Raw genomic sequence first — 72,089 nt, 5'->3', positions numbered from 1 at the left:
TTTTTTCGAAATATAATGCAAATATTTTTAAATTCTCTCATGACATATTGTTAAGTATTCAAAATAGTTCTGTTTTATATTAAAAGTACCCTGAATCATACAACCTTGAACCCAAATTACATCATTTGATCTTTGAGCTATAAGCCTTATTCTTTGTAAACCATCCTTTGCTGATTTTCAGATAGCAAACCACACAAATATGATACTACTTTCCAAATGTATAACTACCAAACACCAAACACTGGAACAAAATTGTTTGAAAACACAAAAACTTTTATACCCAATCATTCTTTATAACATCAAAGAACTAAATCTTGCTAAATCATTATCCATCTGATACTTGATCCTCTTACAGGCTAAAAATCATTTCTTATACATACCTTGATATACCCTTGTGATACTCATGAATCGTTTTAAGCTTTTATACCAATGCTTTATCACTGTTGATTATGATATTGCTTATTGAATTACATTGTTTATTACATTGTATTGTTTTAGAATTGGATAGTTTTCTTTATGTGGACCAAATTCGTGGTCAGACCAGATTCGTGGTTGAATTAGGCCAATGTGTGCCTTGGATCTAGTTCGTAGAGCAGAGATGTGTGCTTCGCTCGTGGTTAGTGCGTGACTGATCAACAGCCTAACCTTGATTTTTAAAACTTAAAATGAATATCCAATTCTAATGATTAGTTAAAAAAAGAAACTTGATTCCTCTGAATCATCTCATTTGATCATTATTTAACCTCAATTTTCGTTATTGTGATTTGCTGAGCTAGTTAGCTCACTCTTACGAATCTTTTTATATATTTTACAGTTAAAAAGGATATGGATGATAGTGAAGTTCCTCAGTCCTAAAGTGCGAGCTAGGATTCCAGTTTGAGTTGGATCGAGCTAGCAGGAGCTTCATTTGGTAGTGAGATAGTAAGATTGTAAGAATAATTTTAGTATCAGTTGTAAGTTAAATTAGTTGGGATTTGGTACGTTGTAATAAAAGTTAAGGTTGTGGCTTGTTTTCACACTTTAACCTATTGCAATCCGTGGTTATGTAAAGCAGGGTCATTTCAAATAATATTTCTTATACAGGTTTATATATTGTGTATGTGTTATGGACCCAAACTTCTGACCCGGGTTTGGAAGGCGCCACACCCAATCTCACTTCGAGATAGAAAATCTTGGATGAAGTGAAGTTCTGATGGAGCTTCATCCTTAGAAAGAATAGCCATGTAGTTATTAGGAACAAACTTGGCTCCATCATAAATCATATCTTTTGGTGCCATTTCTATAGAGAAATAAGTGAGAAAATGTGTGTTTGTAAAGTGTTTGATAAAATGCCTGTGAAAAATAGAGCTTCAGAGAATATTAGAAAGAGAGAGAGAGAGAGAGAGAATAATAGAGATAATAAAAGAATTAGAAAATAGGTAAAAGATTGTAAAATCTTTTAACTCCCATATATATACTCTCTCCACTCAACAGCTCTTTTTGGAAGTAAAACAGACACGTTACACCTGTCAGCCAGTAAATAGTTAAAGCAGTAGTTAGTGGGCACGAGAAATAAGCAATAATTATTGTGAACATGCAGTTGTCAAGGCAAACACGTTTCCCACTGACCAAATGATTATGACTGTCTTTATCTCACTTAATTATTTTTTGATAAATATGACCATTACAGTAAAACCACAAATAAGTCAAGTATATAAATAATGCCACGTAAGCTCCATCAGGAGTTGCATCAGAACTTGACTATTATCAGAATTTAACGGTCATCAGAACATGGCTTCTGTACACAAAAAGTAAATGTTTGTTTCTGTGATTCTTCATACAAATACTGACTGGTTTTTTCAGAGTTTAATCATCAGAACTTTCATCAGAACTCGTCCTAAGAATTTATGCAAATAATACTAAACTATTTGTCAAAAACAACTTAATCACCACAGTAATTTTCATCATTCATATGGAGTGAGAGTATGTGAATTTGCAAATGATCAGATAATGATTAAAGTCTAATAAACTTTAGTATATATTAGAAATAAGGCATAACTAAGAAAAGTGCTTAAAATCTGTCTTTAATTTTGAAGTCTACTATAGAATAAATTTATGCAAGAGCCCACCTCAACTGTTTGTGCTCATTTTATGCATCTTTTGACATTCTTTTTACAGTGGCTTCTCAGTGTAAGTGAGTCACAACTCCTATAAGAATTTATGCTATTATCAGAGTATTTCTCCAGTAATCAGAGAATATGAAAAGTCACCAAGAAAAATTTATTTTCTTTTCTAATGTATATAACTTAATACCAGCAATGCACTTGGGTCTTTCCTTTCACATATATTACTCTAGATCTCAAAGGAGTACCTGACTTCAATTTCTTTTCTTTTCTTTTTTCAGATAAGTGATGCTTATCAAGCACGTAGTTCATCCTTAAGATTCACTGACATCAGAATTTGACAGATAAGAAGCAAAAATCTAGTTTGTGACTTAGTAATAAGATACACAAAGTAAATTTGACTAAGCTCAAAATCAGAATTTGCTTGTGTAATTGATTTCCACATAAATAACTAATTCAAACATGGGATTTCTAGTATGTTAAAGACTAGTAGGTCAACATCTAGCACAGTAATCCTTAATGAATTGAATAGTCACTGAATATTCAAAACACTATCAGAGTATATAGAATCACATCTAGATAACAATCAGTATTTAATATATTACAGTTTAAGCACAGATTTTATTGAGATAAGACAATCTGTTAACACTGATCATAAAGTCTGATGCATGAGAACAAAAACTAAGTAGATTTTTAGAAAGAACCTGAAACCATTCCAAGTTCGTTTACCAGTCTTGTAAAAGTAGCTTCACATAGTGGTTTTGCGAAGATATCTTGTGGCGCCCTCCAAACCCGGGTCAAAAGTTTGGAGTCCACACACACACACATTATTTATAACCTGCTTATAACAATAATAGAGATAATAAGAATAATATGCAGTGACCCTACTTACCAACTACCACGGACCGCAACAGGTTAAAGTATGCACACAAGCCAAACACACTTACTTATATTACAAACATTCGAATCCCAAATATTCCTACTCAGAACTGAGTATTAAACATTATTACAAACTTTTACAAACTTAAATTATTCCAAAAGAAGCCTACTAGCTCAACTCGATCAACCTGAACACCTAGCTCTCGCGCTAGACTGGGATCCTCGGTACTAACCGGTTCCTTCTTAACTGGAAAAGAACATAAACAACATCGCATAAATGAGCTAACTAGCTCAGCAAGTCACAATGACAAAACTAAGAATAATGATCATCAGGTGAATATGGTTATGATATCAAGTGAATAATGGATTATGATTTAGAATTAGATATTATATTTTCATTTTAAAAACCAAGGTTAGGCTGCTGATCAGTCACGCACTAACCCCGAGCAAAGCACACAGCACTTCTCTAACTCCTGGATCCAAGGCACACATTGGCCTAACTCGACCATTATATAGTCTGACCGTGAATCTGGTCCATAATTTTATAAAAACAATCCAATTCTAACATAATAACAAAATAAACAATGTAAAGCAATAAACAGAATCGTTAACAACAGTGGATGCTCAGTAATGAAATGGCTTCAATCTTCGTAAGGATCAATAGGGCATTTTCAAAGCTTGGCTGTTAGGTAATGAAAGAATTGGATAATAAAGGAATCAATATTTCAGGGTTTCAAAAACTTGGTCTTTCAAAGCATAAGATACAATGGTTTGAATGTATAAGCAATCTGGTTCAGTGTTTGATATTTAGTTTGTATGTATGTGTGGAGTAGTATCATAAATTTGTGGTTTGTATCTCGATGTACAACAATCAATGGTTTAGAAAGAATAAGGTTTACGGTTCAAGATCAAAAACTGGAATCAGGGTTTGGGTTCAGTACATCAAAGAACTTGCAATATAAAACAGTACTATCAATCCACTATAATATATCTCGAGAAAGTTTAGAACACTTGCCTGGTACTAGCTTACTATACTGCACTCACTTTCAATCACCACTGTCTTACTCCTCGACTACCTGTTTTCCTTTTCTACGCCTTGCCTCTTCTGCTCACATATCATAGGCATCTATCAATATTCAACTCATACGATTCTATTCGAAACATACTTCTATCTACCCCTCGTTTCACCCAAATTCGATTAACGGATTGAAAATTACGCAATAAACAAGTAAACATCGAAATATAGACCAACAGTTAACCAACAAGTCACATATAGCACATAACACGTCACATAATCAATGATATAACATTTATAAAGAAGTCTCGGGTCATAAACAAGCTTTTAGGTATTTAAAATGATTTTTAAAATATTTTTCGGAATTAAAACGGGTCGTTGGATCAATTTCGGTGTAATAAACAGGGGTTGGCTGGCCAATTCTCGCTTCGAAACAATTTTATTATAATTATCGAGCCTTGAAAACAATTTAAAATAATATTTTAAAGCTCGAAACTATTTTTCAGAATTTTAAAATCATTTTTAAGTAATTAAATCTAATTAAATAATTAATTAAAATCAATTAATAATTAATTAAATCAATTAATCAATTAATTTTCGAATTAATTGACCAATTAATCAATTAAAAATTAACTAAAATTAATTAACTAATTAATTCAGATTTATTTTTGAATTAAAACTAATTTTTGGAATTAAAATAATAATTTTTTTTTGGAATTTTCAGAAATTAAAAACGAATTTTTATAATAAAAATAAGTAGGAAATATGATTTTTGAATATTTTTAAAACAGGATTCCTATTTTTGAAAACCTTGGAAAGTTCAGGGACTGAACTTCACCATCTTCAAAAGTACAGGGACTAAACTGTAATTTTGCAGTCCAGTCACCGGAAAACGTCGGGGGTGGCCGGAGAACTCGCCTCCGGCATTCTCACACCACCATCACCTCCAGATTTAATCTACACAACACCAGGAACTTATTCATGCAATCAAAATTGACAGATAACCCCAGACTTGGCCGGAAATTGGCCAAGAACATCGTCGGTTTCCGGCGAACTTCGAAAATTTTCAAACCACAACTCCCTTCGAGTCAGACATCCTTTGTTAACGAGCTATATACCAATCGATTGCAAATTTCATAAGGAACATAATCCACTATAAATCAACAGCTAATAACCCCTAAATCAAAAAGCCCCAAATTTCAATTGAAAACATTCATACGGGTTATAAACCCTAATTTCAAAATTCGAGAATTAAACCCACTTTTGAGCATGTTATTGGACTCCAAATCAGACGTATGACATATGAAAATCATCAGGATAACAAGCTCTACAACATGCAATCATCAAATCATACAAACAATCATCCGAACAGAAATTCATATTTTTAATAAAAATAATTCGAAAATAAATAAAAATATAGAAAAATAACCTTAGTTTCTGCAGTAAAATGAAGCTCAGAATCTGATAGTACTCCTCAAATCCTTCGTTTTGGTTACTCAAGCTTTGAAAACAAAGATCAATAACACCTTCGTTTTGCTGTTTGATTCTTGGAAAGGTTTATGAATTTAGGGTTTTCCTTTGGAAAATTATATATTTAGCTGACTGCAAATGATTTTGATACGAAATAAAATACGGTAAAAGGCTATTTATATTTACGGAAAATTAGTATCCTGTTGGATCATTCCGGATATAAAACGGTACGTTTATTTATAAAAAATGATCTAAACGGTATCGGTTTTCAGGATAATTATCCAAATCAATACAATTTATAATGCGGTATTGGTCTCAGCGCCTGGTTACACGTATTACGAGGTGATAATTGTGATAGTTTAATAAAAAGCTCCCGTTTATCGAAAATACGAGTTTTATTGATTTACCGAAATGAATATTGTATCGAAAATGTTGTGCCGGGACCCGCGCAGGACAAACCGTACGCCGGATCGAAAAAGTCGAAACATGGAAAATGCTCGTAATATTACAATTAGGTTAGGAAGGAGTTCTCGGAAGAGTTTCGGGTTATAAAAACGTAAAAACGGATGACGTCGGTTGGTTCCCATTTTTATAAAATAGATTTTAAATACCCGGAAAAAGATTTTATAAAATCCATATGATTCCTATAAATTCATAAATCAACATAAAATAATTAGGAAGATATGACAATTATCTATATTTTATTTTGGACATATAAAAATTAAAATACTCAATTAATAATATTTTTAAACATCCAAACACATTTAACACCTAACAAATAATTCACAGAATAGATACTGAACACATATAATAATTATTTATTAGCAAAAATAATTACACGACATATCCCGGATATTACATCCTTCCCCCCTTAAAAGGATTCTGTCCTCAGAATCTCCTAAGAAAACAAACGAGGGTACTTTTCTCTCATATCACTTTCTAACTCTCAGGTTGACTCTTCAACCTTTGGGTTTCTCCATAATACTCTTACTAGCTTTACCACTTTATTTCTTAATACCTTCTCTCTTTCCTCTAGAATCTCTATCGGACTCTCTACATATGACAAATCTTCCTGAAGCTCTATTGGCTCATATTCTATTACATGCCTGGAGTCTGGATTATACTTCTTAAGCATTGATACGTGAAAGACATTGTGAATGTGCTCCATGTGCGGAGGTAACGCCAATTCGTAAGCTACTTTGCCAACGCGCTTTAGAATCTCAAAAGGTCTGACATATCTTGGGCTCATCTTTCCTTTCTTTTCAAACCTCGTTAGTCTTTTCCACGGTGATACTTTCAGTAATACCAAGCTTCCTTCTTCGAATTCCATATCTTTCCTTGATTGATCTGCATATTTCCTTTGACGGTCTTGTGCTGCTATCAATCTCTTCTGGATGACTTCAACAACTTCCTTTGTCTGCTGTACTAATTCAGGTCTAAGTATTTTGCGTTCTACCACTTTGTCCCAATACACTGGAGATCTACATTTTGCGTCCATAAAGGGCTTCATAGGGTGGCATCCCAATACTGGCGTGATAACTGTTGTTATAAGAAAATTCTACCAGAGGTAAATGCTCGTCCCAACTTCCTTTGAAATCAATAGCATAAACTCGTAACATATCCTCGATTGTCTGGATCGTTCTTTCACTCTGGCCGTCCGTTTGTGGGCGGTAAGCTGTACTCATATTCAGTCTTGTTCCCAAACATTCTTGAAAACTCCTCCAAAATCTTGAATTAAATCTTGGATCTCGATCAGATACAATAGACATAGGAACTCCATGACGAACTACGATTTCCTTCAGGTACATATGGACTAACTTGTCGACCGAAAATCTTTCATTTATAGGCAGAAAATGAGCTGACTTGGTAAGTCTATCCACTATGACCCAGATGGCATCATGATTAGCCATTGTCATTGGTAATCTAGCTATGAAATTCATGGTAATATGTTCCCACTTCCACTCCGGAATCTCCAATGGCTGGTAGTAATCCACTTGGTCTTTGATGCTCTGCTTTAACTCTCTGACATGTATAACATCTGCTAACCCATTCCGCAATTTCCCTCTTCATATTTGGCCACCAATAATTTTCCTTTAAATCTCTGTACATTTTGGTACTCCCTGGATGGATTGAATACCTTGAATTATGTGCTTCCTGTAAAATTTCATTCTTCAGCTCCGTCACCGGTGGAATCCAAATTCTTGAAGAAAACCTAAGAATACCTTGATCGTCTTTTTGTGTGCACAATTCTTCACCTACCAAACAATTTATATCTTGATCCATTACATCTTCCTGACACTTCTTTATTTTCTCTAACAACTCCGGCTGGAAAGTCATACTGTACACTTTTGCTTCATCAGGCTTGCAAACTCTAATCTCCAATTCCAGTTTCTGAAATTCCTTATATATCTCTTCAGGTACTGATAACACAATTAACTTTTCCTTCCGACTCAACATGTCTGCTATAACGTTTGCTTTAGCGGGATGATAATTAATCGAGCAGTCGTAATCCTTGATCAATTCTAACCATCTCCTTTGCCTCATATTAAGCTCCTTCTGTGTGAATATATACTTCAAACTTTTGTGATCCGTGTAAATCTCACACTTTTCTCCATACAGATAATGTCTCCAAATTTTCAAAGCGAAAACTATGGCAGCTAGCTCCAAATCATGAGTAGGATATTTCTATTCGTGTGGTTTCAGTTGCCTTGACGCATACGCAATCACTTTATCATGCTGCATCAGAACACATCCCAGTCCTTTATGAGAAGCATCGCTATAAATTACGAAATTCCCTTGATCGTCTGGAAGTGACAAAACAGGTGCCGTGATTAATCTTTGCTTCAATTCCTGAAAACTTTCTTCGCACTTGTCATTCCATATAAACTTTTCATTTTTCCGTGTAAGCTTTGTCAATGGTGTGGCAATCCTTGAAAATTTTTGAACGAATCGACGATAATATCCCGCTAATCCCAAGAAACTTCTGACCTCGGTGGGTGTTCTCGGTCTTTCCCAATTTGTAATTGCCTCAATCTTTGCTGGGTCCACTTTGATCCCTTCATTACTGACTATGTGTCCTAAGAACTGAACTTCCTGTAGCCAAAACTCACACTTCGAGAATTTAGCATATAACTTCTTTTTCCTTAAAATCTCCAAAGCTATTCTCAAATGTTCCGCATGATCCTCTTCTGTCTTTGAATAAATCAAAATATCATCTATAAACACAATAACGAACTTGTTCAAGTATTCCTTGAAAATTTTGTTCATCAGGTCCATAAACGCTGTCGGGGCAGTGGTCAATCCAAAAGACATCACTAAAAATTTGTAATGTCCATACCTTGTTCTGAAAGCTGTCTTTGGTATATCTTCTGGCTTGATCTTCAGTTGATGATATCCCGATCTTAAGTCAATCTTGGAGAAGTACTTGGCTCCTTTCAATTGGTCAAACAGATCGTCAATTCTGGGTAACGGGTACTTGTTCTTAATTGTAAGCTTGTTGAGCTCCCTATAGTCGATGCACAGTCTCATGCTTCCATCCTTCTTTTTAACAAATAACACTGGTGCACCCCACGGGGATACACGGGGTCTGATTATTCCTTTTTCTAACAACTCTTGCAATTGCTTTGCTAGCTCTTTCATCTCAACAGGCACCATTATGTACGGTGCCTTGGATACTGGTTCTGTTCAAGGTGCTAAGTCGATTGCAAACTCAATTTCTCTGTCTGGAGGAAGTCCCAGTAACTCATCGGGAAACACGTCTGGAAATTCATTCACTACTGGAATATCTTCAAGTTTTGCTGGCTTCTGAATTCTGTCAATCATATATGCCACGAAATGCTCGCATCCTTGCCGTAGTAACTTCTTGGCTTGAATCATCGTTAAGAACTTCATTACTTGCTTCTGGCCCTTGAACGTTACTATCCTCCCATCTGGAGTCTTCACCATTACCTTCTTATTTCGACAATCTATCTTGGCATCGTGCTTAGATAACCAATCCATTCCTAAGATAATGTCAAATTCTCCTAACTTAAATGGTATCAAATCTACACAAAACTTATTACCAGAAATCTCAATCTCACAATTCCCACAAACTTGATTAACATATACACGTTCTTGATTTTCTAATTCCACAGTCATTGTTTCATTTAAATACTCAATTGAACCATTTAACTTACTAACAAAATCTTGTGAAACAAATGATCGAGTTGCTCCCGAATCTATTAACACTTTGGAACATAAAGAATTCACATTAAGCGTACCTGCCACAACATCAGTATCCTGGATAGCATCCTTCACAGATATGTCAAAAACTCTAGCCCTTGAACTCTCATTCACTGCTGGGGTAGATCCCATAATCCTCAATACATTACTGACTGGGACTGGTGTCTTGCAATCGCTTGCTATATGTCCTGGATTTCCACATTTAAAGCACGTAAATCTAATGGCTGGAACCTTCACTGCTGGATTCCGGATAGGCTGATCCTTACTTGCTGGTTCTTTTGTTGGCTGATTTCGGCACTCCCTTGAATAGTGCCCTTTCTGGTTGCACTTAAAGCACACCACATTCAACTTGTTACAAACTCCTCCATGTTTCTTTCCACATACCTGATAATCTGGAAAAGTTAACCTCAACTGATTCGGTTGATTCGCATTAACTGGATGGTTGCCCTGGCCTCCGTCGCCTGCATTTTGTCTCTTGAAATTAAAATTCCTGCCTGGCTGAAACTTGCCCTTCTTAAAATTTAGAAACTTCCCTGGTGGTGACTGACCTTCATTTCCTTCAAATTTCCTTTTCTTGCTTTCTTTCTCCTTCTGTGACATCTCACTCTCTGTCTCTGCGATCATAGCCTTATGTACAACTCCTGCATAGGTATCTAATTCAAAAATGGCTACCTTCCCTCTGATCCATGGCTTCAAACCTTGCTGGAATCTCTTAGCCTCTTGTCAGTATCCACATACGACGGCACATATCTTGACAATTCCCCAAACTTACTCTCATAATCTGCCACCGACATATTTCCTTGCTTTAATTCTAAAAACTTCAACTCCATCTGATCCTGGATAAACTGAGGAAAATACTTTTCTAAAAACAATTCCTTAAATAATAGGTGGCCCAAGTAATAACATCTGTACTTCCAACATCTTCACCATCTCCCACCAATAGGTGGCCTCATTCTTCAAATAGTAACTTGCAAACTCAACCTTCTGTTCTTCCTTTACTTTCACTAAGGCAAATGCCTTCTCTATCTCCTTTAACCAAACATTTGCTTCAATCAGCTCTAAGGAACCCTTGAATTCTCGTGGGTTTACTACCTGAAAAGTTTTGAAAGTTACCCGGGGATTGGTCTGTCTGTGTTGTTGTTGTGCCAGGTGAACCGTTTGTTGGGCCAAGATTTGGAGAATCTGAGCTATTGCTGGGTCTATGGGTCCTGGGTTTGCATTCTGGTTTGTATCATCTTGGTTATTATTGTTGTTGTAGTTGATTTCTTCATTCTGGGTGTTGGTGCGGGTATTTCTTCTGGGAGGCATTTTCAGTAAAGAATCAAACAACTTATTTAGCTTTTAAATCAAATTCTTTGCATAAAAGAAAAGTTTTGTAAAATAGAAATATCTCTTTTTAAAAATAGTTGTAACAGTTGAACTAAGTAAATTGCATGCTTCTTTACAGAATATAAACAGTTATGGAAAACAGGGTACATGGTATCACAGGGGTATAACTGGTGCAATAAATAAGGTAAAGTAAAACAGGTACAATAAAGTAAATGACAGTACTGGAAAGGAAAAGGTACTGATATATATATATATATATAGATCAAAAGTTTTGGGTAGTACAAGCGTAAAGACGCTTCGAAAGTAAAAATAAAAAAGGTACAACAACCTACTCACTAGTCAGCATAACTAGTCTATAAGTATAACTCCAAAAGTCTACTGATACACACTACACATTACTGTACATACTACACAACCATAACAACACTGCTCAGCATCTCCATCTCTGGATCTCTGACTCATGGCAAGTCTGGACCTCCAATCTCCTCAAACACCTCTAGAAACCCACTTAGCCCACTCCACTAGGAAATCAGGGGTGATGTCCTCATATGTAGCCTCGGCAATCCTCACAGCAGCTGCTCTACGAAACACCTGGAGCCTCTCTCTAAGTCGTCTCTCACCACTCCCAACCTCTCTGGTACGCATAATATGTAGTAACTCCTGAATTTGACCCTATAGGAATCACTGCTCCATAAGGCAAGCCTCAAACTGATGATATGGGCAGGATAAGAAGAGAACTGGAAAGGTACTCCTGTAACTGAATAACCAGTAAAGCCCGAATTGGCAGGTGGGGGTCCTCTGATAGGTGGCCTCATGCCTGGAGGTGGAATAGCCTGCAGTGGTACGGGCTGCAACACAGGTGGAGGTAGAATAGCCAGCACTGGTGGAACAGCAGGACGTGGATCTGAAGACGGTCTTCCAACTGAAGGCTCTGAATGATCTGCTGATACGGGGATGAAAGAGGCGGCCATCGCTGTTATCTGAAATCATGTCGCAATATAAGAATTTCGAACCATGACGCGAATTATACTAATACATGTTATACCGTAGCACTCAACCTCTCGACGTTCTATCTTTCTATTCCTTACTTCTAATCCTAACCCTCTACCCATTCCCGTCAACCTAGGCTTGTGTCAGTGACTTATAACCTATAGCTCTGATACCAAACCTGTGGCGCCCTCCAAACCCGGGTCATAAGTTTGGGGTCCATACGCACACACCTTATTTATAACCTGCTTATAACAATAATAGAGATAATAAGAATAATATGCAGTGACCCTACTTACCAACTACCACGGACCGCAACAGGTTAAAGTATGCACACAAGCTAAACACACTTACTTATATTACAAACATTCAAATCCCAATTATTTCAACTCAGAACTGAGTATTAAACATTATTACAAACTTTTACAAACTTAAATTATTCCAAAAGAAGCCTACTAGCTCAACTCGATCAACCTGAACCTCTAGCTCTCGCGCTGGACTGGGGATCCTCGGTACCAACCGGTTCCTCCTTAACTGGAAAAGAACATAAACAACATCGCACAAATGAGCTAACTAGCTCAGCAAGTCACAATGACAAAACTGAGAATAATGATCATCAGGTGGATATGGTTATGATATCAAGTGAACAATGGATTATGATTTAGAATTGGATATTATATTTTCATTTTAAAAACCAAGATTAGGCTGTTGATCAGTCACGCACTAACACCGAGCAAAGCACACAACACTGCTCTAACTACCAGATCCAAGGCACACATTGGCCAAACTTGACCATTATATGGTCTGACCACGGATCTGGTCCACAATTTTATAAAAACAATCCAATTCTAACATAATAACAGAATAAACAATGTAAAGCAATAAACAGAATTATTAACAACAGTGGATGCTCAGTAATGAAATGGCTTCAATCTTCATAAGGATCAATAAGGCATTTTCAAAGCTTGGTTGTTAGGTAATGAAAGAATTGGATAACAAAGGAATCAATGTTTCAGGGTTTCAAAAAATTGGTCTTTCAAAGCATAAGATACAATGGTTTGAATGTGTAAGCAATCTGGTTCAGTGTTTGATATTTAGTTTGTATGTATTTGTGGAGTAGTATCGTAAATTTGTGGTTCGTATCTGGATGTACAACAATCAATGGTTTAGAAAGAATAAGGTTTACGGTTCAAGATCAATAACTGGAATCAGGGTTTGGGAGTACTATCAATCTACTATAATATATCTCGAGAAAGTTCAGAACACTTGCCTGGTACTAGCTCACTATACTGCACTCACTTTCAATCACCATTATCTTACTCCTCGACTACCTGTTTTCCTTTTCTACGCCTCGCCTCTTCTGCTCACATATCATATGCATCTATCAATATTCAACTCATACGATTCTATTCGAAACATACTTCTATCTACTCCTCGTTTCACCCAAATCCGATTAACGGATTGAAAATTACGCAATAAACAAATAATCAAGTAAACGTCGAATATATAGACCGACAGTTAACCAACAAGTCACATATAGCACATAACACGTCACATAATCAATGATATAACATTTATAAAGAAGTCTCGGGTCATAAACAAGCTTTCGGGTATTTAAAATGATTTTTAAAACATTTTTCGGAATTAAAACGGGTCGTTGGATCAATTTCGGTGTAATAAACAGGGTTTGGCTGGCCATTTCTGGCTTCGAAACAATTTTATAATAATTATCGAGCCTTGAAAATAATTTAAAATAATATTTTAAAGCTCAAAACTATTTTTTAGAATTCTTAAATCATTTTTAAGTAATTAAATCTAATTAAATAATTAATTAAAATCAATTAATAATTAATTAAATCAATTAATCAATTAATTTTCGAATTAATTAACCAATTAATCAATTAAAAATTAACTGAAATTAATTAACTAATTAATTCAGATTTATTTTTGAATTAAAAATAATTTTTGGAATTAAAATAATAGTTTTTTTTTGGAATTTTCAGAAATTAAAAACAAATTTTTATAATAAAAATAAATAGGAAATATGATTTTTGAATATTTTTAAAACAGGAATCCTATTTTTGAAAACTCTGGAAAGTTCAGGGACTGAACTTCACCATCTTCAAAAGTACAAGGACTAAACTGCAATTTTGCAATCCAGTCGCCGGAAAACGTCGGGGGTGGCCGGAGAACTCGCCTCCGGCATCCTCCCACTACCATCACCTCCAGATTTAATCTACACAACACCAGGAACTTATTCATGCAATCAAAATTGACAGATAACCCCAGACTTGGCCGGAAATTGGCCAAGAACATCGCCGATTTCCGGCGAACTTCGAAAATTTTCAAAACACAACTCCCTTCGATTCAGACATCCTCTGTTAACGAGCTATATACCAATCGATTGAAAATTTCATAAGGAACATAATCCACTATAAATCAACAGCTAATAACCCCTAAATCAAAAAGGCCCAAATTTCAATTGAAAACATTCATACGGGTTATAAACCCTAATTTCAAAATTCGAGAATTAAACCCACTTTTGAGCATGTTATTGGACTCTAAATCAGTCGTATGACATACGAAAACAGGAAAACAAGCTCTACAACATGCAATCATCAAATCATACAAACAATCATCCGAACATAAATTCATATTTTTAATAAAAATAATTCGAAAATAAAAAAAAATAGAAAAATAACCTTAGTTTCTGCAGTAAAACGAAGCTCAGAATCTGATAGTACTCCTCAAATCCTTCGTTTTGGTTACTCAAGCTTTGAAAACAGAGATCAATAACACCTTCGTTTTGTTGTTTGATTCTTAGAAAGGTTTATGAATTTAGGGTTTTCCTCTGGAAAATTATATATTTAGGTGACTGCAAATGATTTTGATACAAAATAAAATACGGTAAAAGGCTATTTATATTTACGGAAAATTAGTATCCCGTTGGATCATTCCGGATATAAAACGGTACGTTTATTTATAAAAAATGATCCAAACGGTATCGGTTTTCGGGATAATTATCCAAATCAATACAATTTATACTGCGGTCTTGGTCTCAGCGCCTGGTTACACGTATTACGAGGTGATAATTGTGATAGTTTAATAAAAAGCTCCCGTTTATCGAAAATACGAGTTTTATTGATTTACCGAAACGAATATTGTATCGAAAATGTTGCGCCGGGACCTGCGCAGGACAAACCGTACGCGGGATCAAAAAAGTCGAAACATGGAAAATGCTCGGAATATTACAATTAGGTTAGGAGGGAGTTCTCGGAAGAGTTTCGGGTTATAAAAACATAAAAACGGATGACGTCGATTGGTTTCCGTTTTTATAAAATAGATTTTAAATACTCGGAAAAATATTTTATAAAATCCATATGATTCCTATAAATTCATAAATCAACATAAAAATAATTAGAAAGATATGACAATTATCTATATTTTATTTTGGACATATAAAAATTAAAATACTCAATTAATAATATTTTTAAACATCCAAACACATTTAACACCTAACAAATAATTCACTGAATAGATACTGAACAGATATAATAATTATTTATTAGCAAAAATTATTACACGATATATCCCGGATATTGCATATCTGCTAGTTGTTGATTTGTTGGAATTAAAATGCAATTCCACTCTACCTTCCATCACATGTTCCCTTATGAAATGGTACCTAATATTGATGTGCTTTGTCATTGAGTGTTGAACTGGATTACTTGTCATAGCAATATCACTTTGATTATCACAATAAATGGGTATTTTAGAAAATTCTAACCCATAGTCCAGTAACTGATTCTTCATCTAAGGAATCTGTGCACAACAGCTTCCTGCAGCAATATATTCAGCTTCTGTAGTTGATGTGGAAATTGATTTATGGTTCTTGCTAAACCAAGAAACCAATCTGCCTTCAGAAAATTGGCAGCTTCCGTTAGTGATTTTCCTGTCTATTTTGCATCATGCAAAATCTCTGTAGTTAGTAATATCTACTGGTGCTCCATTATCTTTATCTAACTTGGTTGCAGTGGCCATGGGAGTGGACGCAGTTGAACAGTCTTGCATTCTAAATTTCTTGAGTAAATTTCTGGTGTACTTGGATTGATTTATGAAAGTACCTTCTTCATTTTGCTTGACTAGAAGTCCCAGAAAATAGCTAAGTTCTCCCATCATACTCATTTGATATCTTGACTGCATTAGTTTTGCAAACCTTTCACAGAATTTGGCATTTGTAAAACCAAAGATGATATCATCAACATATATCTGTACCAAAAGTAAGTCCTTTCCATGGTTGAGGTAGACCAGTGTTTTATCAATTGTGCCTCTGTTAAATCTACTTTCCAGAAGGAATTGATCTAAAGTCTCATATCATGCTCTTGGAGCTTGCTTAAGGCCATAAAGTGCTTTATCAAGTCTGTAGACATGATTAGGAAATTTTGGATCTACAAATCTTGGAAGTTGTTCAACATATACCTCTTCTTCCAATTCTCCATTGAGAAAAGCACTTTTCACATCCATTTGAAAGACTTTAAACTTTTTGTGAGCAGCATAAGCCAAAAAGATTCTTATGTCTTCCAATCTAGCAACTGGAGCAAATGTTTCATCATAATCAATACCCTCCTGTTGAGAGTAACCTTTAGCAACCAACCTTGCTTTGTTTCTTGTAATTATGCCATCACTGTAAGTTTTGTTTCTGAACACCCATTTTGTGCCAATAATTGATCTGTTCTTTGGTCTTGGCACTAGGGTCCAGACTTTATTTCTTTCAAATTCATTTAACTCTTCCTGCATTGCTTGCACCCAATCACTGTAAGCATGTTCAGTCTGAGATAGAAAGGAATGATAGATACATTCATTTGATGTTGCAGTTCTAGTTCTGACACCTGCTTCAGGATCTCCAATTATTAAGTCAGGTGTATGTGCTTTAGTCCACTTCCTTGCAGATGGAAGTTGTGCTCTAGAACTGGATCCTCCCCCATGATCCATGCTGTCTCCATCAGTATTTTCTGATGTTCCCCTGTAGTTATGCTCTCTGAGACTTCAGAATTTGAGTTGGATCCTTCAGGAATTGAAGAATCAGAGTTTCCAGAATTATCAGAATTTGGCTCATCAGAACTTGAAGAGCCAGTGACAGGTTCCGATGTTTCTTGAGAGTCTTAAGTTGTGGTAGGATATTCAGCTTGCTCCCCCTGAACATGTGCATTTTCCCTTGGAGTAGTTACCACAGTTTCAATGACATCAGAATTTAATCCGTCAGAATTTACAGGATCAGGATTTAAGCCATCAGAATTTACAGAATCAGAATTTAAATCTTTATTTTCAAATCTCAGCTGATCATGATCATTGAAATCTTCAAGTCCAGTAATCTTTTTATCATCAAAAGATACATTGATAGATTCCATGACAACCCTTATTCATAAATTGTAGACTCTGAATGCTTTTGTGGAAAGTGGATATCCAACAAAAATTTCTTCATCAGCTTTTAGATCAAATTTTGGCAGCTGTTCAGGATGAGTCTTAAGAACAAAACACTTAAATCCAAATACATGAAAGTATTTCAGATTTGGCTTCTTTTTCTTCACCATCTCATATGGTATTTTTCCATGCTTGTTTATGAGTGTAGCATTCTGTGTAAAACAAGTAGTCTACACAGCTTCAACCCAAAAGTAGGTTGGCTGCTTTGCTTCATCAAGCATAGTTCATGTAGCTTCAATGAGAGTCATGTTCTTTCTTTCTACAACTCCATTTCGCTGTGGAGTTCCAGGTGCAGAGAATTCCTGCTTTATTCCACGCTCTTTGCAGAACTCTTCCATGATTGAATTCTTGAATTTAGTGTCATTATCACTTCTTATTATTTTAACAGAATCTTTGACCAACTTATCCAGCTGTCTGACATGACCAACTTATCCAGCTGTCTGACATGATCAGTTTCATTCTTCTTGTGCAAGAAGTACATCCAAGTGTATCTTGTGAACTCGTCCACTATAACCATAGCATATTTCTTCTTTGCAATTGACATGACATTGACTGGACCAAATAGATCAACATGCAGTAAGTGATAAGGCTCAAAAATTGAGGATTCAGTTTTGCTCTTGAATGAAGATTTTCTTTGTTTTGCCTTGTGACATAAATCACAAAGGTCATCAGGAGAAAATACTGATTTTGGAAGTCCTCTCACAAGATCTTTCTTTACTAGCTCATTTATGTTGTTGAAATTTAAATGAGAGAGTCTCTTGTGCCAATTCCAGCTTTCTTCAATTGATGTTCTACTTAACAGACAGATTGCAGAGCCATCAGAGTTTGTTGAAAGTCTTACTTCATATATGTTACCATGCCTATAACCTTTCAGAACTACTTTGCCTGTAGAATTACTTACAACTTCACAGTGTTCTTCAAAGAAATCCACATGATAACCTCTGTCACAGATTTGACTCACACTTAGCAGATTATGTTTAAGTCCTGAGACAAGAGCTACTGATTCAATGATGACATTCCCAAGATAGATATTGCCATATCCCAGAGTTTTTCACATGTTACCATCTCCATAAGAAACTCTTGGGCCAGATTTCTCCACAAAGTCTGATAGCAGGGCTTTATTTCCAATCATATGTCCTGAACATCCACTATCAAGAACTAGGATGTTTTTCCTATTGCCCTGCAATCACAAATACCATTATTAGTTAGTTTTAAGGACCCGGACTTGCTTGGATCCTTTTGCCTTTTTAATTTTGTTAGCATTTGCAGCGGATTTAATTTCAGAGTTTATGCTAACATGCTGTTTATCAGACTTTATTTCAGACTTTGCATCAGAATTTACACTAGAAGGAATTACACTAACTTTCTTCAAAGAAGGTTTTATTTAATAATAATCATAGTACAAACTATGATATTCCTTACAAGTATAAATGGAATGCCATGAACTACCACAATAAAAACAAGGATTTTGTGGTTTAAACCTAACAGACTGACTCTTAACTCCTGATTTAGGAGGTAAAGAGTTTATATCTTTATTTTTACTGCAAAAAGAAGCAAGATGGTTAGAGTTTCCACCGTTGTAACATTTCTTTATAGGAGCATTAGGAACATGCATATAATTATTACTTTTATTCACACCTTCCTTTCCATTCCTATTTTTCTAGCTTCATTTATCTTGTTCACATTTCTAATCTCTTTCAGCTTATGCTTAAGCTGCTTCTTAGTCATTAAGCCTAAGTTTATTTCAGCTAGTTTATCCTGTTTTAATTTGTCAGAAGTTGTCTTTTCTTTTACTTCTGTCTTAGAATCTTTCATCTTTTCAGAATCAGACATAACAGTTTTTGCTACAAATTTAACAGGATTTAGCTTTGGCTTACCAGTCTGTTTAACAACAACTGGCTCAATTTGTACAGTTCTTTTCTCACTTTTATCGTCTCCATAACCTAAGCCCTCTTTCCAGTTTCCACTACCTAGTAAATTCTGAGTTGTTCTACCAGAGTTAGTCCAAGTTTTGATGATCTCTCTTTCCTTTTCTAAATCAGTTTTTAGAGATTCATTTAATTTTAGCACTTCATCTCTAACATACAAAGCCTCATCTCTTTCGTTCTTAGTTTGATGAAGAAAAACTAACTCCTTTTCTAAATAGTCATTTTTATTTTTAAGAGCAAGATTTTCAGATGTTAATCTTTCACATGTTAAAGTCTGATCTCTAAAACTAATGAACATGGTTTTAAGGTATAATCTCAACTCAGTAATACCATCAGTATGAAAAGCAAAGGTTGTTTGAGGTACCTTCAATTCAGCAGTGTCAGTACTGCTATCAGTATTTGCCATCAAGGCATAGTTCACCTCATCTTCAGAATCTGAAGTGTTTGTCCAGCTTTTCTTCTTTGTGACAAGTGCCTTGCCTTTATCACTTTTTCCTTTCTTGCAGTCAGGAGATATGTGGCATCTTTCACCACAATAGTAGCATTTGACATTTGAGTTGTCTCCTCTGTCAGACTTTCCTCCTTTGCCTTCAGATTTTCTGAACCCTTTCTTATCAGAACTTCCACCTTTCCTGGAAAACTTCTTGCCCTTTCTGAATTTCTTGTAGGCTATCTTTGTGATACCCTTCACTATAAGAGCACACAGTTGTATCATCTCTGCATCAACATCAACTTCAGATAAACTTTTAGTTTATGAATCATCATCATCAGAATATGATGATTCTGAATCAGACTTTATGATGAGAGCCTTTCCTTTGCCCTTCTTTGAGACAACAACTTTAGGAGACTCCTCATCAGCTTTAAGAGCAACTGTCCTTGACTTTCTTCCATGCCTCTTGCTCCTTTGATCCATCTCAAGTTCATAAGTCATAAGCATACCATAAATTTCATCAAGAGTAGTTTCAGTAAGGTCATAGTTGTCTCTTATGGTAGTAGACTTCAAATCCCAATTTTCAGGAAGAGCTAACAGGAATTTTAGATTTGAATCTTCAAGATCATATTCCTTGTCCACCAGTAACAGATCATTTAAGAGGTTGACAAACTTGTCATATAAATAAGTTAATGACTCATCAGCTTTTGAGTCAAAGTGCTCATACTCTTGAGTGAGTATAATCCTCCTGTTCTTTTTGATTGCATCAGATTTCGGGCATCTTGTCTCCAAAGCATCCCATATCTCCTTTGTAGTCTTGCATCCAATTACCCTGTTTGACATGACATTATCAATTGCACTATACAGCAAATGCCTTACCCTTGCATCCTTGGCAATAGATGAGATATCTTCAGGTGTGTATTCGCCTCTCTCCTTTGGTATGGTCTTTGTTGGTTAATCAACAACTGCAACAGAGAGCTTGGTAGGCTTATATGGTCCTTCATTAATTCTGTCAAGGTATTCTGGATCTGTAGCTTCCAGAAACATATCCATCTTCACTTTCCATATGGGATACTCAGATGGTCTCAGTATGGGAACCCTAATAGTCTCATATCGACTGTGGGTTTGAGTGTTCTGAGTTTCTTGAGTTTTGGTGGGTTTAGTTGGGGTTTGTGTTTCTTCAGACATGATTGTTATTTGGATCTTTACTGTATGTGTGTTAACAGAAAAGCTCTGATACCACTTGTTAGGTCACATAACATTATAGAAGGGGGTTGAATATAGTGTTTATACAATCAAATCGATTTCAACACAAGTACGTAACAAAGATCAAGTATATTCAAATAAACTCTATTACAATAGAACTGTTGTTCTCTCTCAGTGATGAACAATATCACTAAGAGCTGCTAGGTTACAATTAATAATATTCTCGATAATGATAACACATCTAGTGTAAACCCTAAGCTGTGTTTATATAGTACACAATTACAAGATATCTTCTAATTGATATAGAATATAATTCTATCTCCTAAAATATATCAATCAGATATCTTCTACAAGTCTTCTAGTCCTCTAACTCTTCATGCATATCTTCTTTTGTTTTAGTCCAGATCTTCTCCTGTAAATCAGCCGCATTCCTTATCTGAAGTCTTCCCGCACTTAAGTCCTAATATATATCTTCTAACACCTTAAGTTCTGATAGTAAGTTCTGACTTCAGTAAGTTCTGATTTCCAGTAAGTCCTGATAAGTCATGTTGTTAAGTTCAGAAAACTGAACACAAATCAGATTAGACATGACATCTCAAATATATCTAACATCTCACATGTTCTCTCTTTTCTTGCATCAAGGTCTCACCTTGGCTCCCCACCCTCACCTTCACCATCTAAGGTGGGCTCCTCACACTCACTTTTGCCAGTCCTGAAGAAATCTCCTTTTTCCTGGGAGCAACCTAGACTCTCACTCAAGTCACTACCTTACCTCAATCCTAATAGTGATTGCACAATTACTAAGTCATCTGCAGTTGTAACTATAGTTGAACTTTGGAGTTGTGCAGAGACACCCGACGGATGAGAAATATTCATCGGGTTAGTAATTTGACTATCCGACGGATGACTGCAGTTAGGAACATCCGTCGGGATACAATCACTACTAGACGAATGAACAATATCCATCGAGTGAGTAGAAATGAATGAATGTGGAGTGGAGACTATTGTAGACTCTGTGCATATTGATGAAGGTTTTGGCACAGATGTCTCAACAGTCTCAGAAAGAAATGGCAAGTGAGCCAACAAATTATCTTGAAGATGATGCTCACTTGCATGGATTTTTGGCTTCTCCAACAGAGTTAAAGATGGAGAATGTGGTTGAGATGTTTGAATCATGTCAACATCCAAAGAGTGTGTGGGAGAATTTGATGTTTGAGGTGTGTCAATTTGTACAGATTTTGGCTGTGACTCCACATTTTTTGGAGCCACGTCAATTTGACTTTGAGATGGTGCAGTGACTGGGTCTTTAGCTCCAGTTTGCATTGTGTGTGTACCCTGTGCATCCCCAAGGGTTTTAGGTTTCTTCTTTCTTGTGTAAGTTTGTGGTGAACTTGTGTCCCTACCCCTTTTATTATGTGCTCCTGGTTGAGAGCTTGTTTCAATAGTTACATCCTTTTGGGAGGATGAAACTAGAATTGAGCTTTTGTCCTTATTAACAACCACAGTTTGTTGGGAAACTGTGGTGTGGCTTGGTTTGGGTACACTATGCTCACCATCCTTATTCTTAGGGCTTCTTTGATTTTCACCCTGTCCCTCACCTATCTTTTCCACCTTCACACTCCCCTCTTTGTGTTTAGTGGATTTTACAACTGGCATCTTTTGAGAGACACCAGAGGGGGCTTTCTTTGTCTTTATTTTTGAAACTTTGGTTTTGGTAGCTTGGGTAGGCATCTGTCTGGTCATTGACACAGATGCCACTACTACACTAGAAGGCAAAGAAATGTTTGAGGTTGGAAGAGTAGAGATAGTTGAAATTACCTCACTTACCTGAGGTGCCTCCATTACTGGAAAGTAGAAGAGTGGAACCCCTTTATGGTGATATGCTCTATTAAGATCTGCAATAATTCTTCTTTCTTGAACCCAACAATTTAACTTGTTGGATGGGTTCTCAATCACAATGTCCTCAGAGAGGTGGTTAGTAAGCATCATGAAAAATCTAGCATAATACACACGCTTACCCCTCTTATTGAGCTCCCCTAACTTAAACCCCAACTCAAACAAGAGTAGATCACTAAAATTGAAGTATTTATCAGTTACAAGCATGTAAAGCATGTTGAGCATGGAGATATTAACAGAATCAAAATTGCTAATTTTACCAGAAAATACTTTAGTAACTACATCACACAGGTAACTCCATTCTTTCCTAAGACCCAATCTCCTAATTTTACTTAATTTAGAGATGGTGAGTGCATAACCTATGGAGTTTAACATGTTAACAATATCAGTGTCTATGTGTGGAGTGGTGACAGTATTATCAGGAATCTTAAAGCATGCTTTAACAATGTCACTATTAACACAGAATTCCTTACCTTTAATAGTGAAAGTGATGGTCTTGTAAGTTGTATTGTATACTGCAGTTGTCCATATCTCCTCCACAACCTCACACTAGATAGTGAGAGACTCTAGCATGGCATAGTTGAGTTTACAGCCTTGCACAAAATCCATCATTTTGTGGCAGTCGTCAGAGAGTTGAATCCTCTTGTTCACTAGAGCTGTGAAATTATTCTTCTCATAGATAAAGCCAGTTTGAGACATGATTTTGATGACTGGTGCCATTGTTAGAGAGTAAAAATTGCACAGAGAGAGAGGGTAATTACTTTTGAGAAAGAAAGAAGTTAGAGCAGATGAATTGAGAAAGATAAATGAAAAGTAATGAAAGTGAATTTTGCTTTTATACTCTCTCAAAAATAAACTGACAAAAGTAATAAAGAACCAATCAAATTTGCCCAAAATAGCCATTTAAATTAAAATAAACTGTCAAAATTCTATCAACCATTCGTAGAAATATACTTACAGACTGTAAGTAAACTCGATGGATGATGTTCAGAGAATTAACGGCCATGTTTTGGACAACTCGACGGATGAGGATAAAACATTTGATCCGTCGGGTTATTATAATAATCCAGAAAAATAATTGAATTTTAGATATTCTATTCCAACGGATGATCAAACTCGATGGATAATGATCATCCGTCGGGATATAAATTTTGACTTGGCCAAAATTTCATCCAAGGCAGAAAAATCAATTAAATTTCTGGCTGCATTACAACTTGCAAAAATATATGACGTAATTCAAGAATAATTAAGCATACCTAACTCACTTACCAACCTTGAAAAGGTGGATTCATCCAGTGGCTTAGTAAATATATCTGCAAGCTATTTTTCACTTGGAACAAAATGTAGTTCCACAGTACCATTCATCACATGTTCCCTTATGAAGTGGTACTTGATATCTATGTGCTTTGTTCTTGAATGTTGTAGTAGATTTTCAGTGATGGCAATTGCACTTGTGTTGTCACAGAATATGGGAATCCTATCCACTTGTAGACCATAGTCCGACAATTGGGTTTTCATCCATAGAATCTATGCACAGCAACTACCAGCAGCAATGTATTCACCTTCAGTTGTAGAAGTGGAAACTGAACTTTTTACTGAACCAGGACACAAGCTTGTTCCTAGAAACTGACAGGTTCTTGTTGTACTTTTTCTGTCTATTTTATAACCTTCATAATCTGCATCTGAATAACCAGTGAGATCAAAACCAGAATCTCTAGGGTACCAAATGCCAAGTTTTGGTATTCCCTTGAGATATCTGAAAATTCTATTAATACCTACTAAATGAGATTCTCTAGGATCAGCCTGAAATCTAGCACAAAGAAAAGTAGCAAACATTATATCTGGCCTACTAGCTGTTAAGTACAGAAGTGAACCAACCATGTCCCTATAACTTGAAATATCCACAGACTTTTTAGTAGTGTTTAATTCAAGCTTAGTTGCAGTGGCCATAGGAGTTTTGCAGATATGCAATCCATTAGATCAAACTTCTTTAAAAGATCATGAATGTATTTAGTTTGACTAATGAATATTCCATCACTAACTTGCTTAACTTGTAAACCAAGAAAGTAAGTTAGTTCTCCCATCATGCTCATTTCATACTTACTTTGCATCAATTTGGCAAACTTTTTGCAAAGTTTTTCATCTATAGAGCCAAATATAATATCATCTACATAAATTTGAACAAGTATACTAGAGCCATTAACATTTCTAAAGAATAAAGTTTTATCCACAGTACCTCTTCTGAAGTGATTTTCCAAAAGGAACTTTGATAAAGTGTCATACCAAGCTCTAGGTGCTTACTTTAGTCCATAGAGTGCTTTCAAAAGATAGTAGACATGATTTGGGAAATTTAGGTCTTCAAAACCAGGAGGTTGACTGACATAGGCTTCCTCCTCCAAATCTCCATTTAGAAAAGCACTCTTGGCATTCATTTGATAGACCTTGAAATTGGCATAGGCTGCATAGGCTAAGAAGATTCTGATGGCTTCAAGTCTTGCAACAGGAGCAAAGATTTCATCAAAATCTATTCCTTCTTGTTGACAATAGCCCTTAGCAACCAATCTAGCTTTGTTCCTGACTACTATGCCATTTTCATCTATCTTGTTTCTGAATACCCATTTGGTGTCTATTGGATTCTTTCCTTTAGGCTTGGGTACCAGCTTCCATATTTTATTCCTTTAAAATTGGTTTAGCTCATCCTGCATAGCTAAAATCCAATCTGGATCCAACAAAGCTTCTTCTACCTTATTTGGTTCTTCCTTAGAAAGGAAGCTGTTATATAGACATTCTTCTTGAGTTGCTCTCCTTGTTTGAACTCTAGAAGATACATCACCAATGATGAGCTCAAAGGGGTGATCCTTTTGTCCATTTTCTTTGTTGAGGTAGATTAGCTCTAGATGAAGAGGCCTCGTTGTTGTCTTGATGTGTGACTGAGTTTTGATTATGAGAAACTCCCCCTGAGTTAGTGAGTCTTTGATTTGAGATAGGGGAACTTTCTGTAAGTGATCTACCTTGACTTTCAGCTTCTCTTAATGACCCGACGAATGAAGCACTTTGAGTTCCGACGGATGAGGCTGATTGTCTCCCGATGGATGATGCAGATTGTCTCCCGACGGATGCAGCATTTTGTAACTCGATGGATGTTGAGTTATTAGCTTCATTAGTTGTAGATTTTTCTGCACTATCCTTAGTTGTAGTTTCTTGATCACTTTCATCATCACTGTCATCACTAACCATCTCCACATTGTCAAATTTGAGGCTCTCATGGAAATCTCCATCTTACAGTCCTTCAATCTTTTTATCATCAAACACAACATGTATTGATTCTACAACAATGTTGGTTCTTAGATTGTAGACTCTATATGCTTTTCCCATAACATATCCAACAAAAATTCCTTCATCCGCTTTAGCATCAAACTTCACGTGTTGATCAGTTTGATTCTTCAAGATATAATATTTGCGGCCAAAGACATGAAGAAAATTTAGAGTTGGTTTCCTGTTCTTGAACAATTGGTAGGGAGTCATGCATTTTTGCTTGATTTACCAAAGAGATATTTTGAGTGTAGCAGGCAGTGTTCACAGCTTCAGCCCAAAAGTATGTTGGTAACTTTGATTTCTTCAAGCATTGTCCTTGCAGCTTCAATAAGGGATCCGTTCTTTCTTTCTACCACTCCATTTTGTTGTGGAGTCCTTGCTGCAAAAAATTCATGCATAATCCCAGTTTCTTCACAAAATGATCTCATCACAGAATTCTTGAACTCGGTTCCATTGTCACTCCTAATTCTTCTTACTTTAAAATTAGGATGATTATGGATTGCCTTATGTGATTGATGATGATTTCACTAGCTTCATCTTTAGACTTTAGGAAATATGTCCAAGAGAACTTTGAGAAATCATCCACAATTAATAGGCAAAATCTTTTCCTTGAGATGGACAACACATTGATTGGTCCAAACAAATCCATATGTAGCAATTGCAAAGGTTCTTCAATTGTTGAATCAAGCTTCTTTCTGAATGATGCTTTGATCTGCTTTCCTTTCTGACAAGCATCACACAATCCATCCTTAGAAAACTCCACTTGAGGAATACCTCTAACCAGTTCTTTCTTTACAAGCTCATTCATGGTCTTGAAGTTTAGATGGGATAGCTTCTTGTGCCATAGCCAACTTTCATCTTGACTTGCTTTACTGAGGAGACAAGTAACAAATTCTGCATTTGATGAGTTAAAGTCAGCTAGATACACATTTCCTTTTCTCACTCAAGTGAGAACCACTTTGTTGCTCCTTTTGCTTGTCACAACACAGGCTTCTGAATTGAAGGTTACTGAATTGCCCTTGTCACAAAGCTGGCTGATACTCAGCAAATTATGCTTAAGACCATCCAATAGGGCAACCTCCTCAATGATGACATTGTCTTTAGAAATCAAGCTATATCCCACAATAAAACCCTTGTTGTCATCTCCAAAAGTAATACTTGGGCCAGCTCTCTCCTTGAACTCTGTGGGCAAGGTAGAATCTCCAGTCATGTGTCTTGAACAACCACTATCCAAGTACCACAGATTCTTTCTGTTTCCCTGCACACATCAAAACCAAATCAAGTTAATTTCGGTACCCAAGTTTCCTTGGGTCTTGCCTTGTTAGCTTTCTTCTTTTGTTTCTTAGGTTTTATCTCATTTGACTTGGGGATATCAGATTCATCCTTAGTCATCTGAGTTGGACCTTTGAAACCAGTCATTAAAACAGAATTATCATGCACATTTTGATTAACAGGAAATGGTATGCTATTTGCAAACATGTTATTCCAGTAGGGCATGCTAAATGGCATTTGAGGCATACTAAATACAGCATAATAAGGATTAGGTACAAATGGCATATTAGCAAATTATGCATTCATATTATGTGCAGACATAGCATTCATAGGCATAGAAGGCATATCACTCATATTGGGGAAAGAAGGTGGTATAGATATGGGAGTAAGCATGGCAAGTTTGTAATTAACAGACAGATGATTAGTACTACCACACTTAACACAGATTTTTCTTGGAGCATACTTATCAGGTGTGTAATTGTTATATTTGTTAATTCCTACTTTCCCATTTCTATTGTTTTTCTTTTTAGCTTCTGTTTTAACCTCAATCTTTTCTAATCTGTCATTCAATTGCTTGATGGACAGATGACAAACATTCACTTTCTTCTCCTTTTTCACTTGACTAGATTCTCATGAAATAAAGTTTTTGAAAACTGATCCATATTTTTCATTTAACTTGGCAAGTTTGGCTTTACTCACTGGTTTGCTCACAGCCAACGGATGAGGATTTATGTCACTCGACGGATAACCTTTTTGATTATCCGACGGATGACTCTCATCATCCGTCGAGTCTACATCTATTAGCAATCCTTCAACCAGATTGGATTCCAGCTTCTCTTTACTCTTTTGCCAGGCTGCATCACAGAAGGACTCAATACCTTGAACTTTGGTGATTTGAGCATGGACATCTCTAGATGATTTCCATGCCTTAATCACCTCATGTTCTCGTTCAAGCCGCTTCTTCAAAATCTCTTCTTTCTTCAAGGACTCAGTTAATTCATACTTAGCAATCTTACATTCTATTCTCAATTTTTCAAATTCAATAAACTGAGACTCTAGCAAATTATTCCTCTCACTTAAAAACAAATTATTTTCTTTGATTTTAGTATTTTCCTTAGTGAGGGACTTAAGTGTAACACACAAATGATATAATTCTGTAGACATGTCATTTATTGCATCATTACACTCAGCTTTAGATAAATGTGCAAGGTTAGTGGTGATTACCTGATTACTTGAAGAACATGTCTATGTTTCATCAGACTTGGCCATTAGGGCTAGATTGACATAGCTGATATCTTCATCCTCATCCAGACCATCTGCTGCCCAGTCATTTTCTTGTGTAATAAAAGCCCTTTCCTTTTGTTTGAGCAACTCAAAATACTTCTATTTATAATCCACAGGCTCAAACTTCTTCTTGATGGAATCTGACTTTCTACACTCACTGGCAAAGTGCCCTGCCAAGCCATATTTGAAACATTTAAATTTTGATTTATCCACCATGTTTCTATTTGGCTTAGCTGCTCCAAAGTTCTTCTTGAACTTGAACTTGGCAAATCTTCTGCAAAGAAATACAAGATGTTCATCAATATCATCCATATTATCTTGGCTCAAAGAATTTTTATTTTCTGCTACCAGCCCCTTGCCCTTGTTTTCACAGACCTTTGAAGTAGACTCAACAGCTTCTATCTTCATCTCCTTCTCTTTCTCTAACTCAGCAACCAGTGCAATGGACCTTCCTTTCTTCCTTCCTTTCTCCATTCTTTCATCCTGCTCTATTTCAAGCTCATAAGTCTTTAGAATGCCATATAGTCTCTCTAGTGTAAACTCCTTGTATTCTTATGAATTTCTCAAGGAGACTGTCATTAGTTTCCATTCTTTTGGAAGGGATCTCAGGAATTTGAGGTTAGAATCTTTGGTTTGGTAGACTCTTCCATACAGCTTCAGAGCATTTAGTATCTTTTGAAATCTACTAAAGATATCAGTGAGAGTTTCACCTTCTTCAAAGTGGAAATTCTCATATTGCTGAATTAGTAACTGCATCTTGTTTTCTCTAACTTGTTCAGTGCCATCACAGATTATTTGAATGGTATCCCAAACTTTCTTAGCTATCTTGCAGTTAATGATGTTATCAAACATGTCACCATCAACTCCATTGAACAGAATATTCATGGCCTTCTTGTCTTTCCTGACTTGTTCAATATCAGGATCTGGCCATTCATGCCTTGGCTTGGGAACGGATGGCTCATTTCCAGTTGCGGCTCTCATTGGTACATGAGGACCTCTCTCTATGCGATCCACATAGGTCTCATCTTGAGAAAGTAAATAAAGATGCATATTTACCTTCCAGTGATGATAATTATCTTTGTCCAAAAAAGGAATCTTGACTCCAACATCCTTCTTGTTCATCTTACTATTTGTTGTGATCTTTAAACTCTTTGTGCTTCAAGAGCTTGCTCTGATACCAATTGTTAGTCCCTAACAATGCAGCAAGAATTACAGAAGGGGGGTTGAATGTAATTCTTGTAAACTTTTTCTTGAACTATAAAATGTTCTAACTCAAACTATATATATAAGTGTTTTGATTTGCAAGGTGCGGAATCACAAGTTAAATAAATCAAAAACACAAAGTAATAAAAACACAAGTCTTTAAAACTTTTTGGTGGATTTGAAAGTATCCACCAGAGATATATATGTATATAGAATTAAGAACTCTGTGAAGAACAAATTGTCTCACAGCTGCTTTACAAGTGAACAAACAAACTACAGAGAAATTCTTAATAGTTACAGCTTTTTCTATTTCTCTTCTAAAAGTGTTTGCTTAGTTGTTTGTTCTACTAGTTACACGTGGTTTATATATCACCAAGTTTACATAGTAAAAAGACAAGATAATAAAATAAAATTATCAAGTCTAACTCTATGTTGCTTCACTACTCTATTCCAGAATCTTTGAAAACCTTCTTAACTTGCATGGAAATGGTAATGCTCCTTTGTTTTTTATTTCCTGTTAAACAGGCTACCACATTCCTTTTGCAAACACCCAACGCATGTGACTGTGTTGTCACTATCAACAGATGTTTGAATTGATCATCCGTCGGGTACATGCTTGCCATCCGTCGGGTTGTCTTGTTGATCATCCGTCAGGTAGCTTTGTTAATCATCCGTCGGGTAGCCATTTATCACTTGACTCCATTTCATTTATGCAGAATTACAAGACATCTTATATTTATATTTAATCAACCTATTCTGCACATCTACTAGCAGTATACATGACTCATAAGCTACTACAGAATCTAAACAAAGATGTTTGCAGAAATGTGCTACATGACTTATTGTTACATAAGTTACTCACCCGATGGATATCAATTAGTCATCCGTCGGGACTATAATTGATTATCCGTCAGGTGCTACATTTTTCACTACGTTAAATCTACTAAGGTGTTTTGTTAATGTTATCATCAAGTTCACAACATATTCCCAACAATATTACCCACACGTTGACATCGATCACATTTCAAAACAAACTGGTGAGCATCTTTAAATAATGTTGGCCAAAAGAAACCTACTTGAAGAACACGAGTTGCTGTCTTTTCTCCACCATAATGTCCTCCATAAGCCGTTGAGTGGCAATCTCGCAAGATGCCCCCCTCCCCCCGTTTTGTTGTAAGGAGTACATCTCCTGATAATTTGGTCATCTCCTTGTCGAAAAAGAAACGGCTCATCCCACATATACCACTTCACTTCATGTAGAAATCTCTTCCTTTGAGCATAAGATAAATCGGGGGGCATGATATTACTCATCAGGTAGTTCATAATGTATGCAAACCACGGTTCTTCTTCTTGCACTCCAAATAGCTGCTCGTCGGGAAAAGACTCATTTATCAATGTCTTATCCAATGAAGTAGCATTAGGATTCTCTAAACGCGAAAGATGATCAACAACTTGATTTTCAGTTCCTTTTCTGTCCTTGATCTCTAGTTCAAATTCTTGAAGCAAAAGAACCCATCTAATCAATATAGGCTTCGAGTCCTTCTTTGAGACGAGATATCGAATTGCAGCATGATTAGTGAAAACTGTCACCTTGGTCCAAAGGAGATAAGATCGAAATTTCTCAAAACCATAGACAATAGCCAAAAGTTATTTCTCTGTAGTAGTATAATTCAGTTGAGCACCATTAAGAGTCTTACTAGCATAGTAGACCCCATGGAATATGTTGTTCTTCCTCTGTCCAAGAACTGCTTCAACTGCATAGTCACTTGCATCGCACATCATTTCAAAAGGTTCATTCCAATCAGGTGCAGTTATGACCGGTGCCGTTATTCAACTCTTTTTTAATGTCTCAAAAGCTGCAAGGCACTCATCATCAAACTTGAAAGGAACATCTTTCTCTAACAAACTGCACAATGGCTTTGAAATTTTTGAGAAGTGTTTGATGAAACGCCTGTAGAAACCCGCATGTCCAAGAAAACTACGAATTCCCTTAACAGAAATGGGTGGAGGAAGATTCTCAATGACCCCACCTTGGCCTTGTCCACTGCTAGACCCTTACTAGAAACCTTGTGCCCGAGAATAATGCCCTGACGCACCATAAAGTGACATTTCTCCCAATTGAGAACCAGATTGGTCTCAACACACCTCTTGAGAACATGTCCAAGATTTTTCAAGCATTCATCAAAAGAATCGCCAAAGACTGAGAAGTCTTCCATGAACACATCCACATTCTGGCCAATCATATCAGAAAAGATGGCCATCATACATCTCTGAAATGTGGTTGGTGCACCACACAGACCAAAAAAAACTCGTCTGAAGGCGAAAATACCAAATGGATAAGTGAAGGTTGTTTTCTCCTGATCTTCTGGAGCGATACAAATTTGATTATAACCCGAATAACCATCCAGAAGACAATAGTACTCATGGCCGGCCAACCTGTCAAGCATCTGATTAATGAAGGGCTATGGGAAGTGATCCTTTCTAGTGGCTTTGTTCAGCTTCCTGTATTCCATGGAAACTCTCCACCCCGTGACTGTCCTTGTAGGAATAAGCTCATTCTTCTCATTTGCTACCACAGTAATTTCACCTTTCTTTGGCACACATTGAACCGGGCTTACCCATGAACTGTCAGATATAGGATAGATGATTCATGCATCTAGCCACTTAAGAATTTCCTTATTCACTACTTCCTTCATGATTGGATTAAGTCTTCTTTGCTACTCGACCGTAGGCTTGCTACCTTCCTCTAGCAGAATTTTATGCTTGCAGTAAGAAGGGTTGATTCCCTTTATATCTGCTATAGTCCAACCAATTGCCGATTTGAACTCTCTCAGAATCCTCAGAAGCTTTTCCTCATCACTACCTGAAAGGTCAGATGTAATAATAACAGGCAGAGTATATGCATATCCAAAAAACGCATACCTCAAATGCTCAGGTAAAGACTTAAGCTCAAGAGTGGGAGCTTCCTCAATAGATGGCTTGAGGCGTTTAGGAGCTTTGTTCAATTCCTCCATTCCAAGAGATTCAAAAGGCATATCTATCTTCCTCTTCCAGAGAGAAGCATTCAAATACTGCAATTGTTCTTCACCTTCATCATCTTCATTATCTGAATTTCCCAATAAGGTTTTCTCTAAGGCATCGGACCTTAGCAATTGATCAAGTTCTGAAGTAACTACAGAATCAACCAACTCCACATTTAAGCACTTTTCATTTTCCATAGGAAATTTCATAGTATTGAACACATTAAAAGTTACATCCTGATCCAGCACTCGCATCGTAAGCTCACCATTCTGCACATCTATCAAGGTTCGGCCAGTCGGCAAGAAAGGTCTTCCCAAGATTATGGGAATCTTCTTATCCTCCTCGAAATCAAGAATTACGAAATCAGCAGGGAAGATGAGTTTATCAACCTTGACCAAGACATCCTCCACAATACCTCACGGATATGTAATAGAACGGTCGGCCAACTGCAAGGTCATATAAGTCAGTTTTGGATCAGGAAAGTCCAACTGCTTGAAAAGCTCTCAAGTCACATAAGCATCTGTCAAAAGACATTTTTCCAATAGTACACGGAATAGTGAAGCTGCCTGGATCTTTAAGCTTCAGAGGCAACTTCTGTTGCAGCACAGCACTGCATTCCTCCGTAAGAGCGACTGTCTCTAAATCATCTAGCTTCACTTTCTGAGAGAGAATACCTTTCATAAACTTTACATAACTAGGCATCTGCTCAAGAGCCTCAATGAAAGGTATGTTGATATGAAGTTTCTTGAATACCTCCAGAAACTTCTCAAATTATTTGTCCAGCCTTTTCTTCTGTAGCCGCTTAGGAAAAGGCGGTGGAGGATATATATGTTTCTCCCCTGTATTACCCTCGAGAGGAGTGTGCTCAATAGTAGTCTTCCTTGGTTCCACCTCTACTTCCTGTTGCTCTACTTCTTTCTCAGCCTCAGCTTCTTCAGTCAACTCTTGAGTTTGTTCGGGATTCGCAGCCTTTCCAGACCTTAAAGTGATTACTTTTACCTACTCCTTTGCTTCCCTCTTTCCTGGCACTTCATTGTCACTAGGTAGTGTACCAGGCTGACGATTTAGCAAGGCATTGGCAATTTTCCCAATTTGATTTTCCAAGGTCTTGATAGAAACGGCTTGACTTTTGCACATAAGCTTCAACTCCTCTAATTCAGATTTTTCATTGGCTTGTTGCAATTGGAGTTGTTGTCTTGGTGCATATTGTGGTTGCTGAAAACCAGGGGGTTGTACTGCTTAGCTGGATATTGCTGATAAGGCTGTTGAACCACATTCTGAGTGTTGCTCCAACTGAAATTAGGATGATTGCGGTTGTTGGGATGATAAGTGGCTGGCACAGGTTGCTGTGAACGTTGAAAGTTGCTCACAAACTGAGTTGATTCACTACAAATTGCACACTGATCAGTCTCGTGGGCACCAGCACAAAGCTCACAGACACTAGCGATTTGATTAACTCCATAATTAACCAAAGTGTCCACCTTCATCGTCAAAGCCTTAAGTTGGGCAGCTATAGCAGTTGCTGCATCCAACTCCAAAATTCCTGTTACCTTTCCCTGAGTCAGTCTCTGGGAAGGATTCTGGTACTCATTAGCAGCCATCAGTTCAATAAGTTCATAAGCTTCATCATAGCTTTTAGCCCACAAGGCTCCTCCTGATGCTGCATCAAGCATGGGTCTAGAAGTAGCACCCAATCCATTGTAGAAACAGTTAATAATCATCCAATCAGGCATGCCATAGTGTGGGCACTTCCTTAGCATCTCCTTATATCGATCCCAAGCCTCACACAGAGATTCCCCAATTTACTGAGCAAACTGAGTAAGAGCATTCCTGATTCCGGCAGTCTTCGCCATAGGGAAGAATTTAGTGAGAAACTTTTGAGCAAGATCTTTCCAAGTGGTGATAGACCCTACTGGTAGAGAATGTAATAAACACTTAGCTTTGTCCCTCAGAGAGAATGGGAAAAGTCGCAGCTTGATAGCATCTTCAGTCACATCATTGAATTTGAAAGTGTCGCAGATCTCGATGAAATCCCTGATGTGCATATTGGGGTCTTCAGTAGGAGAACCCCCAAATTGCACTGAATTCTGTATCATCTGGATCGTGTTTGACTTGATCTAAAAAGTATTAGCCCTGATGGTTGGCCGGATAATGCGTGACTGAATGTCATTGATCTTAGGCTGAGAATAGTCCATCAAAGCCTTAGGATTTTCTGTTTGACCAACCATCTCTACTAAAGTTGGTTCTTCAACTTTCTCTTCTTCTTCTACTTTCTTTTCTTCCTCGAAATCTTCCTTACGAACTACTACAACTTCTTCCTCGGCTTTATCCAGTATTCTCTTACGAGTACGCGAACGTGTATGCATACATCCTCACTAGAGTACCTGAAATAAGACAAGGAATAAATAAGTAACAATGTCCGAGTCAATGAACTTTAACGACCACTGATGGAAAGCATATAAACTATAAATTAACACTGCAGTCCCCGGCAGCGGCACCAAAAACTAGTTAGTCGCTAAGCACACGCTAATAATACACGCAAGTATACGAGTTCGCAAGTAGTATAGAATCTTTTCTAGTTCGTTCCCACAGAGACTGTATTGGTTAACTAATTATTTCATGCACTTAAGCAACAATGTATGATTATTATTCAATGCTAAGACGATAACAATTGGGTTGTTTATAACTAAGAATTAAGCTAACAATTATACTAAGAGAATAAGTTTGGCTGAAATAATATATATGACAAATATGGGATTCTAACTTCATTAAATGCTTCATTCAATAGCCTTATTGTTCTTAACCTTAGCATGCAATGGTGATGACACTAATCAGACAACACGAAACTGATAAACGCCAACTTACGTTGCACGAGTACCATACTACCAGACATCCACAAAAGAGATAGAAGCTGAATAAACACCAATTATATTGAGACCCTATATGTATATAGAATTTGACAACATAATGGTTTAAGCACAAGTTATCTATCTTGATTACATAGGGCAAGTAGGATGGTTAAAATTACCTACGAATCATGCATAACAAATACATGAACCTATGCTAGTATGGCAAATTCTAAATCCTTAAATTCATTGTCGCTTCATTAAGAATTAACACACTATCTTATAAGTTCGCGACGCTCATAAGACGAATACGCACAACCAATACTAGGTTATCATACAATCACCACACACTAAGGCATCGAAACAATTTAACTAAAGAAATCCATAAATAAATCCGCTAAAACCCCACGATAACGATTAGCCCATAACCGGACTCATCATCAACGTGGGTTCTGATGAAAGCGTGGTATAATAAACGTAGTCTTTATAATGAATAAATAAAACCAAGTACAAAACAAGATTAAGGTTCACAAGTAAGAAAACTAGCATCCAAATATAACTTAAAATAAAGATTCACAAGTAAAAACAAGATCTTCTTCGTCCTCGTTGAATTGTGCTAATACGGTCTTCTTATGACTCTCCTTGATATGTCTCTGGCTTGATATAGCTTGATTATTTTAATTAAAAATGACCAATAGATGTTTATATAGCAGCCTCATGCAGTGTAGAATTCTTTCTCTCAGAAACCAAGTAGAAACAGGAATCTGTCATCCCGACACGGCGCGACCGCGCGCTTGATCAACGCAGGCACGCTGGCTTTCTATACTTTGGGCGCGGCCGCGCGCTTGATCAGCGTGCGCGCGGCTGCGCTGGGCTTCTGCCAGAACTTGACTTCTTCATTTTTCTTGCAGCTTCGAGCCGGCTTTCAACGAGTTTTTATTCCAACACCACCTTGACACCAAATTAGCACCAAAACAATGCTAATTCACCTGATTATCTAGATAATGCCTGAAATGCAAGAATACTCAAAAACATGTTAAAACACTTAACTACTTGAGTACAAACGCATCAATATAAAACTTATTAGAGCATTATAAAGTGTTATAAATGCCACTCAAAAATTACATAAGGAGAATATATGTAAATAAAATACACTTGTTCAATAGATAAATTTGTAAATATAGTATAGTTAAACTCATTGCATAAATGGTTGACCCCACTAAAACTTATAACTTTTAAAATACATGTTACACCAAGTAAAGATATAGTTTATATGTGCAAATTATCTCTAGTAAAAAGTCGATCCAGTCAACTCAGGAAAGCAATTCAATATTATACTGAGACAGACTGTCAAGTTAGTTAAAATTCGGTTAGATTAGAAGTGCAATATATATACTCTTTTATGTGTTCATAGTTGTTCTTTCAATAGTTTTATCTCTCAGTACTTCATCTTTTTTGTCTTTGTTATCATCTCTTTCAATATGTAAATATACAATATCTTTATATATCAATGGTGTTCAATACATGTTCATGAGTGTACATTTAAATTTTTGACATGTTATTAGAGCATCTCTCGATCTTCTTCACGCTCTCAATTTCATCATTTTCTCGTCGTCGTCTTCACTAAGCTTTTTCTTGTGTATTTTGTGCCTTTAATAGCGATTTGTTGTTGAAATGGATATACTTGATAACCGTGATTTATTTTATCAAATTGATTAAGTTTTTCGTGAATCGTAAATCATACTCTGTTGTGGTTGCTTCAAATACTAATCAATTCATGACGAATCAAGCTCCTACACATAATACTGTAACTAAATTTGCTATAGTTTCTTCTTCTACAACAACAACAATAACTATTGATGCACATCATCCATATATCTTTCAGAATTATGATAATCCATGTACCGTACTAGTTACTAAATCTCCATCTGCTCAAAATTACTTACAATGGTGTTGTTCTATTAAATTGGCTTTATCTACAGAGAATAAATTAGGCATGATTAATTGATCATTAGTAAAACCTGCTGAATTTGCTCATCTTTATACATTTTGTCATAGTTACAATGATATGGTATTTTCTTGGTTGTTGAACTCAATATCAATGGCAAAAAAAATAGTGTAGTCTACTTTGATACGGCACAAGAAATTCGGGATGATTTATCAGTTCCTTTTTCTCAAGGAAATGTATCACGAATATTTCAACTCAAGAAACAATTAACAACTCTTACTCAAAGATCTACATCCATAACTGCTTATTTTACCAAGATGAGAACTTCTACAGATGAGTTGAATGCTTTATCTCGTATTTTTAAGTGCATTTGTCCCTAAAATTCTTGTACATGTAGTGTTAAAAGTAAACTAGAGGCTTACAAAATTCTTGTCCATGTGGTGTTCGTAGTAAAATAGAGACTTACAAACATATTAATGATTTGAGCCAGTTCTTAATGTGGCTTAATGATGTATTTACTGGCATATGGGGTTAAATGTTTATGATGAAACTTTTACCTACCCTAAGTCAAGCATATTCACTTTTATTGCAAGAGGAGAATTTAAGTGTTAATATTGGTGTTGGTGTTGCCAATATTGAAATAAATGTAAAGTTCTCCAATAATAAAAATAAACAAGCAAGTTAGAATTACTCTAAGAAAACTTGTAATGACTATCCCGAGACTTATGACTATTATTATATATTGGATATTTTCAGGACAAATGTTTCTTTCTCTTACATGATAAACGCAGTTCAAGTTACCATGCCATTAGATGTTCAAGTGACTGATAAAGCTGGTGCAAGTAGTGATAATTATGCTAGGAACGTCTTTTTGATGCTCAACGTGAACAAAATGATAAGATCATTCAAATTAGTATGAAGAACCCGGGAACTCTTTTTATCTGTCGAATAAAATTTGTAGTGTTTCATCTTATCATGATGCTTACGCATACTAAGTCTTTTATCACCAGGATAATAGATTCAGAGCTACTGTTCACATAGTGTCTAATGTTTCTTTGTTACACAATCCTAAAACTCTTAATTATGGTTTGCATTTACCTAATGGTGTTACAACTCCTCTTATCATCTCACATTAATCTTTATGAAGTTCTTTATGTGCCTTCATTTTAATATAATCTCATTTTCATTTCAAAATTAAATACAGACTCTTCTTTATCTATTTTATTTTTCAAACAAACATGTTTGTTCCAGGACCATTCCTAGACACAACTGGTTGAGGTTCGTAAGGCATATTTCATTTAGAACCATGTCTTGAGGCACAGATCTAGCATGTCATACTTGGTAATCCATCATCTTTTACATGTGATGTATGTCTAAGAGCTAAATGACGAAGATTACCCTTTCATTCTTCTAATTATCCTAAATACGCTTTGTTTGATCTAGTTCCTTGTGACTTGTGGGGCCTTTATAGTCAAGGCACTTATGAAAAGTGTAATCAATTTTATACTATAGTTGAAGAATACTCTTAAGTCTACTTGGGTGTATTTGAATTCTGATAAATCTCAAGTATTATTTATACTGCAAAATTTTATTGAACTAGTCAAAGCTCAATTCAATGTCAATAACAGACTTTTAGGTCTGATTATGGCACTGAGTTTCTTAATCATAATTTACATACATTCCATACTCCCCATGACATTGTGCATCATAATTCTTATCTTTACACATGCTAACAAAATGGGGTGGTTGAAAGAAAACATCAGAATATCCATTATATAGCTAAGTATCAAACATATATTCCTAAATGATTAGGGCGGGGAGATTGGATTCTGACTATTGTGCACCTTATTAATCTTTTAATAGTTCAACGGTTGCAATTTAAATCACATTATGAATTTCTCTACAATGAGTTGACTGATAATCAACATCTTAAAGTTTTTGAGTGCTTGTGTTACATTGCTTACCTAAATATCATTTTCTAGGTTATCCTTTTGACAAGAAAGGGTACAGACTAATGCATCTTAATACTAGAAAGTGTTACAATTTTATAGATGTACTATTTATTGAAAATAATTTTTTTTAATTTATAATATGTTAGCCATTACTAGTAATAAACTTTTTTCATCTAATCCTAATTTACTTTTCTCTGACTATCCTCTGTTCATTCCATCTGTTATTATTGATGATGTGAATGAAATATCTGATACTCTGTATCAACTAATGAGATACATGATCCTAATGTTCCTGGTCATAATAACAATTATCCTCTCGATGATCTATAACCAAGCCTGTTCCATCCAAGTTTAAGGACTATACTAGACTAGTATACCTCCTCCTCTCTTTGCTGATACCAACAGTACTAATAGTACTTTCACCAATGCCCATTTTGCAAAAAATGACAACAGTCCTGGTTGTGTTGGATCTTATGTCATATCCATCAGATGCAAAATTCAATTGTCATGAATTAAGGAGGTATTTCATGGATACTGTGTTCTTCTAGGAAACTCCTTGAAATTGATTGTCACCTTATTCGTGACAATATTAAGGCTAGTCTCATTATTCTTGCTCATGTTCGAACTGCTCTTTAACCCGAAAGATATGTTTACGAATGCATTGCCCTCTTTTCAACTCACTTTGTTGCGCTCCAAGTTACGTTTTGCACGTCAATATCAAAGGAAAGCAAGTCAATATCGCAGTACGAAGATTGACTATCAAGTTAGTTACCATTCTTTTAGATAAGGACTGCAATTTATATACTCTTCTAGGTGTTCATTGTTGTTCTCACTGTAGTTTTCTCTCTTTGTAATTTCATCTCTTTCTCTCTTTAATCATTTATTTTAATATGTAAATATACAATCTCTTTGTATATCAATGGTGTTCATTACATGTTCGTAACTTTGTGACAGTTGAGATTGTCATCTCCAGTGCTAAAATCAGCGCATCTCAATAACTTTTTCAATAAATGTACTTTCTTTGTTATTGAATATGTTCTTCTCAAGCTGACATGCAGGGACTATCCTTGGACGGGGCCTTGGTCACCCTAAACTTATCCCGAATAGAATTAATTTCTTATACATTATTATCAGCGGTGAGAATAAAGGTCATAATATACAATTGAAAAGCTATTTTAGCCATCCTAATTAACTAAAATTAAAGAGTGAAGGATAGTCGTAAGGAGAATTCAGCTAGGGTTTTAAGATAAAGATCGGTGCATAGACTAGGAGGTAGAAATAAATAATATATAACCTATGTATATAGTACACACAAGATAAAAATGTATAAAAATGTGGTGAATCATGAATGGAAAGATATGTAGTATTTTACTATTATATTTTCTTTATTTATTAAATTATACACGAAAATTAGTTACAAAAATTTGGGCCCCCTCCGGATATACAATCATGCGTCCCGAGATTTAATCAACCGTAAATTAGAGAATCAACTAGTTTAAAACCCGTGTGAGGAACAATTTTTTTTTAAAATTATATAAATTTTTAAAAACTTTTATTTGAATTGAAATCTTAAATTTGCTCATTTTAATTTCAATAAATGATATGATTTCATGATAAATGTTTTAATACCCGCATATGTTCATGAATTTTTTTAATAACAGATATTTGAAAAATATAATCATACTTATCGAACAAAATTATTTTATTGATATTTTTACGTGTTTTTACAGAAAATGATAATAATTTAACTAAAAATTAAGTTTTAGTTTGGCACAATAATATTTGAATTATGTTTAGTCTGGTATTAATTTCACTTTATCTTGAATCAAGAGTTTAGATTATTGTGTTTTAACCTGAGACTAGTTATACCCACAAAATTCAACTAATTATTTTTAGTTTTATTTTAATTTTTTAAACCTGATTTAATATGATAATTTTGTTTTAACCGGGATAAATAGTACTCCCTTTGTTTTTTAATATTTGATACTTTGACTTTTGGCACACAAATTTAGTTGATTTGACCTTATAGTTTAAATTAACATTTTTTAAATTTTATTTTTGTAAATAAAAATATAAAATTAAAATTTTAATTCACAAAAAAATTTAAAATATATATATATTAATTTTAACTAAAGCACCTAAAAAATATGCTAAAAGTCAATGCGTCAAAAACTAAAAAAGGAGGGAGTATAATCATGAACATATAAAAAGAAGAATATATTTATCATGAAATCATATCATTTAAAAAAATTAAATGAGCAAATATAATATTTCAATTTAAATTAATTTTTTTAAAAAGTATATAATCTTAAAAAAGATCGGTTCATCAACTATAAAGGGCAATAAAACACTTGTTTTACAGGGATTGCTGTTGCAGACAGTTATAGCATTTTTTTAGTAAATTCTAAAAGTTGTTGTCCGGAAGCGCTTTTGATTAAAGCTGTTGTTAGCAAAAATATGTCTCCGTACTTTTGGAGAAAGTTGTTTTCAGCTTTTGCAAGAAGTGTATTAGTTTCACCATCAAATCTTCTCAAAAACATTATTTTTATATTTTATATCTCAAAATGCAGTGTTACAGATTTCGGAAATCGGAACTATTCGGTTGAGGTACCGATTTACGATTTATCGGACGATTTTTAAAAAATCGAATGATTAATCGGCGATTTATCGGAAATCGGTCAAATCTGACAAATATTTTTGACCGATTTTTGAGCGATTTATCGGCGATTTTTAAAAAATCGGCCGATTTTTATAACAAAGCAAAATAGGCATAAATTAAAAAAAAATACCAAACGGTAATCTAATTTTACTCCGCTTTGCGACTAGATCAATAAATTTCAAATGAATTAATAATGTATGCTTAAAAGCACCATCATGCACTAATTAGCATATAGCTGATCAAATTCCAAACTACCATTCTGCTACATCAGATGTGGTGCTCCATTGTTCCTCCCCGAAAAAGTTATGTCAAGCAACTAAGTATTTTACTTCCGAAAGTTAGCTTCCTAAGAAATTGAAGGCTTCAAGGGTCACTGCATCAGCTACAGAATACATTTTTAAAGACTGATACTGAAGTAGCAGCGCATAAGGCAATACTATAGGAATAGGCTTAAAATAGCAACATATTATATAACAAAATTAACAAGTGATGAATGTGGATGGCTGGTTAGCCTATATTATGAAAAGGAGATGCTTCATTGTCAATCAAAACTAAACAAATGGAATTAACAATTAAACTTGAACCCATATCCAATCAAACATGAGAACATTAAAGTGGAATTGATGTATGAAAAGACAACTGTCTTGTATAAAACTATAACTCAAGTCTAATCACTTGCTCCAAGATGAGAAGAACTTGGCATCTGATGGAGGAAGTATGAAGTTATCATTCTGGTAAAGGGCCTACTTGTACAAATTTTACATGTTCAATAGTGTGACGCTATGACAACTCGGACGTTCAAGCCTATCTTGGACCTGAGACTTGCTGTGATGAGATATATGAAAAATAAGTGTTAGAGGCACTGTTTGCTCTAGAACGCGAATTATCTTCTTTTGGAAATAACGTCACACTGTCTTTCCCACTGCTTTGTTCTACAGCGGAAGACTCTGCAAACCTTCGGCCATAAAAGCGCAAAAAGTTCAAGGATGCCAGACTTGGTTGACAAAGAGGGATCTCGCCTTCCAACATACTCACTACACTACCCATATTTGGCCTTAGTGTTGGCTCCTCATGAACACAGCATAATGCCACACGAACCAACTTCTCCACTTGTTCACTAGTCACACGACCCTCTAGCCTCAAGTCAGCAAGTTCCAAATAACGTCCCTCCTCATGCATATCCAGCGCAAACAGTGGGAAGTACATAATTCCTTGGGTGGATGAAGATGACGAGGGAGCACCATTACTATTATCATCGCTAGTGTTATGGCTTCGTGTTCGAGACAAGCAATTCTTCCTTCCGCTCACAAGTTCAAGTAGTACCATACCATAACTATAAACATCAGTTTTATCGGAGATTGCAGAGCTAGTAAGCCATTCAGGAGCAAGATATCCACGAGTACCCCGCATGGTTGTGAATTGACTGGACTGTTCAGGACTTAAAAGTTTTGAAAGTCCAAAATCTGATATCTTTGCCTGGAACTGTTCTTGGAGTAGAATATTTTCTGGCTTGACATCACAGTGGATAATTTTATGTTCACATCCACTATGCAAATACGCAAGTCCACGTGCTATACCAAGGGCTATGTCAAGCCTTTCTTGCCACTCCAAGACTGGTCCAGTGCCAAAGAGAGTGCAGTCCAGGGAACCACGATTCATATATTCATAAACTAACATGCGTTCTCTTCCTTGAGCACAAAAACCTTTTAACTTCACCAAGTTGACATGGTGAATATTTCCGATTATTGCTATCTCTGTGCAGAAATCCTTCTTGCCTTGCAAGCCCAAGTTGGTAATCTTTTTGACTGCCACCACAGTTCCGTCAGGTAAAGTTCCCTTGTATACTGTGCCAAATCCACCTGCTCCAATCTTAATCTTGAAATTATTAGTGGCTTTCTCGAGCTCTTCATAATCAAATCTCATAGGCAATCCCATAATAGAGAAGGCATCAATATCCTCGGAAGGGGAGCTTGGCCGGTTGATTTTAGCCTTTCCTGTGGTGGAGACTCTAGATCGTCTACACCAAAGGAAGGCTAATAAAACTAACAAAAAGAATCCAGTAGATGGCAAGAGCACTAAAGCTACGATAGGAAAATTTGACGACTGACCACTAAAACCATTATCGTCGCCATCTCTTGTGGGAGGACCAACGACAGTTTTGATAAATCCCAAGCGATCATTTTCACTTGAGCTGGTCACCCTGAAAGATCCCAACACATTTTCAACTTGGTAACAAGATCCAGATGAGTTTCCAAAGAAAATACCCAAGCAAGAACATCGTGCTGAGCACAGATCTTGACAAGAGGTCAAGTCCACACCATATTTGGTAGGGTTAGTGAAATCATTAGCAAAGTAATCGGTACCATAGCCAAGCCTTAAATATGATATCAATGAAGACGGATTTAGCTTAGTGCTGTTACTGGTTCCATTGCAAGAAACTAGCAAAGAATAAGAAGCATCGCCTGGCTTACAATTAGTACTTTTCGAAGATCCAGCTTTAAAGTTAGACGGACATGAACATAGAGGAGCCCCTGATTGAGAATCATCTGTACATAAGCCAACACTCCCACAGATAAAAGGAATTCTGCATCGATCAATTGGCCCAACAAAATCTGTGTTTCCGTCGGCACTAGAAAAGCTACTGATAATGAACTGGCCTGATGCATCCAACTTGGCCATTCTGAATTTAGACTGCACCAAGTTTAGCTGAATTACAACCACCGATCCATTATGACCAAGCAGATAAAGACCTGTCTGGTTTACAGCCATATATTCCACTGCGTAATTTGAATTTGTATAAGCCTTTGTTGCCATAGACAATTTCCAATATGTTTGATTCTGCCACTGCAGAATGGCATCGGAGACTGTAATTAAAAGCTTGTAGTCACCGGTTGACAAGTCATCGTCTGTTTTAGCACTGGACAGCCATGTCCCAATCGGCAAGTTCTGTCCAATCAGAATCGTGTCTGTTGGATATTGAAAACTTTCCCACAGAGTCCCATTAAACTTATCCATCAAGATGAGATTACCTGTATCAGTTAGCTCTAGTGCTGATACGGATGACTTCAACGACGGAGTTGACCATTTTAGACTTCCATCTTCATCAATGATCTTGATACCATCAAAATCTAGAATCATATTCCCGGAGTTTGAAACAGGTGCCTCACGATTTGCAGACCAAATAATGTTGTGAGATACCACATGGATAACACAAAAGTAGTATCTTGTGTGTTGAGTACCAGGACTAGACATTGCAGCCTTAAACGATCCATTGCGAGAAAATAAAAAACTGCCTCCACCATCAATAAATTTGTAGTGTGAAGCAGTAAAATTTGGGTATAGAAATTCCGACCACGAAATCCCCGAGACAATAGCGCAAGAAAAGGAAAAAGAAAGAAAGAATATGAAGAAAGCCATCAAGAAAAATACCAAGAAAGAACAGAAGGGCTAAAATAGAACAGTTTTATTAATGTGGTCTAACTAGCTGTTTGGCTTCATTTCTGCCTCTGAATTCAACTCTGGCCTTTGAAATTAGTTCTATTGTATCGCTTAAAGACACGGACTGGTTGCCTAACTAAAGAAGGAATAATTCAGAATGCTAACATCATCCAAGGGGCCTAAAAGCATGAATCTGAGTTCTGATCTGTCCCAGTTGTGTATTTTAACTAGTCATTATAAAAACAAGATCATGCGTGCTTGTCCTTGAATATATTACAATTTATTCTACATCTTACCTAAGCGTTTACTTCTAAATATTTTATTAAGCCGTCACCATTATTACATCATACCAGCATGATAGTTGAGGAATAATAAAACAAAGCCACAGCCACAGAGCCCAGTACATCTTAACAAACAACAAAACATAAACTTAATGGTCACATAACATCAAACATTGGTGTTCATAGAAGTTCAAAGGCACACATACCTGGTGGGTTAGGGTTAAAAATCGCATTCTGAAAGTCTGCAACATCTTAGGCAGGTTGTTGCACAATGAACATCAAGTGGTCCATAGGCAGCTTGCGGGATAATTTGACTTACAAATGAATACTATTAAGAGAAAAAAGTATTCGACTGACCCCTATACCACAAAATTGGTAAGCGATTTCATATATCATACTTTTGGATGAAGCAAACGCATCAGCTTTAATATTTGTATTAAATGGAAGACTCGAAATATTGTATCTTGTTTAACTGCAGTTCATAAGCCTACTCCACGCCTCACGGCTTGCAATTTGGTCTGCTCCATCTGGGTTCGATAATTCGATATAGATGATGCTCTCTGTTTTTCTTTTTGAAAATGTAGTTACAGTACACCCAATATTTTATTGAAAAAAATTGTATAGCAAACACAACACTAATATCAATTTAAAAGTTACACAATAAATTAAAATCTAATATCACGAAAACTAAACTACTAAATTTTGAATGTAAAACAGCACGAGAATAAAACTTCTGGACTTCTAGACTGCAGTCTTCATTCTTCAGCAGTGTCCAAATTCAAATTCCACATTGGCAAAAAATCTCCTGAACAATGGAAAGATACCTTGTATTACTAAATAGAGCCAATTTACACATGTACATTTATGCTTTACAGAAAGAGATCAATACTCATGTTGTATAGTACACCATTGTTACAAAACCAGCTTCTTATATCAAATTAGCAAGTGGTACTGGTATCATTGTAGCCATACTATAGTCGTCTTCGTCGCTGATAAAGTGATAAGACAACTTCCCTATATTTATTTCAAAAAGCAAATGAAGCCCTGTACATTTCATTGCAATTATATTTTCATAATCAGACAACGCATAATGTTCACGTTAGCTCTGAACCAAATCTACATGTATGTTGCATTGGTTTTAATACCATCACCAGGTCATTACTTTTCTTTCAGGCTATAAAGAAGAGTGAATCGGGATGTGTATTAAACCTGGTAGTTTTGAGCCATTAGGGCGGCAATTTCTGTAGTTGGTTGAACACCATGTGACACAGACTGTGACTGCCTACTTTTGCTTATAATAATTTTAAGAGTGAATCCTGTATATGTGGATTAGAGTCGGTAGTTTTGAACTACTTGGCAAGCAGGTTCTGTTGCACACCAGGTGAAAAAGAATGTAACCACTAACCACATATGTTTTAACCACTTTGGCCCTTGGTCTCAGTAAGTGAACTTAATATTGTCATCGGCCACTTTCACCTAGAAGTCACGAGATTTTTGCTATAGGAATTAGAGCCGGTCATAATTTTATTAAGAACTGAAGGTCAGAGTTGTTACAATTCTGTTCAGATAGGGGGTTAACCAAATGTGGGAATACTTAAAGCTGAAGTTGAACATGTCTCAACACCAGCATCTCAATATTTTGAAAATCACAGGAATCAGATTGTTTACTAAAACGCTTCATATAAGCCCTCTAGGAAAACAATACAAATATACAAAACCTACAACAATATACAAACTACCAGGAGAATATTCAAAAGTAAAAAATCACAGGAATCAGATGTATAAAATAATTTAGGACATGCATAAATCACCAAAGTAAGATGCAACTACCAGAGGCTCTATATAAATGTTTTGAAAATGGGAATTTAAAACTAGTATACAATGCCTAGCAAATGTCAAACTAAAATTCATACCTAAGCATACACTGATGAAAGATGACAGGTCCAGAATCCAGTCAAGCTCTTTAATTTTGCGGTGCTTCTGTCAAATCTGAAATTCCCTGGGTTTCAACTAATACACATTATTAGAAAAAGCTAAAACAATTCATTTTTCGATTAATGCAACGATTTCATAGATCATAAACTTGTGGACGAAGCAAGCACATCAGCTTTAATATTTGGTATTAAATGAGGACTCGAAATATATCTAGTTGAACTGCACTTCATAAGTCTACACTTTCAAGCCTCACGGCTTGAAATTTGGTCTGCTCCATCAGGGTTTGTTATTGTAAAACTAACAAGACACTAACTTTAACACAAAAAAAACTAAAGATCTGCAATATTAAATGGAAAACACATACGCACACATGAGACATGACAGAGAGTATGCAATGTATCTATATATATAGAAGAAAGACATGTGAAAAGGTCGTTGATATCATCAACGGGACAGCAAAGCAAATGCAGATGTTAGATGTATGTGATTGTAGGGTAAAAATATATTAGCACAACAATAAAGTGCTAGTCAGAGGATAATACCTTGTACAGTATACATGACTGAATTAACTCTGAATGTTTAATTTTGCTTCTTGCTCTTGGATTTGGATGGAATTTTTCCATATGCCATAAGCCTTGGTTCTGATAACTTCAATGGTGCTTGACGTTGTTTTCTCTTATTACTCTTTGACAAATTCTGTAAATCGCCATTTGATTCTTCATGATGTGGTTCCTCTTCTTCTTTAAATGTCTCGTCATCTCTATACTTCCTCTTATGAGTTCTCTGACTATCTGACGTCTCTACTTCAAGAAGTGATTTAATCTTCAGCTTCCAGTTGATTATCTTGCTACGAGGGACCTTCCATTCCTTCTCCCTGTACGGAGCCATTTTTTTCAAAGGAACATGCTGGTTCAACTCTTTGTCATCCAACAATAATACTTCCTTTGTCTTTACTCCATATCTTTTAGCATTAACAGGTCTGTACTTAAACCGTGTCTTCAAATCGCCAATTGTATCCTCATAATCCAATTTGTAATACTCATCCAAGTCTTTTTTAACTACCTCTGCCTCTAAAGCAGACATCTTATGTTTTTTCTTCTTTTTATGCTCAACAGCATCCACCTGTTCTTCCTTTTCTACTACCCCTCCTTTTTTCAAAAACTTTTCCCTTGCAGCTTTAAACCCGTCACCCGACTCATTCATATCATCCCAACCATTCTTAAGCCCGAGTAACTCATCTTCCCTATCAAAATCAGGTTTTTCAAATTCCCCCTCTTCATCTCCGTCACTTGTAAAATCCGGGTCAGCATCATTCGCCTTGTAATAATCATCATTAAAAGCCTTTTTCATCTTCTTATCATGCTCCTCAGGATCAAACTCATCTTCCAAATCCGACAAATCCAACTTACACTCCCCACCATCCCCAATCCCCGCAATCTCCCTAATCTTCTTCAACTTCTCAGTCATCTCCTTTTTCTTCAAATTCTTCAAATACTTCAACTCCTCCTTCCTCTCAAACTCTGCTTGCGCCATCCTCTCCTCCTTCCTCTCCCTCTGCAACTTCCTAGCATTTGTCTTCTTCCTCACCGACCCCTCAACAACTCTCGAATGTCCCAACACCCTATCCCCCGGATTCTCCTCATACCTAAAATTAAACTCCCTCTCGTAATCCTCTTGCCTCTCAACCTCCTCCTCATCCTCCTCCACCTCAACCTCATCCTCAACCACTTTCCTCTCATCACTCTTATCCAACCACATCTTATTCTTAAAATAATCCTTCAGAAACATGGCATTCTCATCCAATTTCTCATCTTCCCCAAAATACTCATCCAACTTCTTACTCACCTCCTCCACATTCTCCTCCTCATCCTCCTCTTCCCCCTCACCCATCTCCTTAACCTTAAAAAACCCCTCCCCATCCTCATCCTCTTCACCCTCCCCCTCTCCGTCTAAAAACGGCTTTTTCAACTCCTCCTGCTCCTCAACATAACTCTTAACCACCACATTCTTCACATTCCTCCTCTCTTCTCCTTCATAATCATCCTCTCCCATCTCCGCACCATCCTCAATCAAATGCTTAGCCGTCACATCCTTCAAATACATCGGCTTCACTTTCGTATTCGCCTTCGTCTTCTCCTTCTCCTTCTCCTTCACCTCCACATAATCATCCTCATACGATTCAAACAACTTAACTTCCTTATCTTTCAAAATGGGATCTTTATTCCTAACCTTAAGCAAAACATCCAAATACTCCAAATCATCAACACCGTCATCTTCCGAAACTTCATCGTCTTCCTCTTCATCGTCATCGTTATCATCATCGACGATTCCTTTCTTCTTAAGCTCCTCGAGACGATGCAAATCTTCGCGCTTCTTGTTATGCTCGTATCGCCGGGCGAATTCCTGATTAATCTCGATTTTAGAGATGTCGTCGCCGTCAGAATCGGAGGAGTCACAGAGCTTAATTGGCATTTTGGAGAAGCTAGGGTTTTAAGATTGTGCTTTTAGGGTTTAAAGTGGTCGCCCCCTTTCGCCTATTTTTAATTCACAGTTTCACACTTCCTCGTACGTTTGTAGCGGTGGATTAAGTTCAATTTATTCTTAACATTGATTTTTTTTTGGTTTTTTCATTTTTTGATTAAATATATCTATCAATCTATACTATCTATCTATACTATATTATAGGGAGTTACTCAAATGAGAACCCCAATTAAAATGAGATATGAGATTCAATCTCAGCCACTCATTTTTATCCCTAAATCTAATCACAACCACACATTTTAATTTTTATTTTAAACTTCATCTATTTCATCCACCTCTCTACCCAACACACCCATCAGCCATCCACCACCCGTCACCACCAACCGCAATCGCCCCCAACCACCACTGCTGAAACCGAAAAAATCAGATCCTCTCCCTCCCTCCCTCTCTCTCTCTCCCCGTCTAAAACGATCGATGGCCGGAGCCCCATTATTTTTCCGGCGATTGAGCCGTATTTTGTTCCTTCCCCGAAGGATAGTTTCGATTCCAAATCATGTAGCATGTTATTCAGTTCATTTTCAGTAATTTTGTTGTGTAATTGGTGATTATTTTCGGATCTGGAGGGTTTGTAAATGGTGTTGGTGGTATGTAGACGGTGGTAATGGTGGTGGTGATGCCGGTGGTATAAGTCCGAGAAGATGAAGTTAGGAGCAGATGAAAGTGGTGATTAATATATGATTTGGTGATGTTTATAAGAATATGGTGATGATTTTTGTATAATGGTGGTAATTTATAGGTGGTGGGTGAAATTGTTGGTCGGAGAGGGTGGTGATGATGATTTTCTGGTGGTGATTTATGGTTTGTGGTGGTGATGATGACATTGTTAGATATATTTGATAATGTCATGGTTAATATGATTTATGTTTATTTTCAGATCTTACTTAAACAGGATAAATCAGTACTTACTGGAAGTCAGGACTTAAGGATATCAGTACTTATATTATCAGGAGATAATCATCAGAAGATGGATATCAGAACTTAAGTGCTGAAGTACATTCAGATAAGGACAGTAGCTGATTAAAGGAAAGAAGATCGAGATAAACATAAGAAGAGATATGCATGAAGAAGGAATTCTATGAAGAATAGAATACTTGGAAGAAAAGATATCTGATTGATATATTTTAGGAAGCAGAATTATATTCCATATCAATTAGCGATTATTTTGTAACTGTGTAGTATATAAACACAGACATAGGGTTTACACTAAAGGTGTTAATATATTCGAGAAGATTATTCATTGTAACCCTAGCAGCTCTCGTGATATTTGTTCATCACTGAGAGGTAACAGTTCCATACTGTAACATAGTTTATTGTTTCAATAAAGTTTGTTTTCTGTTACTTGAGATATTGAAGTTCGATTTGATTGTACTATACACTGTATTCACCCCCTCTACAGTGTGTGTGACCTAACAAGTGGTATCAGAGCCTATCTGTTAAAGCACATACAGTTTAAGATCCAAACACAATCATGTCTGACACAGAAACTCCAACTAAGCCTACCAAAACTGAAGAACCACCAAAGACACAAATTCAAAGTCGGTATGAGACCATCAGAGTTCCCATACTGAGACCATCTGAATATCCCATATGGAAGGTAAGGATGACCATGTTCCTGGAAGCAACAGATCCAGAATATCTTGATAGAATCAAGGAAGGGCCTCACAAACCAACCAAGCTCGTTGTTGCAGTTGCAGGTGAAGCAGCAAAGACCGTACCAATGGAGAAGAGTGATTATACTGCTGAAGATATCGCATCAATTGCTAAGGATGTTAAGGTACGACACTTACTGCATAGTGCCATTGATAATGAAATGTCAAACAGGGTAATTAACTGCAAGACTGCTAAGAAGATATGGGATGCTCTGGAAATAAGGTGTCAGGGAACTGATACAATTAAGAAGAACATGAAGACAATACTTACTCAAGAGTATGAACACTTTGACTCAAAAGCTAATGAGTCATTGACTGATTTATATGATAGATTTTTCAAACTCTTGAATGATTTGTCATTGGTTGATAAGGAGTATGATCTTGAAGATTCAAACCTTAAATTCCTGTTAGCTCTTCCTGAATGCTGGGATTTGAAGGCAACAACAATAAGAGACAACTACAATCTTGATGAAACAACTCTTGATGAAATTTATGGAATGCTCAAGACTCATGAACTTGAGATAGAACAAAGAAGTAAGAGGAAATGAGGAAAGTCAAGGGCAGTTGCTCTTAAGGCTGAAGAAGAATCCCCCAAGGTAGCTACCTCAAGGAAAGACAAAGGTAAAGCTCTTTTCACAAAGTCTGATACTGAGTCATCAAGTTCTGAAAGTGATGATGACTCAGATTCTGAAAGCTTGCCTGAGACTGATGCTGATGAGGAGATGATGAAGCTGTGTGCTCTTATGGTGAAAGGGATCACAAAGATTGCATACAGGAAGTTCAGGAATGGAAAGAAATTTTCCAGGAAAGGCACAAGTTCTGATAAGAAGAATTTCAGAAGATCTGAGGGCAGAGGAGGAAAGTCTGATAGAGGAGATTATACCAATGTCAAATGCTATAACTGTGGTGAGAAAGGCCACATATCTCCTGATTGCAAGAAAGTGAAGGGTGACAAAGGCAAGGCTCTTGTCACAAAGAAGAAAAGATGGACAAACACCTCAGACTCTGAAAGTGAGGAGAACTATGCTTTGATGGCAAATGCTGATAAAGAAAGTGCTGAGAGCAGTTCTGAAGCTGCTGAAACAAAGGGCAACAAGAAAAATATTCTAGTTATGGACAGTGGATGTTCAGGATATATGACTGGAAATAAGACCCTGCTATCAGACTTTGTGGAGAAAGTTGGCCCAAGTGTTTCTTATGGAGATGGCAACATTGGAAAAACATTGGGATATGGCAATATCAATCTTGGGAATGTCATCATTAAAGAAGTAGCTCTGGTCTCAGGACTTAAACACAATCTGCTGAGTATAAGTCAAATCTGTGACAGGGGTTATCATGTTGATTTCTTTGAAGAACACTGTGAAGTTGTGAGTAAATCTAAAGGCAAAGTTATTCTGAAAGGATACAGGCGTGGTAACATTTATGAAGCTAAGCTTTCAACAAGTACTGATGGTTCTGCAATCTGTCTGATGAGTAGAGCATCAATTGAAGAAAGCTGGAATTGGCACAAGAAACTCTCTCATTTAAATTTCAATAATATAAATGAGCTGGTCAAGAAAGATCTTGTGAGAGGACTGCCAAAATCAGTATTTGCTCCTGATGGCCTTTGTGATTCTTGTCAGAAGGCCAAACAAAGAAAATCTTCATTTAAGAGCAAGACTGAATCATCAATTCTTGAGCCTTATCATCTACTACATGTTGATCTATTTGGTCCAGTGAATGTCATGTCTATTGCAAAGAAGAAATATGCGTTGGTCATAGTAGATGAGTTCACCAGATACACATGGGTGTATTTCTTGCATACACAAAGTGAAACCGCATCTATCTTGATTGATCATGTCAAACATCTGGATAAATTGGTCAAAAATTCGGTGAAAACCATAAGGAGTGATAATGGCACTGAGTTCAAGAATTTGATAATGGAAGAGTTCTGCAAAAACCATGGAATTAAATAGGAATTTTCTGCTCCTGGAACTCCACAGCAAAATGGAGTTATTGAAAGGAAGAATAGAACTCTCATTGAAGCTGCACGTACAATGCTTGAAGAAGCAAAGCTTCCAACCTATTTCTGGGCTGAAGCTGTGCAGACTGCTTGTTTTACTCAAAATGCAACACTAATTAACAAGCAAGGAAAAACACCATATGAGATGGTGAAGAAAAAGAAGCCAAATCTGAAGTACTTTCATGTATTTGGATGCAAGTGTTTTGTTCTCAAGACTCATCCTGAACAGCTATCCAAATTTGATCTAAAAGCTGATGAAGGAATTTTGGTTGGATATCCACTTTTCACAAAAGCCTTCAGAGTCTATAATTTGAGAACAAGAGTGGTCATGGAATCTATAAATGTCTCTTTTGATGACAAAAAGATTACTGGTCTTGAAAATTTTATTGATCATGATCAGCTGAGATTTGAAAATGAAGACTCAAATTCTTATACTGAAAATCCTGACAGTCTAAGTCCTGATACTGTAAACTCTGATGGATTAAACTCTGATGTTATTGAAACTGTGGTGACTACGCCAAAGGAAGATGCACCTATGCAGAAGGAGCATACTCAAGAACATACCACATCTCAAGAAACATTAGAACATACATCTGGCTCTTCAAACTTTGATCCGTCAAGTTCTGATAAGCCAAGTTCTGATAGTTCTGAAAATCTAAATTCTGAAGAATCCAACTCAGAGAGCATAGTTTTAGGGGGAGCATCAGAAAATGAAAATAAAGACAGCATGGATCATGGGGGAGCATCCAGTTCTAGAGAAAACCTTCCATCTGCATGGAAGTAGACTAAATCACATATACCTGATTTGATAATTGGAAATCCTGATGCAGGTGTCAGAACTGAGTGTGGACCCTAGTGCCAAGACCAAAGAATAGATCTGTTGTTGGTACAAAGTGAGTATTCAGAAACAAAACTGACAGTGATGGCATAATTACAAGGAATAAGGCAAGGGTGGTTGCAAAAGGATATTCTCAACATGAGGGAATTGATTATGATGAAACATTTGCACCAGTTGCTAGGTTAGAAGCCATAAGGATATTTTTGGCTTATGTTGCTCACAAAAAGTTTACTGTCTTTCAAATGGATGTGAAAAGTGCTTTTCTCAATGGAGAATTGGAGGAGGAAGTATATGTTGAACAACCTCCAGGCTTTGTAGATTCCAAACATCCAGATTATGTCTACAGGCTTGATAAAGCACTTTATGGACTTAAGCAAGCTCCCAGAGCATGGTATGAGACTTTAGCTCAGTTTCGTTTGGAAAATGGATTTAACAGAGGAACTATAGATAAAACATTGTTCTACCTTAACCATGGAAAGGACTTACTTCTGGTCCAGATTTATGTTGATGATATCATTTTTGGGTCTACAAATGATAGACTTTGCAAGAAGTTTGCCAAACTGACGCAGTCAAGGTATCAGATGAGTATGATGGGGGAACTTAGCTATTTTCTGGGCCTTCAAGTCAAGCAGAATGAAGAAGGCACTTTTATTTGTCAAACTAAGTACACCAGAAACTTGCTGAAAAAATTTGGAATGCAAGATTGTTCAAGTGCATCCACTCCCATGGCCACTGCAACAAAACTAGATAAGGATACTGGTAAATCAGTAGAAATTACTGATTACAAAGGTATGATTGGCTCTCTACTCTGTCTAACTGCTAGTAGACCTGATATCATGTATGCTACCTGTCTTTGTGCAAGATTTCAAGCAGATCCAAGAGAACCTCACTTAACAGCTGTGAAAAGAATTTTCAAGTATCTTAAGGGAACAGCTGATCTGGGATTGTGGTATCCCAGAGAATCAGATTTTAAACTAATAGGTTACTCAAATGCAGATTTTGCATGTTGCAAAATTGACAGGAAAAGCACAAGTGGAAGCTGCCAATTTCTTGGAGGCAGATTGGTTTCTTTGTAACACCCCCAGATCCGGGGTCAGGGATCTGGGTCGTCACGGTCTTTCTTTCCACAATATCACTTCACTTAATTAATAATAATTAACCTTATGCTGTGACCCCACACTAACACACACCACAACCTGTTATAATCTCAGAGATGAAATTGAAATAAGTACAAGTCTTTGAATCCACCATTTAAAAGTTATTACAACCCAAAATGATTACTTGATAAGTTTACAATTAATTGCCATTATCTGCCACAAGTTATAATTATACATAATTGATTCCCAAAAGTAGAAGGTCTGATCTACAGATAGATCTACCTCTGCAGCTATAGCAGCTATGATCTCAACGGGAAGGCGCGGGGCGCTTCCCACGCTCTTGCGCTGGGTCTGCTTGAGTCTGGCCATCTTTCCTAACTGTTGTTGTGTGATGAAGAAATAAAGCAAGAGTGGGCATTACAGCTCGCAAGATAATATATAGTGTAAACAATAATGCAAGTATCTAAATGGATAACTTACTAGAATCCTTTATCAAGTGTAAGATAATTACTTACTGGATATAAGCAAAAACAAGGGATGAAGTTACCAAATACTTCACTATACTTATATCATTTATAAAGCTACTTGAACTACCACTGTTTAAAGTATAATGAGCTTTCAACAGTTCATCACATAGATGAGACTACGAGACAAGATTTGAATAGATTAAATCTTTGTAGTATTATTGAAGGAAATGAAGCTATGATATACTTCATTAAGTTCCGATATATATCCACATATATACTGTTAGATATATTTGATAATGTCATGGCTAATATAATTTATGTTTAGATTTCAGATCTTACTTAACAGGACAAGTCAATACTTAACCATTAAACAGTACTTATACTGGAAGTCAGGACTTAAGGATATCAGTACTTATATTATCAGGAGATAATCATCAGAAGTTAGATATCAGAACTTAAGTGCTGAAGGACGATCAGATAAGGACAGTAGCTGATTAAAGGAAAGAAGATCGAGATAAACATAAGAAGAGATATGCATGAAGAAGGAGTTCCGTGAAGAATGGAATACTTGGAAGAAAAGATATCTGATTGATATATTTTAGGAAGCAGAATTATATTCCATATCAATTAGCGATTATCTTGTAACTGTGTAGTATATAAACACAGACATAGGGTTTACACTATAAGTGTTATCATATTCGAGAAGATTATTCATTGTAACCCTAGCAGCTCTCGTGATATTTGTTCATCACTGAGAGGTAACAGTTCCATATTGTAACAGAGTTTATTATTTCAATAAAGTTTGTTTTCTGTTACTTAATATATTAAAGTTCGATTTGATTGTATTATACACTGTATTCACCCCCCCTCTACAGTGTGTGTGACGTAACAAGTGGTATCAGAGCTAATTTGTTAACACACATACAGTTAAAGATCCAAACACAATCATGTCTGACACAGAAACTCCAACTAAGCCTACCAAAACTGAAGAACCTCCAAAGACACAAATTCAAAGTCGGTATGAGACTATCAGAGTTCCCATACTGAGACCATCTGAATATCCCATATGGAAGGTAAGGATGACCATGTTCCTGGAAGCAACAGATCCAGAATACCTTGATAGAATCAAGGAAGGGCCTCACAAACCAACCAAGCTCGCTGTTGCAGTTGCAGGTGAAGCAGCAAAGACCGTACCAAAGGAGAAGAGTGATTATACTGCTGAAGATATAGCATCAATTGCTAAGGATGCTAAGGTACGACACTTACTGCATAGTGCCATTGATAATGTAATGTCAAACAGGGTAATCAACTGCAAGACTGCTAAGGAGATATGGGATGCTCTGGAAACAAGGTGTCAGGGAACTGACACAATTAAGAAGAACAGGAAGACAATACTCACTCAAGAGTATGAATATTTTGACTCAAAGACTAATGAGTCATTGAATGATTAATATGATAGATTTGTCAAACTTTTGAATGATTTGTCATTGGTTGATAAAGAGTATGATCTTGAAGATTCAAACCTTAAATTCCTGTTAGCTCTTCCTGAATGCTGGGATTTGAAGGCAACGACAATAAGAGACTTGTTAGGTCCCAATGTGTTTGTAGAAGGGGGGTTGAATACAAACAGTACCGAATAATCGAATTAAATGCGGAATAAAAAATATGAAACAAAATTCAAGTTAATTAAAAATATTATTAAACTTGAAAGGTGTTACAACAACTGTATCGATTACAAGGTATTAATCTCAAATCAATTATCACAAATCTAGAATAAATTTGACATGAACTTTTTCTATTTTTGCAATAATTAGAATCAAATGCTAAACGCGATTTGAGATTAAGTTCTAGGGATTTTGATCCGCTAGATTGTTAAACAAGAACAAGAGACTGATTTCTAGTTGATTGGATTTAACTTTACAAGCTAGAAATTTGATCTTTGAATTAGCAGATAAGATGAAATATTTGGCTGCTTTTTCTCTCTGTATGTTCTTGACTTCTTTTCTCTGGATGGATAATTGAACTGCTGCTTGTCTGCTTCTTTTTAATCAACAGAATAGAATTGAACTGGCAAGACAATCCTAAGCTCAGCAAGACAATCGGTAGGACAATGGATTGAACTAGCAAGACAATCTGAATGAACTAGCATGACAATCAGAATGAACTAGCATGACAATCAGAATGAACTAGCAAGACAATCCTCCTCCTAGTGTAACTTTCGGTGAGACTATTGAAAATGGCCTAGCATGACAATCGGTATGACAATCCTGATTGTCATGCTAGTTCATTTTCAATTGTCTTGCTGATTTAATGCAGATTTTAATCCAATTTAAATTCTGAAAATTCCTAAAATTAATTCAGAATTAATTAATCAATTAATTCAATTAATAAATAAATTATTCTTCGCAGATATAATTTATTTTCTTAATTAAATTAGATGACTTAATTAATTAATAGAGAATTAATTCTAGTCTTCAACAGCACCCATCCTTCTGCAGATCTTCTGAAAATCACTGAAAATTATGAATCAATTCCACCACTTCAATGTTGACACTCGATGTACTGTCTGGTTCATGAGTGACTAACTTCCGTGACGTTTCTTCATGTCTTGACTTTGACACTTTGATTTTCTTCAGATTAAATCCTTGTAATTAATGATACTCTGACGAGATCTCTGTCATTTGATTAAATCCACGATCTTGATTTATATCACTGAGGCATGATCAAATTCTTGAACTTCTTCTAGTGAATTAACTCCTCAAGTCTGTAGATGAACCTTGTTCTGAATCCTTTGACAGATATTACTTTGTGAGATCTCTCTGACGGTCGATCCACTATTTACTTATTATATTCTTATTTGAGTTGAGTTGAATCCTCGAATATACAAATAGGCCTATGACATATGACTTACAATCTCCCCCTATTTGTTTGTTAGACAATAACACACAAATACCTAGAGGATAACTCAACTAACAAATAAGAAAAAGATATAAACATACATGCAAAGTAAATAGCAGAAAAGTTCTGGATGATTTTCCAGATTCCAAGTAGATATTCCTCTAGACTGAACATATCTTCAAGTAGTTCCATCTTCATTTGTACAACCACATTTCCTGTTGAGAAGCCCATATCTCTTGCTTCTCCCCCTATGAGAATCAACTGATTAAAGAAGATCACCTTCGTTTTACCACCTCTCCCGTACAATAGGATCCGCAGATAAAAACCAATGGTACTCCCCTAACTGCTTCTTCCCTTACTAGGAAATCACCTTGTGTTTACCACCTCTCCCGTACAATAGGATCCGTAGTTAAAAACAACAATGGTGTGGTGTAGTGTACATTTTTAGGATCTTTTTCTTCCTCCCTGCTATTTCTCCCCCTTAGTTGAGGAATCCTCCAAACTATTACTTAAGCTTTTATCTCCCCCTTAAAGAAGGAATGTATGCCGTCGTCTGAAGGAGTTCTCATTTTTCACTTGGTTGGAAAAGAAATAACAAGTAGTTTCTCTTTCTTCCTCACTGTGAGTGTGTGATTGTGTTTTAGTGTACCTCACATGTGTTTCACTCTTCTCTCCACTCGTGTTTACACTCATCCTCACAAGTGTATCACTCTTCTCTCATAGCTCCATAATCTAGCTATACCTGCAAGGAAAATCACCTTAGCCATCCTTAAGGAGGTCATAGGTGGTGCAATGGGAGTTCACAAATCCCCATCCCTGTTAAACTCGTCAGATGAATCTGAGTCATAATCTACAAGTTGCTAGTTTCCCTTTTAAAGTTGCAGATTTGAATTCTGGGAAGGTAAAAAATGATCCAAAGAATTTAGCATAAAGATCAAAGTTCCCTTCTAATGTCTGTGAAGACATTTCCTTGTGACTTATCAGGTAATATCTGAATCATTGTCAACAAGTTGCCGATCTGCACCTATGTCAGATCCACTATCCGCAGATGCATCCAGGGGATTTAAGCCTGGGGAGGTAGACACTGACCACTGACATATGGCTTTTGGATCAGTATCCTCTCCTAACACCTGTAAAGGCAATTGGTCCACTAACGAACCTTGAACAATCGAATCTGACCTTAAAATGGTCGAAACTCTTGTTTCCGTCAACTCATCCTTTGTGTGTGTAACCTCTCCTTGTGCATCAAGAATTGTTTATGTTTGAAGTGGTGACACTACATCGGATACCTTGGCCGACAGGCAAAATTCAATAGACGCACCCTGTTGAGAGAATGAATCTAGTAACTGTTTTTGTGCCTTTTCAGCCATTACATCTTTTTGAGAAGATGTATGGGGGCTAGCAGTTGTCTCGGTTTAAATACTACTCATCTATGTAGGAGACAGAGCTACTGGGTTGACTACAGAACCTTCCTTATGTGGTGCACTAGGCACTATCTCCCTCACGCTCATTCATACTACTTTTAGTGGTAAAAGAGTGTTGGTTGGTTCTATTTTTGTGTTTGTCTTTACAGTCTGGGATAGACGTTGTGGGTTTTCAACCTCATGACTGTTAATGAAAGAAAGTCATTGGAGACTGAACCTGTAACACGGAATATATGGTAATAGAGAGAAAATGATTTACAATAGTGATTTCAAAAGATTTTACATGAAATAAGAAATCACTAATGTAGAAAGAAGTTTAATTTTGTTTTTCAATATGAATGAGTTTTTGGATAAAACATAGATCACTTAGGGTAAAGTCTAAGTAATTCTCATTCATGTCAAAAGCTTACAAATATCTGCAACATAATGTTAACAAGATGTCATTGACCGATACTTGTCAAGTACTTTAGATACTAATTATTATGTTGCATAATCAATATACCACTGCACATATAAAACAATATGATTGTGCTTAGTGATAAGATAGTTATTAATATGACGACTCTACTTATTCATATAAAATTATAACTTCTGTTAGAGTGCCATACCATGTCCTTGACGATTGCTTGAGCAGTATACTAGTTCATACCAACCTGAAGTGAGATTGTGAAGAAGAAATTGCATAGTCCAATAGATCTGCAGCTGCAAAGTCCATGAACTGTGGTGCATTGACTTCCTCTTTTGACTTACCAACCAGGAGTACACTTGTACACATCTTACTAGAGTACAATTCCAAGTGTAATGTGCAGCAGGTGTCTGATATGTCGTAATATTCTCAAGTCTCGTCACTGGTGCTATATGTTAGATACTGCTTCCTGATAATAACCTAGCACAATATACAAAATTACAATGATAACATTCCCAGCTTGTAAACAGCCATATCTCTCAGATAAACCTTTGCTGTTATCTCCAAAGGTAACCAGGGGGCCAGCTTTCTCAATCCACATTTGATAGCAGGGCTCTATCTCCGGTCATATGTCTTGATGATCCACTGTCAAGAATCCACACTACCGGTTACACCTGTTTAATGCCCTGCACTACAAATGGATTAGACCTTCTTCAGAACCCAAACTTGGTTGGGCCCGGCATACTTGTAGAACTGTCCTTTGTCAGGCAAAACAACATTTTTAATTTTAATTGTCTCAACTTTCTCACTGACTGAACATTTGACCTTGTAAACAGCCTTAACAAATTTCTGTTTAAGCTTAGGCACAAATGTCTCCTTTCTAGCCTTAGAAGGACTGGCAGTCTTAGACCTATCATGCTTCTTGTTATTCACATGCTGACAAGGAGTAGTCTTATCATTAGACACATGCTTACCATTAAAATAAGCATACATCATATTAAAAGCACAAGACATACAATTAGCAACACTGCATGCTTTATGAGAGTGATTAACAGCAGGTAATTTATGCATGGTAGACATGGCATTATTGTTATCCAACTCATGTGTGTCTGAGTTAGTCTCAGTTGCTTTCACAACTTTGACTGGAACTTTCGACTCACTTGACTTGGAAACAATCTTCTCATAAGCATGATCCTCAGCACGTATTTCTTCTTGAATAACAGAAGAGGTCGCATCAAATGGTTCAGCAATTGATGCTTTATAGAGGGGTTCATCAACACCCTTAAGCACATGTGGTACTTCCCTCCCTTTAGCACAGACATGAGGAGGGGAGTTTATGCCTAATTCTCCAATAGCAGCATTGTAATCATATCCTATTCCAGATGTTTGATTAACAGCTTGCTTACTGTAGAACTCTTTAGCCTTCGAACAAGAATTGAAGTAGGCTCTAACCTTAGTCTCAAGACCGGTGATCTTGTCTTTGAGAATAGTTTCGAGTTTTCTATAACAGTCAACTCTATTCTCTAGAAAAGATACATGTTCTTTTAATTTGTCTTGATTAATATGCACAAATCTTAATTCATTGACCTCTTTCTCAAGGTCTGTGATCTTTAAACTTAACAGTTCATTATCACGACGTGCACAATCTAAGTTACCTCTTAGATGATAAACCATTTCAGCATCAGAAAGTTTTACCTCTATTCTTGACGATGAAGCTTTTCCATCAATAGCCATAAGAGCAAGATTTCCTTCATCTTCATCTTCACTGTCAGTATCATCCCAGCTTCTTCCCTTTGCCAGATAAGCCCTTTCAGAGTTCTTTCTTACTTGCTTTGGCTTCCTACATTCTGTGGCAAAGTGTCCCAACTCATTGCAGTTATAGCAACTAATGGTGCTTCAATCAACCATCCCTGTTTTGTACCCACCACTGCTGGTGTTAGAGGATGAAGATCCACCTTTCTGGAATTTGTTGTAGTTGGACTTGTACTTAAGCTTGGGATTCCTCCTGAATCTGACATGGGAGAATCTCTTGACAATTTGGGCCATTGATTCATCTTCCAATTGCTCCAGCTCTTCCAAGGAATAAAAATCATCACTTGATTGATTTGTAGTAGGAGGATCATATTCTGCTACTAACTCATTTTCCTCACCCTTGGAAAACTGTACCATTCTTTCTAACTGTTGAGATTGTTGTTGTTGTTGACCTTCAGCTACAAGTGCAGTAGATGTGCTGACCATTCTATCCTTCCCGTAGACTTCCTTCTGTTGAATCTGCTCCAACTCATAGGTTTTTAACACTCCATAGAGCCTGTCCAAAGAAATCTCACTCAGATCTCTAGCTTCTCTAATGGCAGTGATTCTATGTTCAAGATGAGCTGACAGTGTTAAAAGGAACTTTTTGTTGACCTCCCTGATTGAATAATACTTTCCATTGATGTTCAGGTTGTTGATCAATGCATTGTACCTCTCAAACACTTCAGTAATTCCTTCTCCTGGATTTGATTTGAAATGTTCATATTCAGAGGTTAGGATTTCCAACTTGTTCTCCCTAACTTCCTCTGTGCCTTCATTAATCACCTCAATAGTTTCCCACATATGTTTGGAATTTTTACAGTTCATCACATGTCTGTTCATCAAGGGATCAAGGGAATCAATTAATATTAATTGAAGGCTGGCATCCAAAGAGGCTTCTTCCTTCTCAGCAGGAGTAAAATCTTCAGGCTCTTTTGGATAGGTTCTAGCTTCAGTAGTCACCACACCATCTATTATTACCTCCGGTTCAATAACCATCGGAGTTTTTATACCCTTCTTTAACAAGTTTGAATATTTGGGATTTGCAACTTGTAAAAATAATAGCATCTTCTTCTTCCACATGATATAATTCTCTTTATCAAATTGTGGAATTTTAACGGTTCCAACTTTATGTGAAGTCATTATGAATTTTTGAATAAATAAAAATTCAAGGAGTTGAAAAATCATAAAAGTCTAGGATCTTGATTTGTTCGTTAATCAGAAGGCTCTGATACCAATTGTTAGGTCCCAATGTGTTTGTAGAAGGGGGGTTGAATACAAACAGTACCGAATAATCGAATTAAATGCGGAATAAAAAATGTGAAACAAAATTCAAGTTAATTAAAAATATTATTAAACTTGAAAGGTGTTACAACAACTGTATCGATTACAAGGTATTAATCTCAAATCAATTATCACAAATCTAGAATAAATTTGACATGAACTTTTTCTATTTTTGCAATAATTAGAATCAAATGCTAAACGCGATTTGAGATTAAGTTCTAGGGATTTTGATCCGCTAGATTGTTAAACAAGAACAAGAGACTGATTTCTAGTTGATTGGATTTAACTTTACAAGCTAGAAATTTGATCTTTGAATTAGCAGATAAGATGAAATATTTGGCTGCTTTTTCTCTTTGTATGTTCTTGACTTCTTTTCTCTGGATGGATAATTGAACTGCTGCTTGTCTGCTTCTTTTTAATCAACAGAATAGAATTGAACTGGCAAGACAATCCTAAGCTCAGCAAGACAATCGGTAGGACAATGGATTGAACTAGCAAGACAATCTGAATGAACTAGCATGACAATCAGAATGAACTAGCATGACAATCAGAATGAACTAGCAAGACAATCCTCCTCCTAGTGTAACTTTCGGTGAGACTATTGAAAATGGCCTAGCATGACAATCGGTATGACAATCCTGATTGTCATGCTAGTTCATTTTCAATTGTCTTGCTGATTTAATGCAGATTTTAATCCAATTTAAATTCTGAAAATTCCTAAAATTAATTCAGAATTAATTAATCAATTAATTCAATTAATAAATAAATTATTCTTCGCAGATATAATTTATTTTCTTAATTAAATTAGATGACTTAATTAATTAATAGAGAATTAATTCTAGTCTTCAACAGCACCCATCCTTCTGCAGATCTTCTGAAAATCACTGAAAATTATGAATCAATTCCACCACTTCAATGTTGACACTCGATGTACTGTCTGGTTCATGAGTGACTAACTTCCATGACGTTTCTTCATGTCTTGACTTTGACACTTTGATTTTCTTCAGATTAAATCCTTGTAATTAATGATACTCTGACGAGATCTCTGTCATTTGATTAAATCCACGATCTTGATTTATATCACTGAGGCATGATCAAATTCTTGAACTTCTTCCAGTGAATTAACTCCTCAAGTCTGTAGATGAACCTTGTTCTGAATCCTTTGACAGATATTACTTTGCGAGATCTCTCTGACGGTCGATCCACTATTTACTTATTATATTCTTATTTGAGTTGAGTTGAATCCTCGAATATACAAATAGGCCTATGACATATGACTTACAGAGACAACTACAATCTTGATGAAACAACTCTTGATGAAATCTATGGAATGCTCAAGACTCATGAACTTGAGATGGAACAAAGAAGCAAGAGGAAAGGAGGAAAGTCAAGGACAGTTGCTCTTAAGGTTGAAGAAGAATCCCCCAAATCAGCTTCCTCAAGGAAAGACAAGGGTAAAGCTCTTTTCATAAAGTCTGAAACTGAGTCATCAAGTTCTGAAAGTGATGATGACTCGGATTCTGAAAGCTTGCCTGAGACTGATGCTGATGAGGAGATGATGAAGCTGTGTGCTCTTATGGTGAAAGAAATCACAAAGATTGCATACAGGAAGTTCAGGAAGGGAAAAAAGTTTTCCAGGAAAGGCATAAGTTCTGATAAGAAGAATTTCAGAAGATCTGAAGGCAGAGGAGAAAAGTCTGACAGAGGAGATTATACCAATGTTAAATGCTATAACTGTGGTGAGAAAGGCCACATATCTCCTGATTGCAAGAAGGCAAAGGGTGACAAAGGCAAGGCTCTTGTCACAAAGCAGAAAAGCTGGACAGACTCCTCAGACTCTGAAAGTGAGGAGAACTATGCATTGATGGCAAATGCTGATAAAGAAAGTGCTGAGAGCAGTTCTGAAGCTGCTGAAACAAAGGTACCTCAGACTACTTATGCTTTTCATACTGATGATATTAATGAGTTAAGAAGATATCTTAAAACCATGTTTGTTAGTTATAGAGATCAAACTTTAACATGTGAAAGATTAACTTCTGAAAATCTTGTTTTTAAGAAAAGAAATGATTTCTTAGAAAAAGAGTTAGTCATGTTTTATCAAACTCAGAAGGATAGAGATGATGCTTTTTATGTTAGGGATGAAGTGCTAAAAATAAATGAATCTCTAAAAACTGAGTTAGAAAAGGAAAGAGAGATTATCAGGACATGGACTAACTCTGGCAAAACAACTCAAAATTTGTTAAGTAGTGGAAAGTGGAAAGAAGGCTTAGGTTATGGAGAAGATAAGAATGATAAAGGACCTGAAGAAATTAAGCCTGTTGTTAAGCAAAAGCCAAAGTTAAAACCTGTTAAGTTTGTATCTGTAAAGCCTGAAAATGAGAAATCAGAAGTTAAAGAGGAATTAACTTCTGACAAACTAAAACAGGAAAAGACAGCTGAAGTGAACATAGGCTTAATGACAAAGAAGCAACTTAAGCATAAGCTGAAAGATGTTAAGAATGCAAACAAGGTAAAATCACCTAGGAAAAATAGGAATGGAAAGGAAGGTGTGAATAAAAGCAATGATTATAAACCTATTCCTGATGCTCCTAGGAAAACATGTCATAACTGTGGAAGTTCTAACCATCTGGCTTCTCTTTGCAGGAAGAATAAGAATATTAACTCCTTACCTTCAAAATCAGGAGTTAAGAGTCAGTCTGTTAGATACAAACCACAAAATCCTTGTTTTCATTGTGGTAGTTTATGGCATTCCATTTATACTTGTAAGGAATATCATAGTTTGTACTATGATTATTATCAAATAAAACCTTCTTTGAAGAAAGTTTCCATTATTCCTTCTAGTGTAAATTCTGATTCAAAGTCTGATAGTGTAAGTTCTGATAAGAAAAATGTTAACATAAACTCAGATGCTAAATCCGCTGCAAATGTTAACAAACTTAATAAGGCCAAAGGATCCAAGCAAGTCTGGGTCCTTAAAACTAATAATTAGTGGTCTTTGTGATTGTAGGGCAACAGGAAAAATATTCTAGTTCTGGACAGTGGATGTTCAGGACATATGACTGGAAATAAGGCCCTGCTATCAGACTTTGTGGAGAAAGCTGGCCCAAGTGTTTCTTATGGAGATGGCAACATTGGAAAAACATTGGAATATGGAAATATCAATCTTGGAAATGTCATCATTAAAGAAGTAGCTCTGGTCTCAGGACTTAAACACAATCTGCTAAGTATAAGTCAAATCTGTGACAGAGGTTATCATGTTGATTTCTTTGAAGAACACTGTGAAATTGTGAGTAAATCTAAAGGCAAAGTTGTTCTGAAAGGATACAGGCGTGGTAACATTTATGAAGCTAAGCTTTCAACAAGTACTGATGGTTCTGCAATCTGTCTGATGAGTAGAGCATCAATTGAAGAAAGCTGGAATTGGCACAAGAAACTCTCTCATTTAAATTTCAACAATATAAATGAACTGGTCAAGAAAAATCTCGTGAGAGGACTGCCAAAGTCAGTATTTGCTCCTGATGGCCTTTGTGATTCCTGTCAGAAGGCCAAACAAAGAAAATCTTCATTAAAGAGCAAGACTGAATCATCAATTCTTGAGCCTTATCATCTACTACATGTTGATCTATTCTGTCCAGTGAAAGTCATGTCTATTGCAAAGAAGAAGTATGCGTTGGTCATAGTGGATGAGTTCACCAGATACACATGGGTGTATTTCTTGCACACAAAAAGTGAAACTGCATCTATCTTGATTGAACATGTCAAACATCTGGATAAATTGGTCAAAGATTCTGTGAAAATTTTAAGGAGTGATAATGGCACTGAGTTCAAGAATTTGATAATGGAAGAGTTCTTCAAAAACCATAGAATAAAGCAGGAATTTTCTGCTCCTGGAACTCCACAGCAAAATGGAGTTGTTGAAAGGAAGAATAGAACTCTCATTGAAGCTGCACGTACAATGCTTGAAGAAGCAAAGCTTCCAACCTATTTCTGGGCTGAAGCTGTGCAGACTGCTTGTTTTACTCAAAATGCAACACTTATTAACAAGCATGGAAAAACACCATATGAGATGGTGAAGAAAAAGAAGCCAAATCTGAAATACTTTCATGTATTTGGATGCAAGTGTTTTGTTCTCAAGACTCATCCTGAACAGCTATCCAAGTTTGATCTAAAAGCTGATGAAGGAATCTTTGTTGGATATCCACTTTCCACAAAAGCCTTCAGAGTCTATAATTTGAGAACAAAAGTGGTCATGGAATCTATCAATGTCTCTTTTGATGACAAGAAAATTACTGGTCTTGAAGATTTCATTGACCATGATCAGCTGAGATTTGAAAATGAAGACTCAAATTCTGATACTGAAAATCCTGACAGTCTAAGTCCTGATACTGTAAACTCTGATGGATTAAACTCTGATGTTATTGAAATTGTGGTGACTACGTCAAAGGAAGATGCACCTATGCAGGGGGAGCATACTCAAGATCTTACCACATCTCAAGAAACATCAGAACATACATCTGGCTCTTCAAGTTCTGATTCGTCAAGTTCTGATAAGCCAAGTTCTGCCAGTGCTGAAAATCTAAATTCTGAAGAATCCAACTCAGAGAGCATAGTTTCAGGGGGAGCATCTGAAAATGAAAATGAAGACAGCATGGATCATGGGGGAGCATCCAGTTCTAGAGAAAACCTTCGATCTGCAAGGAAGTGGACAAAATCACATACACCTGATTTGATAATTGGAAATCCTGATGTAGGTGTCAGAACTAGAACAGGTACTTCAAATGAATGTCTTTACAATTCTTTTCTTTCTCAGACTGAGCCAAAGAAAGTGGAAGAAGCTCTTCAAGATGCTGATTGGGTGCAAGCAATGCAGGAAGAGTTAAATGAATTTGAAAGAAACAAAGTCTGGACCCTAGTGCCAAGACCAAAGAATAGATCTGTTGTTGGTAGAAAGTGGGTGTTCAGAAACAAAACTGACAGTGATGGCATAATTACAAGGAATAATGCAAGGCTGGTTGTAAAAGGATATTCTCAACAGAAGGGAATTGATTATGATGAAACATTTGCACCAGTTGCTAGGTTAGAAGCCATAAGGATATTTTTGGCTTATGCTGCTCACAAAAAGTTTACTGTTTTTCAAATGGATGTGAAAAGTGCTTTTCTCAATGGAGAATTGGAGGAGGAGGTATATGTTGAACAACCTCCAGGCTTTGTAGATTCAAAACATCCAGATTATGTCTACAGGCTTGATAAAGCACTTTATGGACTTAAGCAAGCTCCTAGGGCATGGTATGAGACTTTAGCTCAGTTTCTTCTGGAAAGTGGATTCAACAGAGGAACAATAGACAAAATACTGTTCTACCTCAACCATGGAAAGGATTTACTTCTGGTCCAGATTTATGTTGATGATATCATTTTTGGGTCTACAAATGACAGACTTTGCAAGAAGTTTGCCAAACTAATGCAGTCAAAATATCAGATGAGTATGATGGGGGAACTTAGCTATTTTCTGGGCCTTCAAGTCAAGCAGAATGAAGAAGGCACTTTTATTTGTCAAACTAAGTACACCAGAAACTTGCTGAAGAAATTTGGAATGCAAGATTGTTCAAGTGCATCCACTCCCACGGCCACTACAACAAAACTGGATAAGGATACTGGTAAATCAGTAGATATTACTAATTACAGAGGTATGATTGGCTCTCTACTCTATCTAACTGCTTGTAGACCTGATATCATGTATGCTACCTGTCTTTATACAAGATTTCAAGCAGATCCAAGAGAACCTTACTTAACAGCTGTGAAAAGAATTTTTAAGTATCTTAAAGGAACAGCTGATCTGGGATTGTGGTATCCTAGAGAATCAGATTTTAAACTAATAGGTTACTCAGATGCAGATTTTGCAGGTTGCAAAATTGACAGGAAAAGCACAAGTGGAAGCTGCCAATTCCTTGGAGGCAGATTGGTTTCTTGGTTCAGCAAGAAACAAAAATTAATTTCCACATCAACTGCAGAAGTAGAGTATATTACTACAGAAAGCTGTTGTGCACAGATTCTTTGGATGAAGAATCAGTTACTGGATTATGGGTTAACATATTTCAAAATCTCTATTTACTGTGATAATCAAAGTGCTATTGCTATGACAGGTAATCCAGTTCAACACTCTATGACAAAGCACATCAGCATCAGGTACCACTTCATAAGGGAACATGTGGATGAAGGTACAGTGTAATTGCACTTTGTTCCAACAGATCAACAACTAGCAAATATCTTCACAAAACCACTGTGTGAAGCCACTTTTACAAGATTGGTAAATGAACTTGGAATGATCTCAGGATCTTTCTCTAAATCTGCTTAGTCTTGTTCTGTATTATCAGACCTTATGATCAGTATTTACAGAATTTAATCTCTTTGTGTATTCTGTGATTAATTGATAAATGTTATTAAGTACTGACTGTTGTCTGATATATGTTTCTAAACTCTGATAAGTGATATGTCTGTCTAAGTAACCATTCAATCCTATGAGGATAATTGTGTTAGATACTGACCTAGTAGTCTTCAATAAACAAATGATCCCATGTAAGAAGTAATTATTTATGTGGAACTTTTATGACACAAGCAAATTCTTATAATTGAGCTTAGTTGAGTTTACTTTGTTTATCTTATTACTAAGTCACAAATTAGAATAATGCTACTCATCTGTTAAGTTCTGATACTAGTAAAACTGCTGAATGTACTAAGTGCTGGTAAACCTCACTTATAAAAAGAAAAATCAAAAGGATTAAAGAATAAAATCAGGTACTCCTTTGAGATCTAGAGTAAAAATGTGGAAGGGAAAACCCAAGTGCATTGCTGGTATTAAGTAAATATGCATTAGAAAAGCAAAATATTTTCTTGGTGACTTTTCACACTCTATGATTACTGGAGAAATACTCTGATAATAGCATAAATTCTGATAAGCAGTCGTGACTCACTTACACTGAGGAGCCACTGTAAAATAGAATTTAAAAAGATGCATAAATTTAGCACAAATCAGTTGAGGTGGACTCAAGCATGAACTCATTCATCAGTAGGTTTCAGGATAATGACAGCTCTTTAGCAAAATTTTAGTTATGCCTTATTTCTAAGATGAACTGAAGTGAATCAGACTTTACTCTTTGTCTGCTATTTATCTTGATGCACACACTAATCACTCCACCTGAATGATGAAAATTACTGTGGTGGTCTATGTTGTTTTAGATAAACAGTCATTGTGTCACCTTGCACTAATTCTGAGGACAAGTTCTGGTTGCATATTCTGAAGAGTAAGTTCTGAAGAGTATAACTCAGAACTTGTATGAGGATTTACTCAGATAAGCAATTTTTTTCCGAGTTAAGAAATTATGTTCTGATGACTGTTAAGTTCTGAAATAAGTCTAAGTTCTGATATTACAGTCTAAATTCTTTACTTGGCTTATCTGTGGATAAAATTTGATAAAAGTCTCGGTTCAAACTAGAATATGTTAAAGTGGAGATTAATAGTCACTATGGTTAGGGTTAATGGTATTCGTACTTGAACAGTCTACTTTTACTTGTTACTTGTCACTGCATTGAGTACTAA

General features: G+C 36.2%; 2 protein-coding genes and 1 non-coding gene across 4 annotated transcripts; 1 reads left to right on the top strand and 2 right to left on the bottom strand.

Annotated features, from left to right (window-relative positions):
- Positions 1-34,770: 34,770 nt before the first annotated feature.
- On the top strand, positions 34,771-34,877 carry LOC141716528 (small nucleolar RNA R71). Its single transcript, XR_012573234.1, has one exon. It is a non-coding gene; the product is annotated as a small nucleolar RNA R71 (small nucleolar RNA).
- Positions 34,878-42,946: 8,069 nt separating this feature from the next.
- On the bottom strand, positions 42,947-45,861 carry LOC141712654 (G-type lectin S-receptor-like serine/threonine-protein kinase At5g35370). The gene has a single exon (XM_074515666.1). The coding sequence runs from the start codon at positions 45,859-45,861 to the stop codon at positions 43,249-43,251; it is 2,613 nt and encodes an 870-aa protein (XP_074371767.1). The 3' UTR covers positions 42,947-43,248.
- A 1,056-nt stretch (positions 45,862-46,917) lies between these two features.
- Positions 46,918-50,682, bottom strand: LOC141712655 (uncharacterized). Of its 2 annotated transcripts, XR_012571636.1 has the most exons (3): positions 48,641-50,681; positions 48,077-48,162; positions 46,918-46,968 (listed from the first exon to the last, which is right to left on the bottom strand). XR_012571636.1 is itself a non-coding variant. In XM_074515667.1 (1 exon), the coding sequence occupies exon 1, from the start codon at positions 50,568-50,570 to the stop codon at positions 48,678-48,680; it is 1,893 nt and encodes a 630-aa protein (XP_074371768.1). In that variant the 5' UTR covers positions 50,571-50,682; the 3' UTR covers positions 48,674-48,677. The 2 variants fall into 2 exon arrangements, 1 of the variants encoding a protein (XP_074371768.1); XM_074515667.1 differs by lacking the exons at positions 46,918-46,968; positions 48,077-48,162 and having other exon boundaries at positions 48,674-50,682.
- Between the last annotated feature and the right edge of the window lie 21,407 nt (positions 50,683-72,089).

The sequence above is a fragment of the Apium graveolens genome, chromosome 3 (assembly GCF_009905375.1).
Source record: "Apium graveolens cultivar Ventura chromosome 3, ASM990537v1, whole genome shotgun sequence".
Lineage (NCBI taxonomy): Eukaryota > Viridiplantae > Streptophyta > Magnoliopsida > Apiales > Apiaceae > Apium > Apium graveolens.
This window is presented reverse-complemented; position numbering and strand designations above follow the sequence as displayed.

What these genes read in the sequence shown, in the direction of transcription:
- LOC141712654 (XM_074515666.1), bottom strand. Translation starts at nt 45,861, where the DNA reads ATGGCTTTCTTCATATTCTTTCTTTCTTTTTCCTTTTCTTGCGCTATT.
- LOC141712655 (XM_074515667.1), bottom strand. Translation starts at nt 50,570, where the DNA reads ATGCCAATTAAGCTCTGTGACTCCTCCGATTCTGACGGCGACGACATC.